Here is a 72,089-nt window from a genome sequence, read left to right on the forward strand (position 1 = left end):
TATTGCCATTGGAGTAATGGAAAGTTTCTATAGAAAACCTATTAAATTGAGGTATAAGCCAAGAGAAATTAATAATCACCCATTTTTGATATATACTAAAGTTTTTTTTTTTAAAGATTTTATTTATTTATTTGACAGAGAGAGATCACAAGTAGGCAGAGAGGCAGGCAGAGAGAAAGGACCTGAGCCGAAGGCAGCAGCTTAACCCACTGAGTCACCCAGGCGCCCGAAATATACTAAAGTTAATGTAAAAATTGATATCCCTAATACTACCATTAAAGCTGCCATATCAATAACAATAACAATAATAATTATATCCTATAAAAATGTAAAGAAGCTACTCAGAGAAAAGAAAAATCTTTCGCTGCTGTTAATATAAGTTCCAGATTCTTTAAAGATTTAAATATAAACTCATTTCAGTTTGTCATTTGTTTTCAAGATGATTCTGTAGACTGGAGATCAATTATTAATATAATGGTTACTTACCTCCTTGTTGTAAGGACTTTATTGTGTCTCTAAGATCTTTCTGTAACTATATCAAACAAGAACCTCATATATTGTTTGTGGTTAACTAAAATTCCCATAATTGGGGCACCTGGGTGGCTCAGTGGGTTAAAGCCTCTGCCTTCAACTCAGCAGAAGGATCCTGCTTCCTCCTCTCTCCCTCTCTGCCTACCTTTCTGCCTACTTGTGATCTCTGTCTGTCAAATAAATAAATAAATTTAAAAAAAAAATAAAAATAAAATTCCCATAATTTTTTCCCATTAATTTATTTGAAGCTAAATCTCTCTCTTGGATGGATATATATATATAAAATTTTATTTTATTTCTTTTCAGTGTTTCAGAATTCATTGTTTATACACCACGTCGAGCGCTCCATGCAATATGTGCCCTCCATAATACTCACCACCAGGCTCACCCAATCCCCTAATCCCTCCCCTCCAAAACCCTCAGTTTATTTCTCAGAGTCTGCAGTCTCTCTCTCATGGTTTGTCTCCCCCTCTAATTTCCCCAACTCACTTCTCTCCATCTCCCAATGTCTTCTGTCTTATTTCTTATGCTTCACAAGTAAGTGAAACTATGTGATAATTGACTCTCTCTGCTTGACTTATTTCATTCAGCATAATCTCTTCCAGTCCCATCCGTGTTGATACAAAAGTTGGGTATTCATCTTTTCTGATGGAGACATAATACTCCATTGTATATATGGACCATATCTTCTTTTTTAAAAATTTTTTATTTATTTTCAGCATAACAGTATTCATTATTTTTGCACCACACTCAGTGCTCCATGCAATCCATGCCCTCTATAATACCCACCACCTGGTACCCCAACCTCCCACCCCTTCGCCACCTCAAACCATATCTTCTTTATCCATTCATCTATTGAAGGGAATCTTAGTTCTTTCCACAGTTTGGTGACTGTCGTGATTGCTGCTATGAACATTGGGGTACAGATGGCCCTTCTTTTCACTCCATCTGTATCTTTGAGGTAAATACCCAGTAGTGCAATCGCAGGGTCATAGGAAAGCTCTATTTTTAATTTCTTAAGGAATCTCCACACTGTTTTCCAAAGCGGCTGCACCAGCTTGCATTCCCACCAGTAGTGTAAGAGGGTTCCCCTTCCTCCACATCCTCTCCAACACATGTTGCTTCGTGGCCAAAATCAACTCTATCTTCTAGTCTTCTTTCTTTCTCCTTCCTCTGAGGGAACCCAATAATTCTGATGTTGGAACATTTCATGGCATCATTTATCTCCCTAATTCTGTTTTCATGGCTTCTAAGCCATTTGTTCCAGGTCTCCTCCTGATCCTTTTTCTCTATCAGTTTGTCCTCTAGATCACTAATTTTATCTTCTTGCTTGGTTACCCCAGCTGTTAGAGAATTTAGATTAGATTGGGTCTCATTGATAGCATTTTTAACTTCTCCCCAAGCAGCTTTCACTTCTGCCCTAATCTATTCCATGTTGTCATTAATGGTGATCTCCAACCTAGCCATTGCCTAGATAATTGTTACCCTGCATTCCCTTTCTGATGTATTGTTTATGTCCATATCCAATAACTCTGATGGAGAGGGCACAGTCTCTAAATTTTTCCTCTGTTGGGTGTTCCTCCTCCTAGTCATTTTTGGTGAGAGGGGGTTGAGGGGATGTGTAGCTGAATATGTCAACCTTGATCCAGGGAAGGTGCACCCTTGAATGCTTCTGAGCAATCAGAAGTCAGCACCAAAAAAGAAAGGGGGGAAAAAAACAGAGAGAGAGAGAGAGAGAGAGAGAAAGAGAGTGATAGAAAAAAAAAAGAGAGAGAGAGAGAGTGAGAGAGAGAGAGAAGACATAGCCAGAATGGGTCCCAAAGGTAAGATTTATAGTATATACAAACAAAAATGGACAAAAAGTCCAAAAAAAGTAAATGACAAGGAAAAAAAAAAAGAACCCAGCCAAAATGAGCCCCTAGTGTAAGATTTATATAAAATCCTTAAATGCAGGTACATTGCTTATCAATATAACCATATTACATTGATTTCGTTTTGTCTTGCATCAGTTATTCTGGTTTATAGTATGCTTTATTCACATTAATTCTACCATCTGGCATTATAACTGTTCTTACTCTTTGTGTTTGTATCACAATTTTGATGACGATAGACTCTATTCAGAAACCTGTGGTGTTATCAGTTGAGGCATTCATATAGGCTGACAGAGATTAATTAAGCTGCATTAGCTCTGAATTTATCTAACTGCATGGTTTTGAAACTTCTTTATTTTTTAAAAAATTTTTTCAAAGCATATTCTTAAATATTTATTAAGCCCTGACTATATGAAAGAAATTGGGTCAGGGGATAGGACTAGAAAATGAAAAACCTACGATCTCTACCTCATAGGCTAGTGGAAAATTGTGATGCTTACAACCAATGGTTAATGTGGTAAGAATTATGGAAAGCCCACAGAAATGATGAAGCTTAGAAAGTTCAATAGGAAGAGTACATGCATGGTTTAGCATCCCTAGGTGTATGGCTAATCTTTCTTGTTAAATACCGTATGTCAGGAATTGCTGTAAATGCTTTACGTATTAGCCCATTTCATCTCCACAATATTATGAAACACTTTGAGATGACTCTCAAGTTCTCATATTTAGACTCTGCTTTGGAGTCTGGTTTGAGCACCGGGAGCCTCTCACTGGAGCCTATATTCTTTGGGACCAAATTTGAATACCTATAAATACAAACTTAAGAGTAATTGGCTTATTCTTGCTAACAATAAGGAAGTATCAAAAGGAGACTTAAGAAGAAAAGCAACAATGGAGATGTTTCTAAGAAAAATGATTCTAGGGTCAGTTTGAAAACTGGAATGGATTAAGTACATGAAAGGAGACTGGAAAAACGGAGTATTTGGCTTTTGTATTGATAGGAGAAGGGTCTGAGCTAGAGCAAAGTTTAGTTACTCTGATCAGTTTCACCTCCATACCCCTCACCCAGTTTACTGGGTCATAAGAAATCCTAAAAAAGCATGTTCTCTATTCACCTCTTACCCCAGGGAATCTCCTCCCCCTACTAAAGCCACTTTCTTGCACTGTTTTTGCAGATCTGCCATTTTTGATGCCATACTTGCTTATGACAAATTGCATTGTTTCTTGATGTCTTCAAATTTACTTTCCTAAGTTCCAAATTTAATTTTCTAAAATCATAGCTCATTCTTTCCCATTTTTGCAAGAACTTTATTTCCTGGGAATCCTTATCTGAGTTTGAGCTTGACCAGGACTCTTGAAATGGAATGGTAGGAATGTTTCAATAAAGAATCAATGAAAGTTGGTCCTTTTATTCAAAGATCTCACTGGGCCCCAGAGTAGATTTTGAAGCATCTCTCTTTCTCTGCCCACCTTTTACAAGTTTTAACGTCCAGTGGGTTTTGCTGCTATGACATGTGTTGAAGGATTTAGGTCAATACTATCTAGGCTTAACTGGGAATAGTGTAGTCCTCTAGTATGCCTCTTATAAACATCTTTTATACATTTTTCATGAGGTTTAGTTCTGTGGCAAATTTGCAGCCTGTCATGGAGAGGGAGTAGTTAATAATGTATTGACTGTTCTACTTGTACACATTTAGACATATGACACTGGAAGTTTCAGTATGTATGTTGTGACTACAGGCCTCATCCTGGCTAGCAGCCATCACACAGGGAACACAGCAGATTAATTCATTGTGATTTTTTTTAATTATAAGCATTCTTAATATGAATTATTTGTTTAATTAACACCTTCTGCCTTAAAGAGAGGTATTAGCATATCGAAGCATCTGTTGAGTCTGGCCTCCTGATGTGAAATGCAAGATTTCTGAAATTTAAACATGTGCACAGATATATGAACACACATTCAAAGGCTGTATTTGGCATTTCTCATGTTACCAAATAGTTTTGTGGATAAAAATGCAAAAAGAGTCACAATTCATGGTAAGATAAGCCTTCACTCTGTGCAAATGTTGTCTTTAGCTCCAGTGTATAACAACCGATTATTCTGAACACTTCAATAATACAGTTTTTTAGACAGTTGTATTAACCCAAGGAATTAGCACTAATTTGAGAAAGCTTTATGAAAGAAGTTATTTTGTAAAGGTAGATAAGGAAATTTAACAAGGAAGTGGAAGGGTAATCCTCTGTACCTAAGTAGAGAGTCAGAATTTGATTTATTTGTCTCAGAATTTGTGATGTCCTTCTAAGGTGCATGTAGAAAAAAAATCAACTGTGGTATAGAAAATATGTAAATACAAAGGAACATCTGAGGGCAGTTAGGGTACAATCAACCTAGTGTCCAAGATTAGGAGTTTCAGTTTATATTTAAAGGTAAATTGAAGTCATTGTAAAAGTCAAAATGAGGTCCTTCATCCATTTTGAGTCTATTTTTGTGTGTGGTGGGGGGAGGGGGTTTGGGAGAAGGGGGTGGGATTATGGACATTGGGGAGGGTATGTGATTTGGTGAGTGCTGTGAAGTGTGTAAGCCTGGTGATTCACAGACCTGTACCCCAGGGGATAAAAATATATGTTTATAAAAAATAAAAAATTAAAAAAAAATAGGATAAAAAAAAAAGTCAAAATGAATGAATTGATTGTGGTCTATAAATCAGTAGTGGAAGAAGCTAACTACAGTCCACCAGCTTTAGCTATAGTTCGAGAATACAATATTTAGGAGGGAAACCAAATATATGATGGCAAGAATAAAAAAAAAATAGGAATGCTGATGATTCACATACCTGTACCCCTGAAATAAATAATACATTATATGTTTAAAAAAAAAAAAAGACAGAGAGAGAGAGAGAGAGAGAGAGAGATGCATAGACAAAAGAAATACCTGAGGGAGAAGAGACTGAAATAAATGAGTTACTGTTTCAATCCTTTGAAACTGTGACCACTTTAATGGTGTTAATAATGGGAGAGATCTTAGGGAAGTAAAAGTTTTACAATTGGTATTGAGGAAATACTTTCTGTATAGAAATATTAGGTTCTATATATTGGTGTGCAAGTAGAAATATTTTTAAGGGGTTGAAAATAAAGAAAATACTCTCCTCTCCATTAGTAGAAATGTTCAGAAAATATGGATATTATTGACTGACCAGCAGATGGACCAGATGCAAATTTAGTTTTCCATCTGTGTGACTTTTCCAGTTTTATTGTTAACGTTGCTTTCTTTCACGAATCCCTGGTATGCGTGTGTATATGTGCATGTATGCACACATGCACACATATGCTATTCATGCCGTCTGGCCACTCTTTCTCTGTGTTCTGGTACTGAGCATCAGCATTGGAAAACAGGCAACAGCAGGCTGAGTGCTAAATAAGAAGTGTAAAAATAGAAGTAACAGAATCAATGATACGGTGAGATCTATAAGACGATAAGATTAAGAAAAAAAGCAGTTGTTTTCTTCCAGTATTTTCCTAAAAAAAGGATGTAATGGAATAAGATATAATAATTTGTCTTATAAATAAGATTAAAAAATAACCACCCAACTTGGAGAACATTTTAGGGCCCATTAACCTCCAGTGACACCCTGCCTCCACTCAAAACTCCTTAATGGGATAATGAGAGCTAAGGCTAAAAGAAACAAGTCAGGTTCAGACTTTGGACATGGGAACATTCTCAGATAAATCAAGACAACTTTATGGGGCAAGGAGAAGTGGAGGCTGAAAATGAATAAATGAATTAAAGATTTCAGGTGCTTACAAAATCATGTATTTGAAATGTCTATAGGTGAAAGGATTATTTAAAAGAAAGGGCAATCTTGCTATTCAGGTTTTATCATAAATATGATTTATTTTATATGCAAGATTTAAAGAAACACATAGGAGAAAGTGAGAATTTTTTAAAGTAAAAGGGATAAAGAGAAACTCAGTACTTGAAAATCTTAAAACTTCATAGTCTGTAAAAATATATTGTGAATTCCAGAGAACCATTTTAACCCTAATTAGAACTTAATAGAAATATTAAATCTAGAGAATGAAGCTGTGCTTTTTTACTGAAAACTTTAAATAAGAGGGAATTATCCAAGTTCATCATTTTTCTTTGTTTTAGTGTTGTTTGTTTCCTTTATTCTAATTCCATATCAAACAATGTAATTCATTATAATTTAGGAAACTCATTTTCCTCTGTTTTCCACTCTGGACACTTTGTGATAATTATTCCTCCTTCAGAGAACCCTCTGTTCTCTTATTCAGAGCCTCTTTTTGACTTTTTATTGGATTTTGTTTTTACATTGACTTGCATTTCCTTTAACACATGTTTATTTACACTTTGATATTTTGTGTTTGATTAGTAATAATCCTATGAAATGATTTCCTAAACATAAGTTGGACAGTCACTGGGTGAGTCAGTTTCCAGATGATTTATGAGAACTGTAGGTCCTGATTTATGTTCACCATTCGTTGTTTTTATATCTGCCCATTATTTCCCCAGCATAGGCCCTTCCCTTCTTGGAAACTTTCCAGTGATCAGTTTCTAGGTCTCATTTCAAACCTTTTCTCCCCTACCTTAATTCTCTGCCCTCCATTTACTTTTAGAGAAATCTTTCTCCTTTCTAGTTTCCTTCAGAGGAACTCTCACATTTCATTTCTTCTCAAACTCAATTGTCATCTTGTTCTTTCATGATAGTCTTGAAGGCTCATCAAACCCAGATCTGAATCATTAGCAATTGAAAATGACTTTGACTTTCTTTGAGAGTTTCAACATTAAACTTCAAGAAGAAAGAAAACCATTCTCTTTTTATTCTCCTAGTATGACTATGAAAATTAAACAGCAAACTTCCAATATTAGAGAAATTCAAACATCCTAATCCTACCAATACAGCCTCATAGCTTGATGTGAGCTTGTGCCACAGTTCTGTCTCTAAACAGAAGAAAATCATCTTTTGGAGATTGTGGTAGGTAAGGGGTTCCTGGGATGTCTTTTTATTTCTTGGTAAAATAATGGATTGAGTCTGAACATGGATGTGAGTAGCATTCTCTCTGTGACCTTGAGACAACTGGCATGCAGGTGGAGAGCTATACACTGAGGATAGTGAACCAAAACATGAAGTTCTTGGCCATGGACGACATCTCAGAACAGTTGAAATGCTGCCAACAACTGCCTATCTTTTTACATTTATTTTGGTGTGATAGGAATTTCTTTGATCTCTTATTTGTCTGGTTTCCTCTTATTTGGAATCAAAACTAATTCAAACACACTGTTCAAATTTTCATCCTCATGAGTATAAGCCCTGCAGTCAAAGCCAAATGTGTTCTTAGAGGAGCACCCTTATCTAATCTGTGTCCCTGATTCTCAGCATTCCTTGGGGAGGAAAGCTTGCTCTACTTCAGCTCTGTCTCTGGTTCAGACACAGATCCATAGGGTCGAAAAGAGGAGAAGGTATTAAATATTGAAAGGGTGCTAACTTTTCCTCTACTCTCCATTTGAATAAAACTATTTTCTGTCTATTGCTAAAATCAGTCAATGCTAATTGGCTTCTTTTTTTTCAATTACTGGTTCAGAGAACATGTTCAGACACATCTGAATCTCTACTTGTTCAAGTTGGGATGTCCAGCTTTATTTTTTTTCATAATATTTTTCCAATTTATTTAATTAAAGTAAGTGGAGTGGCAGCATGTTATTCAACAAGTCTAAAGCAATGACATAAACAAGCCTACCTCTTTTGCTAGTAGATGTTGAACTAATCATCAATTTCTGTTTATATTTCTGATAACTCAGTTCCTTTCTCAGAATTTATTTTTCTTCTACTCATCAATCCTAGATCTTTAACTTACCATCATAGGACTTATAATTTCTTTTCTTTCCAACATTTACTGTTTCACACTTCTAGTATTCAGAATGTTAACAGAAACTTTTTTTTATTTTTTTTTTGCAGATTACTATAGCTCTCTTGTTTTATTTCCTTTTCTACTTTGATCTATTTTGTACAGTCTCTCAAAGTTTTTCTTTCCATTCAAAGCATATTGACTACTTTGACAGGAACCTCATGTTGAAAATATTCCTTCCTTGTATTACAAGACCACCTATGAAATCTGTTAGACATAATATATATTAAAAATATTATAATTTTATTTCAAGTTAGCCTATGGATAGTTTGAGGTGGGTTGCCTGATGGGCCTGTTTGTATTCAGTAGGGGTCGGTGGGAGAGGGGTGTCACTAAGGGCCTTGACCAAGTTTCCATTGCTCAAGCTTATTATCTAAAAGCAGTCTCTACACAAGGTTTCATAATATTTTTTAGAATATTTAATATCCAATTACACATGTCTATTTTTTAATGTCTTCATTTATTTGTTTAAAAAGATTTTATTTTTAAGTAATCTCTATTCCCAACACGGGGCCCAAACTCAGAATCTCAAGATTGAGTCACCTGTTCTACTGACTAAGCCAGCCAGGCGCCCCTCATTTTTATGTCTTAAAAATTTTATCCCATATTGGTATAACAAGGGAAATTTATGTGTCACTAGGGCCTAATTAAATTCCTGCCATTATAGTTAATTATATCCAAAGGTAAAAACTTTGAGCTTCATTTATAAAACATTGAAATTATTCAGTAATTTTGAAACAATTCAAACTATTTCAATTGGATTTTTTAAAAACCTGACATTTTTTAGTAATCATAGAAGACACTGTAATAAGTATATTACCAAAAGACTTGAGCTGCTGCATGGGGTAGTGGAGGGAGCATTGATTGCCTTTATATCCTGGCAATGGGTTCCTTAGCCAACTCTATCACACTGATTTGGCTACCTTATGTACATCACTTTACCATACTGAAGCTCAGTGGTCTTAATTGGAAATGGTAACAATAATAGCTATTAGTGTTATGATATTTTTTCTCTTTTAAAATTAAATATACAAACTAACAAGCCCCCCCTTTTTTTTTTTTTTTTGGCAATACCTCTTTTTCTCTAACAATTTAAAGACTTAATTCCTTCATGGAATCTTTTTGAATTAACCAGACTTATTCTTCAAATCAACCATCCTCCAACTCAGGAAAATTTAAAAATTTGGACCTCATGCTACTGTTTTGTACTTGACTTTATGACAAGTTATGATTTCCCTCTCTCTTTGTCACCTGTGGCTTCAGTTATTTGAAATAACAGCCAGTGCCTTGACCCAAATTTTTGCTATTTCCTACCATTCTTATAGTTTATTCATGCTTGATTTGTGGGTTTTTTTGCAGGTTTAAGAATAAATAGCATTATTTGCCTTCTTTAAACACATTTTTTTAAAAGATTTTATTTATTTATTTGACAGAGAGAGATTACAAGTAGATGGAGAGACAGGTGGGGGGGGGAAGCAGGCTCCCTGCTGAGCAGAGAGCCCGATGCGGGACTCGATCCCAGGACCCTGAGATCATGACCTGAGCCGAAGGCAGCGGCTTAACCCACTGAGCCACCCAGGCACCCTTAAACACATTTTTGAATTATCATTCTTATAGGCATTTGGTTGAATCTCTAGCACTTACCATCACCTATTACTTTAGCTGTATTTGTAAAAGTACTTAAGTATGTGCTAGGTTTGCCTGGTGTAATATCACAAGCAGGCTTATATGTAAGGTATAGTGAGCCCTTTGGCAAGAAGATCCACTGGGCAGGGTGAGAAACTGGGCCCAAGAAAGATGATGCAGCAATAGATCTGTGGCCTGCCTCACAGTCCCTTGGCCTGCCCTGATTTTAGCTGCAACTACAATAGATGGTTTTCTGATTCACCTCACACTGACCTATGTAAAGCTGGTCAGATGTCTTTATATTTTTGACTTGGAGAATTCCTTGGCACCACAAGAACTTATCTAATCTCCTCTGCCATCTTTTAAGTGAACAATTCTGGATGAAAATATTTTTATGCTCCTTGGAAGGTTTCAGAAATTCAAGCCAACCTGTCTCTTGGTAATAATCTCAACACACATACTTTTCTGGGATTTTCTTTCTTCCACATCAAGTCTACCTCTTCCTTTTCTCCTCCTTCATAAGAACATCTATCAAATAACCCTGTCCCCAACCCCTTATTTCTGACTCTACTTCCAGGGAAATCCTATGTAAAACATGTGAGTTCTGTGAGAAGTAGACAAAAGGCACCATAAGTCTACATATGGATAAAGACAAATATGGATAGAAAGAGGACATCTGCCTGACATCTAAGTGAGGTTCAGGCTGGTAGAATAGAAGGTGACACTATAATAGGACATAGTGGGATCCCAGCTGATAATAGAAAACAATTTTTTTTTTTTTAAGAGTAAGGTGTGGTGTAGCCAAATGAGCCAATGCCAGCCAGCATAGGTGTCCTGGCCCACACCAGAAAACTTAATTTGATAGAAAGCCTGAGTCAGAAACTCAGAAACCTATGTCATACTGGCTCAACATGTCAAGGTAAAGTGAGAAATGTTGCAATTTGGAAGCTATAAATAAGTCCCAGACTCATTTATAGAACATGAAATATGGTGTCAGGGCAATAAGATGCCCAGGTTGCCTTTTGTTCTTGTTTTCCAAGTGAAAGGCATTTGTCATTTCATCTTCCTATCTGAGGAAAGTAGGCGCTAACGAAAAAAAAATCAATTATTTTTCTACTTTTTATTTATGTTAATGTAGTGAAGGTACTTGGAGGCTAAGGAGAGAAAAGAAGAAAAGAGTCTCACTCCCCTCTGCCCTTGGAACATCTGAATCATTCCCATGGAACCCCTTATGTTCTGGATTAATAAGTTTTTGTAGAGTCAAAACCCTTGTCTTATTTGGCTTTATATTTTCTACAGTGTCTGCTTGGTAAAAAGTTTCAAAACTTAATTACTTCTACAGTGGATAGTCTATTAACAATAATTCATAAAGGATGCTTATATTTCCCAGATTTCTGAAGCAGTCAGAGAAGAGCAAAGCAGGAAGGTAGAACTTAAGGTCTAGATACAACATCCAACCAACAACTAGGTAAATATTTATCATGGAGATAGTGTAACCTTTTGGCTGTTGTTCTAGAAAAAGAGGTTGTCATGTGGCACATATTGGGTTATGTTAAACTCCATGTGAAAATTTTGCCATAGTTGCTGACTGTGGTTTTGTGAGTCAATAAGATCTGTGTTCACATTTCAGCTCTGTCACTTGATGACCATGTAACTTTGGGTAAGTCACCTCATCTCACTGTTTCCCTTCCTGCTGAATGAGTGGTTAGTTTGAAATAATCTCCAAAGCCCCTTCAATTTCCAGCAATTTTATTTTAGTTCACAACATCCCAAATGTTCATAAAATATTCTGGAATTGACAGTACATGAGTAATCAGATTCTTAAGTGAACAAAATGAGTCATTTTTGGATATTTACACTAAACATTTAACGATCATTTTATTCCTCTCAAAATGCATATTTATTTTTAGTTTAGGCATTGAGGTGTAGATTTAAGTGTTGTTGGCATGAACGTTCTGGCCATTTTTATAAAAGAATGATACTCTTGGGAGATTAAAAATTCTAAGATGCAAAAAAGCCTGGGAAATGTAAACTATATTTTAGTGTACCAACTGATTTTGCAATTGTCAAATGCATTTATATTCACATTCACAATAGATTTCATTAGAGATTCTTAGCATATTTTTACCACATGATTAAAACCTTTATAGTGTTTGAAGACATCTCTCCTAGAGGAACAAATGCAATAGAAACAGATGTAGAAATCAAATAAGATAATATATGTGAAAAAATTTTAAATTATAAAGTAGAATATACATATAAAGGAGTATTACAATTAGGTATGATATAGTTACTGCAATTTTGTAAATTGTTTCTAGATGATTTTTAAAAGTCAAAATGACTGATTCGATGCCATACTCTTTATTTTTATTCTTATTCCATATTCCAACACTCTAAAGTTAGAATTTGATCACAGCTGTTGGTTTTACTAACATGTTAATCTGGGCTAAGGAATAACACAACTGACCAATTTTTGTCATGTAAGTGTTTGTGGATTTTCTATGCCACTTCTTGGTGAAGTGTTAGTCCTGTGTGTAGGATAATGAGATACCTGCACCAGCAAGAGTGTAAATGGATAGAAAGAGATTGAACTTGTACTCTAAGGATAATGGGATGGGAATGGAAGAATTACACTGGGGGACGAAGAGGATAATCATGTCAAATTATAGTCATTTAGTTGAATCAGACTCACCAAAGGCAGTGACCAAGTCCTCTGAAGGAAAGGTCCTCTTCAGCAATATCAGGGCAGAGGGCACTTGAGTTTGGTGGGAACCTGTAATCCATAGGTTTATTAGTTTGCCCATAAGGTCTGTAGACTGCTGCCCATAGCAGCATTCTATTTTCTCTAGGCGAATGTGTAAAGGACCTTGTAATCTCCTTAGTCACTCCGGGATACCTCTTTTGTGAAGATCACGTCTTGAGAGTGCCAAGAAGAAAAGTCAGCATCTTGGTATTGAGTAGGTTTTAGAATCTCATTTTGTGGTGAGGAAAAACACGAAGAGAATATGACTAATTGTTTCTCATGATGAGTATGTAAGTTTATTTCAATGCTTAGTGAATCAATGAATCTATCAGTCTAATAAATGTTGGGTCCTAAAAGATATACATAAACTGTAGAGGAAAAATAAAATAATTAAAGTATAAAATGAAATTAAAATAAAGAATATGTTTTATAGATAAACTATTTTATTTACAGAGTTGTTATTTGGATTTCTATTTTGGTTAATTTTATAGGAAAATATGTTACTTTATCTCTCAAAGAATCAATTATTTCTTCTCAACCTTTCTGGTCCATCCTTCCAGAGTTAGTTGAAGCATTTTTGGAATGCAGGCAATAGCAGCCTTTATACTGTCTGCATGGCTGAGGGGTTAAGATCTTGGGGTGCTGAAAGGTAAAATTACTTGGCAATCTGCATTATTTTGTCTGCAATTCTGGTGGTATAGCTATGTGCTCCAGGTCAGCCTGTTCCCAATACACAGAGAGTGGAATTAGATTCACTAAAGCAATAGAAAAATCAGCTCTAGAATACATATTCCCCATAGTTACACTCAATTGCTTGGTTTACAAAACCATGTTTGAGGTGATTCAGAATCTGTCCTTTTGTCTTGCAGGTATTTCAGACGCCTGCCAACTAAGCCTATAAAAGTGGTTTATGTAGACATAATTTTACATTCTCTGAACTTTCACTTTTTCTTAAACGAGGTGACTTTTTAATAATGTAATAAACTCCCAGTGAATATAAACTTAACAATCCCCTGTAAATACAAATCTCATGACAAAGGAAGGAAAAGAATGTGCAAGATATGCCATGTACACGATTTGAAGTGTTATAGTATGATTTTCATTGGGACCATTGCCTGATTTCCTTTGGCCATTGAATATTTTTTAATGTGCCTTCATTGATATCAGTGGTCATCTTTTTGCTGGTATAGAGGCTTTTATTTGAGAAAGTATTAACAGAATGCTTATCTTAAGTCCGGACTTAATATTCAGACTTCTTTTCAAATAAATTTAAAATGGAAATGATTGTTATCTTTGTTTTCAGTAACATACAACCTTGACAATTTCTAGAGGACTAAATGCTACTTAGAGACGCTCTGTTTTCTGTTGGTCAATGCCATTGACTTTAGCAAATATCTGAAAGCAGAGATTTCAGTTCATTGCAGCTTTTTTCCAATTTTCCCGCAAAGTTCTCTTTCTTTATTTCATTAAAACCAATTAGGCATATTGCACTGGCAGAGATTAATACTGCTAAATGTCAATGATGTGTCTGCTTTGAACAAACTATTGAGCTGAAGAGTAAATAGCAATACAATAAAAATGCCCTGACATCTTTCTTGCAGGAAAGCAGAGAGCCGTAAAATGGCAGGAAGAGTAAAGAAGGGGATAATAATGGTTGATCACTAAATTGATTTCAGGAGTTTACATTCCCAGAAAATCAGCTGAATGTACACACAGAAAACAAAGCAAACCAAAGAGGAAGGGTGGACAGTCATCCCTGGTGGATACAGTCTTTGACGTAAGTGGACACTGTTGGCAGTGCTCTCAAAAATGTGCTGAAAATGAAATAGTGACCTTTCCTCTTCTTTACCACTCAAGATGTCATTAATTAGCAGGATTCTTGAAAAGTCTTCTTGTCCTCCAGGCATACTGACTATGTTGTTCATCTCTGAAATCTAGTTTCTATAAGAAATTTCTCAGTATACAGCAAAACAGCAGATATAATAGAAATGCTTTTCTTATTTGAAAACCAAAGGGTCCAGCAAATGATGGCCAGGGGACCCAATCTGGCCCACTGCCTGTTTTTGTAAGGACCTTGTGCCAAGAGTGATTTTTTTTTCCTACATTTTTTAATGGCTGGGAAAAAAAATATAAAGTAGAATAACATTCTGAAATACATGAAATTCAAATTTTTATACTGATAACTCACCTATCTGTAAAGAAAGCTTTATTGAAACACAGCTGTACCCATTTGTTTCCCAGCTGTTTTTTGCACTACAGCTATAGTGGCAGAGTTGAGTAAATGCCTTACATCCCATGTGGATCCACTAAGACCAGCTGTGATTTCTCAAATTCTAAACTTTCATTGCTGGCTTTATGATGGACTCCTGGGTTTTTCTTCTTGTCTACCTAGACAGGAGAAGAATAGTCAAACTCCTTGAAAGAGTATTACCACATTGTTCGTAATAGCAGAGGCTCTGAAGACTAATACCTGGGATTACATAGTAGTTTTTTCCCTCCTTCAAAAAATTAAAAAAAAAATTAAAAAGGACATACTGGTTTTTTAGCCATTTTTCTTGTTGGCTTCCTCCAGATGGCTCCCTGCTCAGGCTCCAGTGTGCAGATACAAACATTTCCAATGTGGCGGTAGCAGTTCTCGGCCTTACATACAAAGTCAATCAGAGAAGGGATCTTATTTTCCCAGATAAACTTGATAGGATATTACCATCATTCTCTATGAACCGAAAACAAAAAACAAAAAACAAAAAAACAAACAAACAAAAAAAAACATACAAAACAAAAACAAACAAAAAAAGAACAATAGGGATATTCATGTGCACCACTCATAGCTCTTACCTGGAAATTGACATTGAGGTAAACTCTCCAAAATACACACTGGGGAGACAAATACCTAAGAAAATTTGAGATGCTGTTGCAAGGCAGAGGTAGGGTAGCCACAGAGTAACAAATGGAGGTTCACCTCAAGATCGTAGAGCCTCTTAGATAATGAAACGTTGCAGAGGACAGCCTACACTCACACGTCAACCCAACTCTGTGGCACCTGCCCATTCCCAAGCATTCAGAGTTTCTTGTTAGGTGATAACAACTCCTTCCTGGACTGTCTATGTGGCTCAGATGGTTAAGTATCTGCCTTAGGCTCAAGTCATGATCCCAGGGTCCTGGAATCGAGTGCCACATCAGGCTCCCTGATCAGTGGGGAGCCTGCTTCTCCCTCTGCCTCTGCCTCTCTCTCTCCCTGTCTCTCATGAATAATACAATATTTAAACAAAAACAAAAACAGAAAACAAAACAAAACAAAAATCTCTTTCCTGTGGGACACCTGGGTAGCTCAGGTGGTTAAGTGTCTGCCTTCAGCTCAGGTCATGATTCCTGGACCTGGGATTGAGTCCCAATTAAGCTCCTTCCTCAGCGGGGAGCCTGCTTCTCCCTCTGTCTGCTGCTCCCCCTGTTTGTGCTCACTCTCTCTCTCTGTCTGACAAATAAACAAATAAAATCTTTAAAAACAATAACAAAAAACCTTTTTCCTGATAAAATATGACTGTAAAAAGAAAGCCAAATTGTTTTTACTAGGCAGGATGTGAAGAAAGAGAAAAAAGAACCAGCAAAGTAAAGAAGTCACTAAGAATTCTCTATTATAAATATCAAGGATCAGTTCTATTACCTTCTATTATTCCTTTAACTGGAAAAATGTTCTTTCTTGAAACTCCCTTAAAATCAAAGGATATGGGGATGCCTGGGTGGCTCAGTTGGTTAAGCAGCTGCCTTCGGCTCAGGTCATGATCCCAGTGTCCTGGGATCGAGTCCCACATCGGGCTCCTTGCTCCGCAGGGAGCCTGCTTCTCCCTCTGACTCTGCCTTCCACTCTGTCTGCCTATGCTCGCTCTTGCTCGCTCTCTCTCTGACAAATAAATAAATAAAATATTAAAAAAAAATCAAAGGATATGTAGACAACTTTCTAGCAAAAAAAAAAAAAAAAAAAAAAAAAAAAAAAAAGCAGGTAGGACAAATAGCTTAAACCCACTTTTCCCTAGAGAGCATTTGCCTTTCCAAAATTTGTGAACAGGGTTAAAACCCCAGTGGCCCTTTGTCCAAATAGAATGTTTATACTAACTCTTTGACTTAGTGCTTATTTTATTTTAATTTTATTATTTTTAGATGGATAACAAAATGTCTCTCAAGTCTGTTTTGTTTTATCTAACCCCTAGGTCAGGTGATGTCCAAACTTTATATAACAGTTTTTCAGTATATTTATACCCAAGAATCCATCTCTCCGGGCTGCATTTCAGAATGCTGCAAAATTATCTTTACAAAAATTTCAAATGTATGTCCAGAAATTAAATACAAAAATCCTTAGTTTGGTTGCCAAAATCATTTCACTCTGTTCCTCCAGGTTCCTTTTAAGGCCGAGTATCACATACTCTTAAGTTTCACCAACACTTAGTCACTATTTCCTCAACCTGCTTTGCACTTTTATGCCTCCACAAGTCTAATCATGTCATTTCCTTAGTTTGAAATGCTCCATTTCTTCCCCCACTTCCATCTGTCCTTTATGACTAGTCAACTGGTGATGTACTTGCGGCATTTTTGCTTGAAATCTCCTGGTGAGAAGCCCTTTCCGCCTGAGAGTTCACTTTGTACCTCTGGTACAGATGGCATGTGCTACACGTGGCAAGGGAGTGGCGTCGGAGACAGCCGCCCCACCAGACTGCAAGCTAGATAACTGAAGAACAGAACGGTCGGAAGCACAGACTTATGTGGAATGAGAGACTTATGTTCCGCATTCTATCTTTGACACTAACTCGTTATATGACCTAAGGTAAGTCAACTTAAACTTTCCATTACTCCATCTGTGCAAGGGCAGAGCACAGTGGCTTCTGGGCTGGCTCATATAATTTGAGATCACCTTCTTTTAAATTCCCCTTATAAATTCACAGAACATAAATTTAGCACCATGCATACCAAACACCTTAAAATTCTATAGGCCAATTTTGGGGGGAGAATGGGGGAAACAATGACCCAAAGGAGAAGAAAGGGTTCATCTTCTAACTGAATGTGATTAGCATAGATGTAATATTGCTGACCTCCATATCAGGAATTGGCTCTGATGGACACTGCTTCACCTGGCTTAGCTTCTTAGATGGGAAGTTGTGAATGTTGTGAGGTAACTGTATTATTTATCCAAATCCAGACACATCTGAGAGTAAAAGGGATGCTATTAATAATTACGCTGGTAATAATGGGCTTAAGCAAGACGGAACCAGAAGAAACTTCCTTGTACAAGCTAAGACATTAAGTTTGATTTCTCAGCGTCTGAAAAATAATTTTATGTCCTATAGAAGGCCACTCTGTGAATAGGAACCCAGCCTTTCATGTGCTCCTTCCAACCTTTGTACCAAACCAGCGCTGCCATCTTCAGAGCAAGGCAGCTAGTTTCTCACCGGTTCCCTTCACTCAAGGCTCTTACAACAGAATGCAGAAGTTTGGAGAGGCGTAACTCTTCATAGATTTACTTCCCCTAAATACCAAATGAGAGAGTTTGAAGTATGATTTTTATTATTCTGATTTCAAAATATGAGTTTACTGATACAAGTTAAAACGTTTCATTGTCCCATAAACTATTGTGAACAGTAGATGTCTCCAGCTTGTGTCTCTTAACATTTTCTATCTAAATCCCAAATTGGTCACTATCACAGTTGTTTTCTTTTAATAGGGTGAAAACAAGAATCTTTAAGTAAATCCTTAATACACAGGCATATATGTATGTATTACATTATTTTCTAATATCTAAGTTTAGAATACCTTCAGCAAGATTTAAATATTTTCTAAAAATGGAGCTAACCTAAATTTCACAAGGAGAATATTGAGATCCTAAAGTTCATTAAAGATAAAACTATGTAAATATGTGGTATAGTAATAATTTTTACCTTTTCCAGCAAATATGCTGCTGACTACTTTCAGTACAATAGAGCAATAAAAAGTCTGAATGTAGGAGATTTTTAAGTATTGCTCCTGGACATTCTTTGTTCAACAAGTAAACTCTCTCCTTAGGTAATACCTTCCAGTTTGATGACCTAACACCATCTACAAATATTCATTTGTAGGCCCTACTTCAAATAACAATACTTTCTTGGCATCTCCACCTGTATATGTACTATATAACATACATTTCCAACTTAATTATGTCCAAAATAAGTTCTTGTTTTCCCAGTGCCTTTCCTATTCTATGTTCAAATCCCAGTAAATGTCTCCACTCTCCAACCATAGCTTATACCCAAAACTTAGGAATTAACCTTGGTTTGACCTCTTTTTTTTTTAATCTTTAGAAAGTGTAAGTCAGTCAGAAAAAGACAAATGGTATATGAGTTCACTTTAATGTGGAATTTAAGAAACAGTGTGGAGATTCCTTAAGAAATTAAAAATAGAGCTTCCCTATGACCCTGCAATTGCACTACTGGGTATTTACCCCAAAGATACACATGGAGTGAAACGAAGGGCCATCTGTACCCCAATGTTCATAGGAGCAATGGCCATAGTCACCAAACTGTGGGAAGAGCCAAGATGTCTTTCAGCAGACAAATGGGTAAAGAAGATATGGTCCATATATATACAATGGAGTATTATGCCTCCATCAGAAAGGATGAATACCCAACTTTTGTATCAACGTGGACAGGGCTGGAAGAGATTATGCTGAGTGAAATAAGTCAAGCAGAGAGAGTCAGTATCATATAATTTCACTTACTTGTGGAGCATAAGGAATAAAATGGAGGATATTGGGAGATGGAAAGGAGAAGTGAGTTGGGGGAAACTGGAGAGGGAGACGAACCATGAGAGACTGTGGACTCTGAGAAATAAACTGAGGATTTTGGAGAGGAGGAAGGTTGGGGGTTGGGTGAGTCTGGTTGTGGGTATTAAGCAGGGCATGTATTACATAGAGCACTAGGTATGGTGCATAAACAATGAATTTTGGAACACTGAAAAAAAATTAAATTAATTTTTTTAAAAAAAGAAACAAAACAAATGATGGGTCAATGGTGCAAACCAGAAAACAGACTCTTAACTCTATAGAACAAACTGAGGGCTGCTGGAGGGGTGACGGGCAGAGAGATGTGTTAAATGGGTGATGGGTATTAAAAAGGCAATTGTGATGAGCCCTGGGTGTTTTATGTAAGTGAGGAATCACTAAATTCTACACCTGAAACTAATATAACACTGCTTCTTTTTTTTTTTTTTTTTTTTTTTTTAAAGATTTTATTTATTTATTTGACAGAGAGAGATCACAAGTAGATGGAGAGGCAGGCAGAGAGAGAGAGAGAGGGAGAGAGGGAACCAGGCTCCCTACTGAGCAGAGAGCCCGATGCGGGACTCGATCCCAGGACCCTGAGATCATGACCTGAGCCGAAGGCAGCGGCTTAACCCACTGAGCCACCCAGGCGCCCCTATAACACTGCTTCTTAACTAGCTGGAATTTAAATAAACTTGAAGAAAAAGTAACAATTTACCTACAAAATCAGTTCCTAAATCATTACTTGTCTTCATCACTATCACTACCACGTACTCCTGTTATCCAGACACTGTAATTGTCTTCTATATTCTGTCTTCTGATGACATACACAAACTATTCTCCTTAATGATTCTCAAGAACAAACAGATTGTGTTAGCCTGCTGCTTAAACAGTCCCTGAATGCCTTTTTATTTCCTATGAAGTCCTTATAATCCTGTTCTGCCTCTCTGACCCCATCTCAGTTACTTACTCTAAATATTTAAGACATGCTGTCTCCATCTCCTCCTTGAATGTGCCAAGCTCTTCCCTGCATCCTGGCTTTGCTCCTACTGTTACTGTTGCCCAAAACAGTTCACTTCTGAGTCTTTGCAAGGCTCACTGTTTCTCACCCTCAGGGGCTCAGGGCTCACCTCTCCAGGGAAGTCTTCCCTGACTACCTTATCCTTCCTCAGTTGTTCCATTGTATTTTTAATACTTACATATGTATATATATATCATATACATGTATGTTTTCTTGTTTATAATGTGTCTTCCATCATGAGAATGTGATCACAGATTCATTACTAATATTCCTGATATGTAGTTCACTACCTGACTTCTAGATGGAGCTAAATAAATATTTGTTGGACTATTTATGAACATATTTGATTAGGGTAACTTAAATAAAAGAGGATAACAAGAATTATTACTCCCTCTCCATAGGCCACGTAAGTGGATTTACTTGGGTTGTGAAGCAAAAGGAAATCCATTTACACTCCGCCCTCTTAGCCCCAGAATAGAAGACCAGAATAACGTGGCTTTATATTCTCTGATATCTTTTGAAAGGTCCAAGTGGTTTGATAACTTTTCTTATGTCTTGAAAAAAATGAAAGCAAATGTACATGAACAAAGTATTAAAATTCAAGCCAGCAAGTGTTGTGTACACACTTTAAAAAGTAGTATGGTTTGAATAAACACATCACTAGATCAGCAGCAGATGGATAGCAAAGCAATATTTCCTGAACAATTAAAGAAAGGTATTCAGGATAAGACTTACTTGCCTAAGCAGGTTTTTAATGCATATAAATTTGTTTTGTTTTGGAGGAAGATGCTTTTCAGAAGACTTATTTATTATAGTTCAAAAAACATATTTAATTCTATTTTTATCACTTTTTTTACAGCTCCCTATTTTTACAAATGACAATCCCATTTATCATCTTACTTTTTCTAAGTTATATGAATCTTATACTTGCAGAGAATAAACTAAGTATCCATTCATCTATGCAACAAAAATGTTCTGCCTCATAATTTAGTATATATGTAATTAATACTGATCAGTTCCTAGAAGATAATGATCAAATTCCTCATCTATAGGTAAAAGCAGATTCAGTCTCAGAATCTGTCTTGTACCTTACATTGTCTCTAACCACTTCCCATTAAAAAATGTAAGACTTCTGTCTTACCTAGACATATCTAAGCTCAAAGTCTCTATCCTTGCCTGGGTCTATTTCTCTTCACTGCCTATCGCAATTTGGGTTGGTTCAAAGTGAGTGTTCCATATATGAAGAATACAAGCTGTGGTGACACTTCGCTAAAGAAGGAGCCTCAGGGGACGCCTGGGTGGCTCAGTTGGTTAAGCAGCTGCCTTCGGCTCAGGTCATGATCCCAGCGTCCTGGGATCGAGTCCCACATCGGGCTCCTTGCTCCACAGGGAGCCTGCTTCTCCCTCTGACTCTTCCTTCCACTCTGTCTACCTGTGCTCGCTCTCACTCACTCTCTCTCTGACAAATAAATAAAAAAATAAAATCTTTAAAAAAAAAAAAAAAAGAAGTAGCCTCAGGTGCTTGGCCAGCATTTGTCCCAGCAGTGGTGAGAATTAGAAGATAAGCAGACTCTCTTTCCCTATAAGGTTCAAAGAAAGGAGATTTCATCCATATTGCAAAAGATATTTATGTCAAAATAATTTTGATTATTGATCTCAGTCACCTCCACAACTTGTTTGACCCTTCCAGGATGGCCAGCAAAGGACATGTCTGGAGCCAATGCAAGGTGGTAAATTCATATTTCAGTAGAGCCTACCATCAATGACACACTGCTTCTATGGTGAGGTGGATCAGGATCTTAGTGGTAGTGGAGAATGCACACTTGGCAAATGGGTGAATATTGTCTCAAGGGGTGACTTATCATAGAATCAAGTTTGTCTTTCAAGACATGAAACCCTTTCACTGGAGTATGATATGGTAACACGAATATATCCTCTGCCTGTTGGAACTTGGAATAATTAACTTAAGGGGTCTTAGACATAAAAGCCACAAGCTTGGTGGTTATTTCTTTCAATTTACTTCAGTCACTTCCCGGAATGAAATTATTCCCCTGTAAGATGATTCACGTGATTACATATTTCTCTTCCTTTTGATTCAGTTCTAGAACAAGCCAAATAGTTTATTTCAGTTTTTTATTCTTCCCTGATTTGGGTTTGTGGTATGGTCACCCTGTTTTATGCTAGATGGATGTCTCTACTGCTGCATTCTGGAAAGTTAAGATACAACTTGAGTTATTCCCTTCCAGGAGAGTTAATGTTAGTCAGCCTACATTTCCTGCCACTACCAGTACAGTATATGAAGAGGTGAAAAAACTTTGGCAATCACTGTTAAAACAAATAGAATAAAAAATAAAAATTTAAAAAAATAGAATAAAACAAATAAAACAAATAGACAAATAAAATTTAAAAATACTATATCCTTATTTCAAGAAAATAGAACCTGCCCATTTGTGTTTGACAAATTCTCAGTGCTTCTAAAAAAATACCCTTTGTAGAATAAAGATCAGTTTTAGTTAATTAAAGCACAATACCATGCATGATAAAATGTAACAACTACAAATGATTACAGGCCAAATAAAAGAGCCTCAAAATACATAAATTAGAGTTAAATGTAGACAATTCCATAAAAGTAGTAAAAGATTTTAGCAACCCTCTTTCAACATTCAGAGAACACCAGACAGTCTAGTATTGGTGTAAGAAGACAAATGGATTAATGGAACAAGAGAGAGAACCTAGAAAAAGACTCACATGTATATGGCAAATTGATTTTTGACATAAGTGTCAAGAAAATTCAATGTCAGAGAGAGTCAATTATCATATGGTTTCACTTATTTGTGGAGCATAGCAAATAGCATGGAGGACATGGGGAGTTAGAGAGGAGAAGGGAGTTGGGGGAAACTGGAAGGGGAGGTGAACCATGAGAGACTATGGACTCTGAAAAACAATCTGAGGGTTTTGAAGGGGGGGATGGGAGGTCAGGGTACCAGGTGGTGGGTATTATAGAGGGCACGGATTGCATGGAGCACTGGGTGTGGTGCAAAAATAATGAATACTGTTATGTTGAAAATAAAAAAAATATATTAAAAAAATAAAATAAAATAGCAGATGATACTGCTAAAAAAAAAAAAAAAGAAAAGAAAAGAAAAGAAAAGAAAATTCAACGGGTAAATTTGAAAGTCTTTCTAGCAAACGGTTCTGGAACAACTAGGCACTCTCTTGGGGGAGTAGGGAAAAAAAATGTTAACACTTACCTTACATCATACATAAGGAATTAACTTGAAAGGAATATAGACCTAAAGGTAAAAGCCAAACTAAAATTTCTATAATAAAACATAGAAGAAAATTTTTGCATTATGATAGGCAATGGCTTTTTTGATAGGGCATCAAAACATGAACCATAAAAGGAAACAAACACATTGGACATAATCAAAATTCAAATTTTTGGCTCTTTGAATGCTGATGTTAAGAAAACTAAAAGGCCAGATACAGAGTTGAATATTTCCTAAACATATTCCCAAATATATTTTCCCAATATATACCTAAAAAGGGATTTGTTTCTCGACTATTTAAAGAACTCTTACAACTCAACGATAGGAAATTAAGTCTATAGAATGACCCCAAAATGTGAGTAGACACTTCAAAAAAGAAGATATACAAATAGATGAGTATATGAAAAAAAGATCAATATCTCAATATCATTCATCAGAAGGAAATGCAAATTAAAATCACAAGAAAAATCACTATGCATATATTGGAATGGTCAAAATGAAAAAGAATGAAAAATCCAGGTGGTGGTACAGATGTAGAGCAACCAGAGCTCTCATATACTGCTGGTAGAAAAACTATGGAAAACTACTTGCCCTTTCCAGCAAAATATGAAACATACACCTAGCAGATAAAATACCAACTCTTAGGTATTCACCCAAGAGAAAAGAATCTATATGGCTCCACAAAGATGCATGCTCAGATGGAGATGGCAACTTACTAGTAATAACCAAAAGCTATAAATAACTCAAATGTCCATAGATAGGTAAAACATATGTGGTATAACCAAATACTGGACTACCACTCAGCAATTAAAAGGATCAAAATACTGATAATTCCAACAAAAGTGATACATCTAAGTGAGTGACAGAACGTAGACACAAAAGAACACATACTATACAATTCCATATATATATGTAATTTTAAAAAATGTATCATGCTTAGCGAAATAAGTCAAGCAGAGAAAGACAACTATCATATGATCTCCCTGATATGAGGAAGTGGTGATGCAACATGGGGGCTTAAGTGGGTAGGAGAAGAATAAATGAAACAAGATGGGATTGGGAGGGAGACAAACCATAAGTGACTCTTAATCTCACAAAACAAACTGAGGGTTGCTGGGGGGAGGGGGTTTGTAAATGTATTTAGAATGACTAAAAGCTGATGTTGCCTTTGGACATGGACAAAGGAGAAGGAAGGATGGATTGCAAAGGACTTCATCTCTTTCTCAAAATATTGAGAATGTTCTGTATCTTGATTGTGCAAATGCTTTCAAAACTCATCTAATTTTATACTTTATCTAAGTGCAGATTATTGTACATAAATTATGTCTCATGCAATGGATTTATGTGTATCAACGTGAGGATTTAAATTTGTAATTTTCTGGATCCAATGCACCTTTATTAACCAATATTTAATTATTCCTCTTAATATGTTTATATAACTTCATTATTTAAGCTTGGAGTTTTCTTGATGTAGCAAAACCACAGTAGACACACTCATTTCCATAGTTTCCATGAACAAGCTACTTCTTCAGTCTGTAGCTAGTGTCATCGGTGCACTATGAAATTATGAACTGTGGGGCACCTTGGTGGCTCAGTCTGTTAAGTGCTCAGCTCTTGATTTCAGCTTAGGTCATGATCATGGTTCTTGAGATCAAGTCCCATCAGGATCCCCACTTGATGTGGAACATGCTTAAGATTCTCTCTTCCTTTGCCCCTTTCTACACTCTCTCTCTCAAACAAAACAAAACAAAAAACAAACAAACAAACAAAAACTATGAACTGTAACTTTACGAGAGCGCATGTGAGGTTGGCATTATCCCAAGCTACTTAATCTATTTTGGCTTTCATCATTGTATACTTACTAATAAGCCATTCAAAATCTGTGATGGAGTGAGAAAGAAAACGAACCAATTTCAGTAGATATTGTTATTTTCACCCTCTACTCTCTGTTCTTGTCATCCTAAGACAGTTATATCTTATGCATATAGGGTCTCCCCGTGTCCTTTGTTCCTTATTTTATAAAACATTCTTTTACATTGTACAGTCTGGTATTATAGTGTGCTTAAATATGATTAGTTTAATATCCTGCCAGAGATAATAGATCCTTGAACTTGTAAGAAATCTTATATGTGGCTGTTTGTTATATATATATATTTTATTATATTTTATTTTATTATTTTTAAGATTTTATTTATTTATTTGACAGAGAGAGAGCATAAGCAGGGGAAGCAGTAGAGAGAGAGGAAGAAGCAGGCTCCTTGCTGAGCAGGGACCCTGATGAGGGCTCGATCCCATGACCCTGAGATCATGACCTGAGCTGAAGGCAGACGCTTAACCTACCAAGCCACGCAAAAGACCCTATTGTGTGTGTGTGTATATATATATATATATTTTAGTCTTACCTTTAAAATATTGTTATGGTTGTTTTGTCCATCTGATTTATGATTTAAAAATGTAAAAAGTAATAATTTCATTTTAGTTATTGGAAGTCAGGTTTAATTATAAAGCAAGTCTTTCTTCCCTTTCACAGAAAAATTAATCCATAGAGCTTTCTACGTGAAATAAAAAAAAGCACAAACACGGCAGTGACTATTACTGTGGTAACACTTTTGTATTTACTCATTTATTGAATTTTTCAACCAGATATTTTCAACATTAGAATATTAAAAAGCTTGTGATTTTCTTTCTTGGTTTTATTTATATCACATTTATATGTGTTTAAATTTAGCTCTTTTTTTTTTCTCACAGAGAACTGAATTGCTTCTTTTTTTTGTTGGCTATTAAAAATTGTCTTGAGAATTTTAAACCCACCTTTTGGTTGTAATCCTTGGAACTTTAAAAAAACTGTATATCTAGGAAGGGATAATTTTCTGATTACCTGATTTTATAAGTTACATAAACTAAGAATTCTGAAAAAAAAGTCTCAAATCTTGTGTTTTTCTCAACTTGTCTTTCTTCATTGAGGCTTTTAAATGTTATAAGTTCATTTTCTTAGCTTCAGTTCTGATTTTCATTTTAATTTTACTTAGCTTTGTTTGTTTTCTCCTTGTCCAAGTTTGTGTCCAGCCTGGCTTCAAGCTCTGGGCTGGGAGAACCTTTGTGTAATGAAAGGAACAAGGGTCTTAGAGTCCCAAAGATGTGAACTTGTAACCTAATTCCATTACTGCCTAGTTGTGACCACATGTGAGCTATTTAGTTTTGCTGAGGCTTATGAGTTATGTGGTCTCATGATAGTCAAATTAGAGTGTGGTTTTGAGAGTAGAATGAGGCTGTACAGGTAAAACACGTGGAGAGTAAGTGCCAGTTCCCTGTGCCTGATGCTATGTTCTTCCCAGTTACCCTGACCCTGATCCCCAATCCTGGCATCTTTATTCATTCATTTCAGTGATTCCAAAAGACACTATTCCTGATACTTAGCTGACTTTTAGATATTAAAATGCTCTCAGTTCTTACATTGCAATTAACTTGAAATCCCTGTGGTAATTATTTTATTATCTACAATGTGAATTTGACTTTAGTGGCAGTCACAGTCCTGATTTTATCTTTAGTTATTTTTATCCAGATGTATTTAATTAAGTATTTAATGTTGAACTTCCAACATTTAATTGATGTACCAGAGTCATTATTCACTTTCTGTTATATATGTTCAAATGACAGGAAAATGAAGTTAGAAATTGAGATAATATTGATAACATTGATTGAGCAAATTCTTCAGAGAACATTATGTATATCCTATATACTGTATTAGTTCCTAAATTATTAAGTTTTTATGTTTTATAATTATTATTGTTTTATACAAAAAATGTTTTGCAAGAAATGTAACAAGAAAGCCTAAAAATGAACACATAATTTGGGTTTATGAGGCAGTATTCTCTAAGAGTAATCATAATTAATTAATATTATATTTATTATTATTAAATATGTTCAATAATTTTAATTGCACTCTAGTTCTAGTTTCATTGCATATATCTAATAGGCAAATGGAACAAATTGAGATACAAAAATTCTGAAGCACTTACTTAAACATGCATCCCCACGGATGATACAGTATTCCTTAATGCATTATTACTGTAGCCAATATCTTAAAAAATGCTCACAGTTTAAATTTAGGGACTACATGAACAGCTTAATTTATGAGACCTGATTTTCATGAAAAGCACCTAAGATAATTCATAGTAATAGATATATTTTTTCAAATAATAATGATGAGGAAGAATGAAAAATTTTACAAATTGCAGCATACAGAGATAGACTTTCTCACCTGTTTTGTTTGGAGAGAAAAGAAAACATAAAAAGGAAAGAAGGCCAGATGAATACTTTTGCTACAATTAGTGGTGATGCATGTAGTGAACTGCTAAGTATCCATGACTAATCGAGATAGACAGGGCTGTCCCTTGCTAATCACAAAAGATATTGGCCTGTCCATAGGAGAAAGGAGTGATTATATCAAAAAGAACAGTCAGCTATTACCAGGGCAAACTCTGTCAGGAGTGTCTGTGAATGATAAGACAAAAGGACAGAGATGAAATTAAAAGCAGCATTAACTGTCTTTAAATAAGAAGGCATTTTTATGTGCTCATGTACTTCATTGAAAGATGCTTTGTTTTGTTTTCTTTTACAAAATGTATTTTTTAAAGAAACACACTACTTTATTATAAACTCATGAAATTCATTGTCATAAAAATTTATCATGATCATTTCTTACAATATTGTAAAGCACTTAAAAATTTATCATTATTTTATATTTTCCACATAATCTCTAGGTGCTAATTATAGCCAATATCAAATCAAGTACAGAACAAAAGATAAAGTCAAATGAAGCAGGTAGGTTGAATTTTTGTGGTAAGGTAATACAGTTCTGCTTGGTTTGAGTCTACCATTATTTATGTAAACAGATGGTTAAGTCCTAGTTGATAATTTATAAATGATTATTTTCTGCCAAATACAGGTTTAACTTTTTGTTTAAAGATTTTTTTTTCATTTATTCATTTAAGAGAGACAGGGAGAGCAAAGAAGAGCACAGCAGGGGGAAGCAACAGAGGGAGAGGGAGAAGCAGGATCCTCGCTGAATAGGGTGCCCAATGAGGGGCCTTGATCAAGAATTTAGCAGTGCTTAGGTAGCTCAGTCAGTTAGCCATCCAACTCTTGGTTTTGGCTCAGGTTATGTTCTCAGGGTCCTGAGATTCAGCTCTGCCTCAGGCTATGCACTCATGGTGGTGTCTGCTTGAGAGTCTCTCCTTCCACCCTCCCCCTTCCCTGCTCACTCACGCACACACTTTCTCTTTCAAACAAATAAATAAAATCTTAAAAAAAAAAAAGAATAGGAATTTAAATCTATTCACTCTGCCTTCACAGTCCATAAGTTTCATTACTATAGTATTTTTCCTTTCATGGTGAAGCAGTTACAAATTGTGTGACCAGAACTTTGACTTTGTTGGGTGAATAAGCTTGATTTAGATTGCTATGCAATAAATAGAAGGAATAAGTATATTCTTCAGTTTGCTTGTTTGTTTGTTTTTTTTTTTTTTTTTTTTTTTAATTTTTTTATTTTTTTGTTTGTTTCAATGATTGTGGTAACTCGCTCCAAAGAGAGAACTCTAGAGACTAGACATAGATTTTGGTTGGCTGATAAAACTTTAAGTCTTATTAAATCACAAGGGGATTAATATAAATTGAAAACCTCAACTAGCTCACATCAAAATTCTTTTGAGCACTTACTTTAACTGACTTACACTGCTTTTATTCAATTCCAAAACATTATAAATTTTAGAATAATTTCTGGGGATAGAGGGAGTTTAACCAAAATACTAGGAACTCACTGAATTTAATACATAAGCAACTTTTGTAAATGAAAAAACACAGTACTGCTAATCAATCAATAGCACATGATTATAGTTTGTCAGTGAGTTGTTGACTTTCAGATGGTTGTCTGTGGCTGTGACCAAAATCATTTTGGAGAGGATAGGGCAAGGATGAGTAATATAAACTTTACTAAGATTGGTTTTTAAAAACTTATTCTTATGAAAGTTTATTTTTCCAATTTTTTTGTTTCCAAAGAGCATTTTTTCCTCAGTCTGAAGAAACTCTACCTCTTCTTTTTTTTTTAACTTTAATAGTATGTTTTATTTAATTCAGTATATCCAAAATACCAATATAATCCCTTGTGATTAATAAAATAGTTATTAATGAGATGTTAATAATTTCTTCTTATTTATATAGTCTTCAAAATCTAGTGTATATTTTACTCTTTTTTTAAATTTTTTATTTTTTATAAACATATGTTTTTATCCCCAGGGGGAAACTCCACCTCTTCTAACTGTGCAGAACATAGACTTGCTGGTATAGCTACTAGAGGCCTGGATCTGTAAGTTAACAATATCTTCTGACCAGTATCTTCATCTTGCCTGTCATATGGTGAGATCCGAGTCAGAAACTACAGTCTTCCTTAGGATGTTCCTCGATAGAACATTGCATTGTTATCTGAAAGTCTCAAATGACTACATCCTTCAGGGAAGGTCTTGCAAATCTTGATGTTTCCTCAACTGGCCACTAATATCACAAAATTATCCAATATAACCTACCCTTGCTCCCACAGGGTAAATTGGGCAGAACTGCACCGAAAGATGCTCTTGATATAGCCCTATGCTTCTGGCTCCTGGAGTTGCTGCATGCAGTTCTTTCATTCCCTAAATAAACCTAGGACATATTTTAATTTTTCTGAAAAAAAAAACCTAATATCATATAATCTCCTAGACATATTTTAATTGATGCTATTATCTTCCCAAAATTTAATTCTTCTTATTTTCCTTACTGGAGCTATAGGTGCCCTAGGTGCCTAGTAAGACCCTCTCCTTGTTCTTGGAAGCCGCCTTTATGCATAAATAAAAGCCTGCTCTGCAGAGTCTTCACCAAACTTTGTTCTTTTAATTAGATGTACACTCAGAGTTTCTAGACTCTGGGTTACATTTCACTTGACCTTCAGATAGTTTTTATTGTTGTTAACCTACTTGTCCAAGCTAGGTTATCTTTTCTAGCTGAGATATGTTTCTGAGAACTATTAATGTATTAATTAACCTAGTATTTTTAGCATCCATAGAAGTAATTACTATAACTAGCAGCATTTTACAGATGAAGAAACTGAAATACAGAAGGGCAAGATAACTTACCCATAGTCACCAGCTGGCAATACACTAGGTTTTGCATTTAGGCTGTTTGGGTATAGAGTATACACAGGCAACCTATAGCTATTCTACTCTGAGAGGGGGAAGGTGGATTCATATTGGGGTCAGTGAATTGATGTAGTTCACTGCTGATGGTTTCAGTATCCTCTAAGTTTCCTGTGTAGTAGAACATGCAGTAGCATGGAGGGCTATGAAAGAGATGTGAAGCGAGGGGCAAATCTTTGGTCAAACTTCCCACTTGTGTGACTTTTCCTATCAGCTCTCAAAAAACCACAAACTACACTAAAAAATGATGGGGGACCAGGGTTGTCGAGGATATTGAGGGAGAGCAGTTCTGGTAAGCAGACATCGAGGGTGAATAAAGAAGAGAAGCCTTGAGATGACTGTTGGAATGGAATAGCACAAAATGAGATTTTTTTTTACATGTGAAAGATGACATTTTGTTCATATTTAGTTAGAGAGTGGTAAGTAAGTCTTGAAGAATCCAGTGCTGTGGACAGTGGAGTCTGAGGGGTTTTTTTGTTTGTTTTTTGTTTTTAAATATTTTATTTATTTGACAGAGATCACTAAGTAGCTGGGGGTGGGGGAGGCTCCTTACTGAGCAGAGAGCCTGATGTGGGGCCTGATCCCAGGATCCTAAGACCATGACCTAAGCCAAAGGGGTTTAACCCACTGAGTCACCCAGGTGCCCAAGTCTAAGTTTTCTGATCCAGAATGTCTGAAGATAAAAGAAATGGTAAATGAGGTATGGTTGGAATCTTGATGGAGGATGGGTTTGTGAGAGGAAGATTAATTTGTGATGTGGACATCACATGATAGGAGGCCAGGATTTCCCCTACAGGTTTCAGCCAGAATATAGGCACAGAAGAGTTAGTTAGGCCATAGGGATTCTTCAGATAAGTTGGTCAGAGACAGTATAATAATGCTCCCATGGTGATCACATGCTTTTCTGACAGAAGGACATTTCAGATTTTTTTGCTTGAAGTGACTTATCAATTAAATCTTCTCTAGGATTAATTGTAGGCTGTTATACATGCCCAATAAGACTGTGGTTTTTATGATTTAAAATAGGTGGGGAAGTATGCAGTGATTCCTCTGACAAGATTTTAAACACTGGGAAAACTGTCTAGGTCAATTGGTTGTGTTTCTCTTTTTATTGCTTGTAAATTTTTCTGCCAAAATCAAGGGCTGAGAGGGGAGTTTTGTTCTCTATAGATTATAATCCTACACTTGTATTACTTCAACAACATTCTCTCTATTTCTTTATAGCTTAAAAGCTCTCGGCATATATTATAGGAAATCACTGGGCACAAGCCATATAAAATAGTTATGCAAAATAGTTACAAAGCCCAGGATGTTCTCAGATTCAGTTCATTTGCTTCAGCACCAACAGGCATGTTTTGGTACTAACCAGAGTTTTGATCTCCTACTTATATCTCTTAAATATATCTCAAATCCTTCTATTTCTCCCCATCTCCATTATTGCCCCTTTGCTCAGGCCACATCATCCCTTGTCTGGAATTATACAGTAGCTTCCTATGGATCTGCATTTTATCCAAGATGCTAATGGCATCTTTCCAATACAAAAGTGCAGTATCTCTCTTTAAAGTCTTTCAACTCGGGGCACCGGAGTGGCTCAGTGGGTTAAAGTCTTTCAACTCTTCCCTATTTTGGTTAGGAAGAAGTTCAGGGTCTTTTAGATCTCCTTCTTGATCCCTCTAGTCTTCTATCTCAGTACAAGTGTCTTTGGTTCCAGAACTTTGATTGGAAAACCGTTCTGCCTCTCATTCATTTCCTGTTCCTGTCACCTAGCTGATTCCTAATTCCCCTTTCAAGTTTCAGTTTGGATGTCGCTTCCTATAGGAAGACTTCTTCTTCCTTTTAGATTCATTTAGGTTTTCCTCCTTTGTGTTCTCAAGCAGCCTGTACTTATTTCTTTTATTTAAACTGTTCAAAAGATCTTGAAATCACCTGCTTCTTTCAACAGAGTATAAGATCCTTGAAGTCAATGGCCACGTCTTTTTCATGGTTGTATCTCTGGTGTTAAACCTAGTGGTTGGCACAGAGTAGGTGACTTTATGTTTCTATAAATTAAATATGATTTGATATTACTCCAGAACAATCCTTCTCAGTTCTCTTGAATAAAGAAGACATACAACATCAATTTCAGATGGGTTTATTCTGAAATAACCTGGAGGGTTTCTAACACATTAAGCTCATTTTTGTGTCTCCCTCAATCAAAAATTTTCCTGATCTTGGTCTTCAGACCCATTATACCTATCTTAAATGTCTATAGTAGGTTTCTCACTTGCCCAGAAATGTTCCTGAACCAACTCTTCAGAGATATTCAGCCTGTCTTTAAATCATCTTTCTCTTGCTTTTAGCTCCCCTTTTCTTTGGTTTTCACCTTCTGATTCTTTATGCTTTCCTCTTGCTGACACATCCACATCCATATAGATGGAAACGTTTTCTCTAAATAGTACTCTTGTGTTTTGGCTAAATCTGGACCATCAAAAATTCCATATATAAATCCCCTAGGTAACATATACAAACAGATATAAATCGAAAGAGTTTATGCAAATACATATATACTTGAGGAGAGACGTGTAATCTCAGGATTGGAACTTGTAGAAGAAATCATGTGTGATTAGGCAGTACACATTACAGGCAGAAATAGTGGGATGTCTACAGCTGCCATTTCAGGATATCATAAAATTTAACAACTATCCCAAAACATAAATGCATTTTTACCAACGGTAAGTCAGATTCAAAGCAAATGATTGCAAAATCTCAAATGTGTTTTTATTTTAAACACTGGTTTAACAAGTTTTCAAAAAACAAAATTATGTAGGTTCTGAACACACTGATTTATAGGCAGGTCTTATGCAGATGTAGTTGTAAGTGAGACAAGTACAAAGTAAGGTTATAATTTTATACAGGTAAGGTTTTTTTTTTTCATCTGTAGTATCGGTATCTTTGTTTCTCCCAAGACAGCCCTTGGGTTAGTGACATTTCAGGATGCCACCAGAAGATAGATAATAGCATCTGATTACTTTAGGGTTAATCGTTAGCAACATGGTTGTACGAGTGACATTGTTTATAGTGTTCAATTAAATGCCAATTTAATGACATTCCACATTTAAACAGCACTGCTGAGCTCTTATGTAGTTTCCAGCCCAGAGGATTGACCAGATGTCCACTCTTGCTGACCTACCACATGCCTTTCTATCTTTCAAGGATGCAGGTAATTGCTAATCCTGAAGGAGACTCAAACAAGCTATTTTCTGGCTGTATTCATGATGTCTTTCTTAATAGGGAATGAATTGGCACTCTTCATAGTGCCAAATATCCAACAGAAAACTGGGTTTGGGTATTTATGTGGTAGGAATTTTGTTTCATGAAGCCTTGGCTGGATATTCCACTCTAGATTTACAGCTTTTCATCATACCTTGCATTCTGAGAGGAATGATGGCTGCATTACTACTGACTAAGCAGCTGCAGGATTATCTCTTCCACCCAACCAATTCACCTGGGCTTTTGGAATAGGTTTTCAGACCTGAAAAGTATTCCCATTCCAAGGGTGAGAGTGAATAAACTGAACGAGCACTAATATTCAGCTGCAATGAGACTGTCAGCCCCTGATAATTTGCATCCAAAGAAACCAATTTGAACCAAAGCGATGCTACTGAAATGTGTCTTTTACTAATAGACTCCTATAAATATATAATGCTTTGTTCATTCAAATATCCTCAGGTGAAAGAAATTAAAGTTAAGGTCATTTTCATCCCACAGCTTCACTAGCTGCTTGTTCAAATGTATTTTAGAGATGACCTCCAGTGGGAATGTATATTGAGGCTATCCATCCCATCTTCCTCCTTATCCCTTTAAACAAAGATAGCAGACTAGGGGTGCTTGGGTAGCTTAGTCATTAACATCTGCTTTCAGTTCAGATCATGATCCCACAGTCCTGGGACTGAGCCTACATAAGGCTCCCTGCTTGGCTGGGCTTACTTCTCCCTCTCCTTCTGCCCCTCTCCCCTGCTCCTGCTCTCTCTCAGGATCTCTCTTTCTCTCTCTCTCTCTCTCATCTCTATCTCTCAAAAAATAAAATCTTTAAAAACTGCACATCAGACAAGAGCTCACATATGCCAAAGCAACATCTGATATATAGCAACTGTAAACTTTCTATATAATTAATCAGTAACTATTATTAATGAAAGATGAGTAAATTTTTAAATTAAGAATATATATTTTTATTAAGAATGTATACCTATTTTTGTATATCTATATTTAGCTATAGTTATAGTTATATATGGACCAACAGACAGAAGAGAAAGAAGGAAAGAGTCATATTATATATCAGTTATTAACACTACTGGAAACTACTCAAGGAATCCTATTTTATAGCAAACCACACTTTGAGAAATACTATTTTAACTAAATTATAAAAAGAGGCAAACTGTACTTCAACACACTGGTTTACTAAGGCTACGCCTTTGTTTTCTATCACTTGTAGCTATTCAAGTGAGAATTTAATTAAATGTTTCTTACTTGAATAAATAATCTGATAAAATGAGATCAGTGATGGCTAGTGCCTTGAGGATACTGTCCTTGGTGATTGATGGCTTTGTGAATGCAATGCTGAATCTTATTTTACAATATATTCTGACCGTTAAGTAGCATTTGATCTCAAGCAAAGCCAATCTGAATCAAAAGACTGAATCAAAATTTGGGGGATGGAGCATAGTAATCTGGTTATTTTTACTCTAGGATTTCAGGTCAATTATTAGAGTTAATAATATTTCTTAATTTGTGAAACATTATCATCATAACTCCATGTAAAATTTCTTCCTTGTTTAATTTTATTTTATTCCATTTCCTATTTCCTGTTCCTTTTTTGGTAATCATTTCATGAGGTCAATTTAGTTCTTTGAATACACACGGATCCTTGAAATCTGCCCACTGTTTTTGATCCTACTATACTTACATGTTCTTATTAAATACATCTCAAGTAATACTGTGCTGTGACATTATCCTCTTTATCTTTTTTCTTACTTATTTCACTCAACACTAGTTTTAAATGTATTCATATATACTTCATTTACTCAAATTGATCCATAGCTTCCATTATGGATAGCCAAGAATGTGGCTTTTGTATCTTGAGTAATTGTGTACTTAATTTCACTGAATGGTGTCACACTGTTCTTCAAGAGGTCTGGGACTATTTGTACTCCCACCAGAAGAGTATGGTGGATTTTATCAGCATATTATTTACAAAAGAAGGATTTTAAATAAAAAACCTGTGCAAATTTCTGTAGAAGTAAATCTCTGTAGTGCATGTTGTATGATATATAATTTAAGCAAAACAATTTGGTATATCTTGTGTTAAGGAGATGCTTATAAATACTTTTTGAATAAATTGAATGAAGTGCAGTAGACTTCTGGCTCTGACACTTATGAGTTCTGTCTCATTGGACAAATTAATGAATTAATTAATTGGACTAATTAATGAATTTCTTAGTTCTCTCATCTGTTAAATAGCCCTAATAATACACATTTATTAGATTGTTAGAAACATTATTTGAAATACTTCTTGAAAAAATTTAGTAAAATATTCCAAAGTAATAAACATTATTTTTTTTATTATTTTCTTCTAATTATTATTTAGTGGTGCCATGGAGGTTCATATATAACTACAAAGCAGTGACATTAAGCAAGTTTTGAAAATGAAAGTAAACCTATGCAGATCTATCATCTCTACTACTGTGCTCCCAGTAAAACACCTTTAGTGTTTAAGTACTTAAACTTTATCTAGTTAACTCTCAATACTTTTTGAAACTGATGTTTACATAGGAAATTTCATATTCATATGTGGAACACAAAATACAGCCATTTTGAGAAAACAAGGTGCAAGAAAGCACTTCAGTTACATTTCAGATGCAATTAGGAAACCATGAAAATCCCATGCAGATATTTTGAGAAGAAGAGCATGTGTCAATAAAAGACACATGCATGTATTAGAGATCTCTTTGGCTGTAAAAGCCAGCATCATACTGCAAACCATTCTCTGCCCACGTAACTTGTCCTAAAGGTATTTAGAGGATGCCCTGCAAAGTTAAACCCTATTTTAAACTAGATTCACATGAGTCACCCCAAATCAAGAAAGTATCAAAGAAGGTATCTATAAAAAAGAAAAGTAAATTAAAAAATGTAGTATAGTGGGAAAGATATTGTTCTACACAAAGGCAACTCTGTGCCCTATCAATTATTTGGTAGTCAGGAAACAAGGTTTTAATCATTTTAATCCCTAGCATATTCATATGACATTTTTCTGTGTTTTATCTACATTTAGGAAATAAGTTAGGTATTTTACTAGAGTAGATCTAAGTAAGAGGTATGACCTGTAGTATTTGAGAGGACTCTTCTTTTAAAGAATACATTATCTTACATTTATTAATGTTATAAGTATTTATTGCTAAGCTTTCTTCCAAGATCTTGAAAAGTGCTCATTCAAGCAAAGGGTTCTGAAGGTTAAGCTTCATCAGTTTTATAATAAATCAACCTCTGGAATTTGAGATTATTGTGTAATGCATCATAATCTCTCTTTTTTTACATATTACCTATTTCCTAATAGGTACCCAGTTAGCATCTTGGCACAGAATGTTTGATTTTCAGGAATGTGTAACTGACTGATACGAAATATAAGGTTCCTATTTTAAGATGAACTATGAAGAAAAAAATACAATCAATTAAAGGAGGAGAAAAAAAAGTCAAGTAATTGTAGCCAAATGTTCCTTTTTCGTTCTTACTTGATGCACTAAATGGCTATCTTTTTTTTTTTCTTTTTTTAAGTTTGGACTCATTTGCTATTATTTAGTGTATCAGCTCTTAGGTTCTCAATTTAATAGAACTGATTGCACTTGTAAGCATCAATTACAGACAATTTTATTTTTATTTACCATTGTCCTTAAAATATAGTGTGTAGAGTTATTTGCTTCCATGCCCCTGATGAAAACTTATGCAGATTCCATGACTTTCCTCATCTTTCTTAGGCAACAGAAGATCTTTAGTTCCTCTGAATCACAATTCAAAAATTAAAATGTCCATTCCTAGGTAAAATAAAAATTTCCAAAATATATAAAGAACTCACACAACTCAATATCAAAGAGGCAAGCAATCCAATTATAAATGGGTAGAGGACCTGAATAGACATATCTTCAAAGAAGATATACAGATTGCCAGCAGACACATTAAAAGATGTTCAATGGGGGGCTCAGTAGGTTAAAGCCTCTGCCTTTGGCTCATGTCACGGTCCCAGGGTCCTGGATCGAGCCCTGCATCGGGCTCTCTGCTCAGCAGGGAGCCTGCTTGCCCACCCCCCCCCCCGACTTCCTCTCTGCCTACTTGTGATCTCTGTCTGTCAAATAAATAAATAAAATATTAAAAAAAAAGATGTTCAATATTAATCACCATCAGGGATATACAAATCAAAACCACAGGGAGATATTACCTTACACCTATCAGAATGACTATTGTCTAAAAGACAAGAAATTACAAATGATGGTGTGGATTCAGAGAAAGGGAATCCTTGTGCACTCTTGATGGGAAGGCAAAAAGCAGTGTGGTGGTTTCTCAGAAAAGTTAAAAATAGAACTATAATACAATCCAGGAAATTCCACTTTGGGGTATTTCAACCAAAGGAAAACAAAAAACAAAAACACTACTTTGAAAAGATATATGCACCCTTGTGTTCATTGCAACATTATTACCATAACCAAGATATGGAACCACCCTGAAGTATCCATTGGTAGATAAGTGGATGAAGAAGATGTGATATATATCAGAGTATTACTTAGCCATAAAAAAAAAAAGAAATCTTACCATTTGTGACAATGTAGATGGACCCGCATAGATGGAACCATGTTAAGTGAAATAAGTCAGACAAAGAAAAATAGCATATACTTGTGTGTACTTATGGAATCTAAAAAACAAAATAAATGAACAAGAAAACAGCACAGAAACATACTCATGGATACAGAGAACAATCTGGTGATTGCCAGAGGGGAGAGATGAAAGATGGATCAAATGGGGGAAAAGATTAAAGGGTGAATAAAGGGCGCAAACTTACAATTATAAAATAAATAAGACATGGAGATGCAATACACAGCATGGAGAATATAGTTAGTAATCCCATTAACAACTTTCTATGACGACAGACAGTAGTTTGATTTATGATGTTTCATCACTTCATAAGGTGTATAAATGTCCAGTCACTTATACACCTGAAACTAACAGAAGATTGTATGCCAACTATTCTTAAATAATTAAAAAAAAAAACACTTTAAAGGTGAGTTCCAGTTTATCTTCTCCTGTCTCATCTAGACCCTCTACTCCTTTCCACATCTCACTATAGATATTTTCTGATCTCTTTCAAAATTTGAGCATGGGGCAGAAGAATAGATAGAGGAGGGAAAAAAGTTCTGAACCAACTGGTACTGGTGTGATGATCTGCTAATGACTCTTTTTCCTTCTGTTCCTGACATTTTTCCATCTGCATTTCATTGAACAAAGTAAGCAAATTTCTCTTCCACTCATTCCTTTTTAATCCTTATGCATTTCTTAACCTCTTTTGTTCTCTAGATCTTTTTTTTGTCCAGAGAAACTATATCAAACAGGACCAAAGATGATCCCATGCTATCTCTATAATCTGGTTCATCTGGAAACAATCATACATAGTCTTCACCCAACAGACTCTGCATCCTCACCATTGCCAGAAACCAGACAACTGCATCTCCAAACTGTAAGGATATATTTAAGGTTCTTCTAATGACTAAGAATGAAGAACCCTCCATCCCTCGGGGTCGTCGGGAGAGGACTCAGGAGCAAATAACCACTCACTACAAACAAAAATATCCTTCCCTTATATTTATATTACCAATGTAGGTAAATAGCTTTAGAAGTTACCTGTTTTGTTTCCTACCATCTTCTTGAAATACATTTATCCTGAACTGGAAACTCACTTGAAATCTATTTTGATTGTCTTAGTACTGTATTTTTAAAAAGTACTTTCTTATGAAGAAATAAAACAATTTTTGCAAGCTTAAATATTTTTAGCATAGCACCTCCTCATATTTATATGGTAATTAAATAAGATATAGTATTTGCCATGGTTCTTACTGAATTTATATCATGTTATATTTAGTCATTTCTTTAAAAAGGTATTAAATGTTTTTGTTTGTAATATCCTTAGTTATTTTTCCGTGACTGATGTTAATCGTACTTATACAATATTATGAGACCAGTGTCTTTAGCATAGTATGATATATGCCATTGGTATTTAGCCCTAATCTGAAATAAAGAGGCAAAAATGCCTCACAGAGAGATACTTTAACTTAAGGGATATACAAAATTTAAACATTCCATCTAGTTTTGTTTGCATTTTTATTAGAAGAATAAAGACAACCACTTTGGCCTACTATTAAAAAGCATAAGTACCCCTGGGGATAAAAATATATGTTTATAAAAAATAAAAAATAAAAAAAATAAAAAAATAAAAGCAAAAAAAAAAGCATAAGTATGTCTTAAGGACTGTTGCATCAAATATTTTGAATGACATGATTCTGGGATCTTAAGTGTGTGTGTGTGTGTGTGTGTGCTTGAGACCCCTTTCCAGCAATACTATACAGAAGAGAAGCTAAAAGGAAATATTGACAATTAACAATCCTAAAAATAGCTAAAAGGAGAGGGTAAAAAAGAAAGACTGGATTACAGGTAACCTGAGAAGACATTTGTTACTGCTCAAAATTGACCAGGATCTACTACTTCTTTGACAGAAACTGAAAATAAAGTTGCTTTGTAAATGTTATTTTTGTAGGTTAACACTGAAATTTCAGTTGTATAAGTATAGATTAGAAATGGTTTACAAAAATAAAAATACAAACAAATTATTTCCCAAAAAGAGAAAGACATTTTTTATACAGCAGCAATTCTTTTATTCCAGTGTATTCTATCTAATATATTAAATATCCAATAGATAAAGTTACTTCTTTTTAAAATATCAGCTATTTATTTTTATTAAGTTTAGAACTTTAAGTTTAGAACTAAGTAAACTAACTTAACTTTATTAAGTTTAGAACTGAAACTTTAATTTTAGTAAAGTTGGCAGCTTTAGTAATAGAAGAATTATGATGGTGATTTCTGCTTTCTACTGTCTGTTGTGTGAGAAATGAAAATCGTTAAAAAAAATAAAAAAAAAAATCAACTTTGTTACCTGTTTAAGAGGCTGTTTCATATGATGTTGAAACCTCAAACTTACCCGTTCTGTTGAGCACACTTCCTGACTTTCATGTTGGTCCTCCAGTGCATAGAACACAATACAGAGAGGCAAGTAATATACTTGCTGATTTATTTGAGGATTTCCCTCAATTAATGCTGTGTAGAATTATAATAATCCAACTTGATGATGTTTGTATTGGCATTTGGATTAGTATGACTGATAAATCCCATTCACTTCCTTTCCAAAATCACTACTTAGCATTCTTTTAATTCACTGCTGTGATAACATTTACAGAGTCAGGGTTATTTGAAATAAGGATAAAGGTAAAAGATTGAGACTCTAAAGTTCAACTATGAAACTTAGATTTAGAGAGAATATTAATGTAGGGGTCATTTAAGATAATTTTGCATTTTACAGGCAAGAAAATTGAGGTGGTACAGATAGAGCCAATAAGTGATTAGTGTTAGGATAACTGTGAGAGAATATCATGGAACACAAACATCTCACCCGCCACTAATCCAGGGCTCTGTCAACAATACTGAATCCAAGCATGAAGAGATAAGACAGAAATAGGCTTTCTAATCTTAAATCATCTGAAATTTACTTAAAACAAGCATAAACTAATAAGCTACATTGCCTTAGGTCTGCTACTTTCATTCTTATTCATCAATAACACTTCACACATAGTAAATGCTTGATAAATATTTGTTGAAATGAATTAAATTTATTCAAGGATAAATATAGTGAATGCATCTTTCCAAGGCTTCACCACATTAATATCAACTCATGAATTTTACTAACGCTGAGGTTCTACCTACTCAGTAGCAGTATCTGCCCTTTACTAAAAACTCTGTTAATTCTGAGACACCCCAAAGCTAGTGGTCTCTCATGTGCAAAAAAAAAAAAAAAAAAAAAAATCACCTTTTGCTGTTTTGCTCTAAGGCAAGAAACTCGTTTATATCTCTGTTGACTGTACCTATTATTTGACTATTTTCCCAAAGGGCGATGACATACTGCAAAAGTGGCTGCCTTGCCCTGATACCCTATGATAATGCCCAAGATGTTCTATGATAAGGGAACGAAATAGGGAGAAAGATTTTGTCCCTGCCTTTCAGTGATTCTTTTCTTCTTGGTGCAGGTAGCACACCTGCTAGATCATACAAACTGGGAAGCGGAGGAGTTAATCTTTAAGGTTAGTCTGGCTCTGGCATTGGTTGTCAGTTAAACATCTGCCTTCAGGTCAGGTCATGATCTCAGGGTTCTGGGATAGAGTCCTGCATTTGACTCCCTGCTCAGCAAGGATCCTGCTTCTCCCTCTCTCTCTCTGACCCTCCCCCTACTTATGTGTGTCTGTCTCTCTCTCTCTGAAATAAATAAATAAAATCTTAAAAAAATAAATAAATAAAGGTGGTCTGGCTCCAGTCTCTGAGCTACTACCACAAACTTTTTGGAACCTGGCAATGGTATTCTATCCTCCACTTTCTCCTCTACTCTGAGGCTCATGCATAAAAATTTTTTTTCTCCCATTTTCAGCCAAATAAAACCTGCATGTAAATTTCTTGAATAGGTTGTTTGTAGGGAAATAGATTGGGAAAGGTCTTCCTCTAGCTTGAGTTTCTAGAAATGTTGCAGTTGTGCTCCAAGTTCCAACCTGGCTCATTGCGATAAAATAGTAAGAGTTTTCATTCTATGATATATATTTTATACTTTCTTTTAGTATTTTTGTACTTGATTATTGATCTAAAACACACAGTCTTTCTTTGAAAAGCTACACAGCACTATTCAATTTGTTATTCTATATAGTACATTTCTTTGTGATGCTGCTGCATTACAAACAGTTCTAAAATCTTGGTGATTTAAAATACTATTTCTTGCTTATGGGCTTGCAGGTCAGTTTGTAGCACTGCTGGACTCTGCTGGGCTCAGATGGGGTCAGATGGACTTGGATTCAGGCTATAAGCTATATTCAGGGCTGATCCACATTTCTTTTCATTCCAGTACTAGTGGCTCTACCAGGCATCTTCTTATGGTAGATGACAAAGGTAAAAACAGCAAGAGAAAACACTCAAGGGGGTGCTGCCTTTGGTTCAGGTCATGACACTGGGGTCCTGGGATGGGGTTCTGCATCCAATTCCCTGCTCAGCGAGGAGTCTGCGTCTCCCTCTGCTCCTCGCCCTGGCTCACGATCACTCTCTCTCTTTCTCTGTCTTGCAAAAATAAATAAATAAGATCTTTAAACAAACAAGCAACAACAACAAAAAACTCAAATATTTTCAGTGCCTCTGCTTGCATCAAATTCATTAACATTCCATTATCCAAAGGAAGTCAAAGTTCAGTCCAAAGCCATCAGGGTAAGGATGACTATCACCCCTAATCTACACTGGTGATAGTGATGATGATCATGATAATATGAGCAGGTTTTCTTTTTTCCTAAATTTTTAATATTTTTTTAAAGATTTTATTTATTTATTTGACAAAGAGAAATCACAAGTAGTCGGAGAGGCAGGCAGAGAGAGAGAGAGGGAAGCGGGCTCCCTGCTGAGCAGAGAGCCCGATGCGGGACTCGATCCCAGGACCCTGAGATCATTACCTGAGCTGAAGGCAGCGGCCTAACCCACTGAGCCACCCAGGCGCACCATCCTAAATTTTTAATATTAAGCTATATCCACTGTGAGATATAATCCTTAACGTTAAAGGCCTAAGAAGTCAGACTTACAGGATTATTTTCTTTTTCTTCCCATGAACAAGTAAAGAGCATTTTTGGGGGAAATTTTTCTTCTAAGTGAAGAGAGAAGCACATAGAGATACTGCGGTAAAGAGGACACAGGACTTTGAGATGTTCTCTAAAAGTGTGTCCCCAGCCAACAACTTTCCTAGCTCCATGATCTTATACTTGAGTACTAGAAAGAAAATACTGTGATCCCAAATGTGTAATTTTAGAAGAGACCCTAAAAAGTTGTTTTAAAATATGGGCTGCAGTATTTTGTTGGTTTGGTAACAAGTATATGTCACACCTTGAATGAAGATTTCTTCCTCCCACTTTGCAGGCACTCTGGAAACCCAGCAGTCTGAAAATGAAGCAGAAACTTAAAGCATGTGAGCCAGAAGCAGGAGAGGGTATTGTGGTTCAACAAGCACAGGCGTTAGAAGGAAACCCCATTTTGAGGTGTCATGCCTTCATGAGATGGATAAAGGAAGCAAGAAAGAGGTAGTCTCCCTGGCATGTGAGAGAACTGGTTCTAGAACATTTTCAGACATAGTAGCCAAGAAGAAAATTCAGAGGAGGAATTTTCTTGCTACTGTAGCTCTTTTCTTCCAAGCCAGTGTTTTGGAAGGGATTGCTGCTTGTATTGTTATTGCTATTATTAAGTACTGTTACTTTTCATATATTAGTGTCTTATCTTCTCAAGAAGAGTGAACTCTAACAGTTCTTTTGTTGGTGAAAGGAACACGGTTACACAGTGAATTTCCCCTTGCTTAGGTGAAAATAAAACAAAATTGGTTTTATCTTAGGGAAACAAGGATGAACGATAGCTTATCAGATCAATGAAAAATTGTTGCCATTGGATAAGAATATGCCCAGTGGACAAAAATTTGTTTGGCACTTCAAAGCTTTTTGTTTCAAAATATGCTACACAAGGGCTAGAATTTATTTATTGCTATCAAGTTAGAAGAAAATAAAAAAGTTACCCCATCAGTACCATAGAATTGTATTCCAATACTTTTCATCACCTGAGGGACATTCCACAGGCTGTGAAATTCTCAGTAAAATTATAAACCTCATTGAATTGTCTCACACTGAGTTGAATATCAATAAAACTACAATTTCATTGGCAAGTACTGGCCAGCAAAAATGGGAATCACATTGATCTACATTATCATAGTTTAATATCTTTTAACAGACATTGTCCCTTAGGTTTACCCCTCAAATAACTTTCTTCTATCTTTCAACTTACCCTTTCTGTGGGACTTTCTTTCTTAGGAATCTCATTTATTCTTATGCTGTAAGCATCGTTGAATTCTGAAATTGTATTTCTAGATCTGCATTTCAGTCTCCTTGATGATCTGCCTTGGATATCCTATAAGGAATTGAGACTGGGCAGGTTAAAATATAAATCCATTCATTCCCTCTCTTCAGTGCTTCCCACAATGTGCTATTCCTCTTGACTTTCTCATTTCTGTAAATAAGTCTAGTGTGTTAAGGCAAGAGCTATTATCCTTCTCCCATTTTCTTTATATTTAATCAATGCAAATTCTATGTCTACCGTGTGTCAGTATTTTATCCCTATATTTCCATTTTTAGTCCATTTCCTCTACTGTAGGGCCTCCTAATTCCCGAATTCTTTTAAAAATTCTTCCAAATGCAATTCTCAAGTTTATTTCTTTTGCTTTCTTAATTCAGCTATAATAATCCACTGCCGATTAATCTTAAAATGCAATCCTTTTGCTACCTCAAACTTTTATCTCTGAGGTTCATTTCTTTTTTTTTTTTTTTTAAAGGTGTTTTTTTTTTTTTTTTAAGATTTTTATTTATTCTTCAGAGAGAGAGGGAGAGAGAGCGAGCACAGGCAGGCAGAATGGCAGGCAGAGGCTGAGGGAGAAGCAGGCTCCCTGCTGAGCAAGGAGCCCGATGTGGGACTCGATCCCAGGATGCTGGGATCATGACCTGAGCTGAAGGCAGCTGCTTAACCAACTGAGCCACCCAGGCGTCCCTGAGGTTCATTTCAAATGCCATTAACTCCATTAGGATTCTCTTCTAGAGTCATAAACATATACAGTTTCCTGGTTATATGAATTCGCTTGTATATATTGCCCCTGAAATACTGTCACCCATGATTAATCCTTTTAAAAATGTGATCAATTTTGTGTTTGTTCCCCTACTTTTGACCACCAGGCAAAAAAGTGAGTATCTTCTGTTGCTGAGCCCAGGCTGTAATTTGTTACATAAAAGATGAACAGGAAGTGCTACTAAATTTAATCAGCATCTTGACTCCAGCCCTGTGAATTCACAGTTGATTTTGTAGTAAAAACAAATGTCATAATTTTCTTCCAATGGTCATGCAGTTGAAGAATTATCTAGATTCACATCAATACCCAAGAACACAAATACTTACAAATACCTATTGGTATTCTTATGCTTTGATTTTTTGGAAAGCATTCTCCCCTTTAACCTGAAGAAGACATTAATGTCCTCTGTTTGGCAAAGATGCCTGTTAAATATATTAGAGGGTGTTCTCACTTGCTGAAGCACTGGAATATTGGATCAGAAATTCCTGCCATTGACAGACTGTTGTGAGTGTCTTTCATGGAGCAGATGTTACATATCTTCAGGGTGAATTAATCTGGATGGCTATTGATACTGAAAATGGTGTGTTTTTGGTAAAATTAAATGAGATATTTCAGTTTGTCTTAAAATTCAGTAAAACCTTGATTTGGAGATAAAAACAGATATAATTTATATATTCAGTAATTCTTTAAGCAGCCTCCACATTTACTGATTTCTACTTCTCTTTATGACAAGTCTAAACCAACTTGTACTGTTTCTCCAATGATAGATTTAAACATGCATTGAATCTTGCAAAGCTTATTTTCTATGAAAATAAGCATAAATAGGGTTCATTTGAGATTATGACTTATATTTTCTTGGCTCTTTGGGGGGCTACATGATCCTAATAGTACATGCTCTCCCTTGGCTTCCATTTCATGAATTGACATTAAATAAATCATGAAACCCTGGTGCTAAAATAGACAATTCAACAATTAAAGAGACAGAAAATGAAGATAGTATTTACTTTAACACTGCCTCCATTATTCTAAACCTCTTAACATCAGTAATAAAATATTTCAGCAAGAGTTTCCACATGCAATAGGAATTTAATTTTCTTCTCAGAATGGCGAACTTGTTCATAACTCACAAGAGAAGACTGGGCTTATAAGTTCTTCAGTTCTTCTTATTGTTTTTTTTTTAATATTTTATTTATTTATTTGAAAGACAGAGATCACAAGTAGGCAGAGAGGCAGGCAGAGAGGGAGGGAAGCAGGCTCCCCGCCGAGCAGAGAGCCCGATGTGGGACTCGATCCCAGGACCCTGAGATCATGACCTGAACCAAAGGCAGCGGCTTAATCCACTGAGCCACCCAGGCGCCCAGTTCTTCTTATTGTGATAAAATTGGGGCACAGAGTAATTCATTTTTTTCAATGTGGTGGATACACATAGAGCTAAATACTGAAGTAAAAATTAATATGTGTGAGTTATAAATTATTCCTTTGGAAAATATAGTCTCGGTGGTTTAAATATTATAGATCTGAGTATCTCTCTCTGCAGCATTATCATGTGAAAGGTTTTGCTGAGGGTTTTATGTGAGTGAGCAATGTGTGGACAGGTGTGCTGGGGAACAGCAAACACACTTATCTGTTCTATAGTCACAACACCCTCTACCCCAACATGCGGGATGCGTTTTTCAGGGAATCACCCTTCATCTTTACTTTATTGGTTGTGTAAGCCCTATTCAGCTGTCTATTATAAGGGATTTGGAAGGTATGGTTCACATTGTCCTTGAAGAAATGTTTTGGCCTGTTTTGTCCAATTTCTGTCACAGACCTGCAACAGATATTTGAGAAACGCACTTTCCTTATAGCCATTTCCACTGAATCAAGTTCAGTGTAAGCAGTGTTGCTGTACATGAAGTGTTTAATTATGTTGTCTTAAATACTTTTTTTCTTACTATTATAGGAATTTGCAAATTTAGAACCCTCAGAAATTTTTACAAATACATAGAAGGAAACATTTCCCATCTCACTGATAAAACTGCAATATGTTCCATTTTATTAATTTTATTATGCATATTCATACATATATGATCTGATCATATATATATGCATTTGAATATTACATATTTATGTTACATCATTATTAGAAATGGCTGCATCACAGTCCAATGAAAGATACACCCTAATTCATCTATCCTTTCCCCTATTATTAACCATTGATTTTTTTGCTTTTATTATCATAAGTTCTGTTGTGATGAATTAACATCTGAAGAAAATTAATTTTACATAAACTGTTGAACTGCTTTTTTTATATTTTATTTTATTTTATTATTAACATGTAACGTATTATTTGTTCCAGGGGTACAAGTTTGTGATTCATCAGTCTTGTACAATTCATAGCAATCACCATAGCACATAACCTCCCCAATGTCCATCACCCCACCCCATCTCTCCCATTCCCTCCCCTCCAGCAACTCTCTGTTCCCTGAGATTAAAAATCTCTTATGGTTTGTCTCCCTCTCTGCTTTCCTCTTGTTTCATATTTCCCTCTCTTCCCCTATGATCCTCTGTTTCGTTTCTCAAATTCCTCATATTAATGAGATCATATGATAATTGTCTTTCTCTGATTGACTTATTATGCTTAGCATAATACCCTCCAGTCCCATCCATGTAGTTGCAAATGGCAGGATTTCAGGTTTTTTGATGGCTGCATGATATGCCATTGCATATATATACCACCTCTTCTTTATCCATTCATCTGTTGATGGACATCTAGGTTCTTTCCATAGTTTGGCTATTGTGGTCATTGCTGCTATAAACATCAGGGTACGTTTGTCCCTTTGGATCACTACATTTGTATCTTTGGGGTAAATACCCAGTAGTGCAATTGCTGGGTCCTAGGGTAGTTCTGCTTTCAGCTCTTTGAGGACCCTCCAAAATGTTTCCAGAGTGGTTGCCCCAGCTTAAATTCCCACGAACAGTGTAGGAAAATTCCCCTTTCTTCACATCCTCATCAATATCTGTCATTTCCTGGCTAGTTAATTTTAGTCATTCTGACTATTGTAAGGTGTTGTCTCATTGTGATTTTGATTTGTATTTCCCTGATGCTGAGTGATGTGGAGCGCTTTTTCATGTGTCTGTTGGCCATCTGGATGTCTTCTTTGCAGAAATGCCTGTTCATATCTGTTCATTTTTTGATTGGATTATTTCTTCTTTGGATGTTGAGTTTGATAAGTTCTTTATAGATTTTGGATACTAGCCCTTTATCTGATATGTCATTTGCGAATATCTTCTTCCATTTTGTTGGTTGTCTTTTAAATTTGTTGCATGTTTCCTTTGCTGTGCAAAAGATTTTATCTTGATGAAACCCCAATAGTTCATTTTTGCCCTTGCTTTTCTTGCCTTTGGCGATGTTTCTAGGAAGGAATTGCTGCAGCTGAGGTCAAAGAGGTAGCTACTTGTATTCTCCTCAAGGATTTTGATAGATTCCTGTCTCACATTGAAGTCCTTCACCCATTTTGAGTCTATTTTTGTGTGTGGTGTAAGGAAATCATCCAGTTTCATTCTTCTGCATGTGGCTGTCCAATTTTCCCAGTACCATTTGCTGAAGAGACTGTCTTTTTTCCACTGGACATTCTTTCCTGCTTTGTCGAAGATTAGTTGACCACAAAGTTGAGGGTCTACTTCTGGGCTTTCTATTCTGTTTCATTGATCTATGTGTCTGTTTTTGTGCCAGTACCATACTTCCTTGATGCTTACAGCTTTGTAATAGAGTTTGAAGTCCAGAATTGTGATGCTACCAGCTTTGGTTTTCTATTTCAACATTCCCCTGGCTACTCAGGGTATTTTCTAGTCCATACAAATTTTAGTTTCATTTGTTCCATTTCTGTGAAAAATGCTGGTGGCATTTTGATAAGGATCACATTTAATGAGAAACACCCTAATTGCTCTAGGTAGCATAGACATTTTCACAATATGTTTTCTTTCAATCCATGAGCATGGAATATTTTTCCATTTCTTTGTGTCTGCCTTAATATCTTTCATTAGTATTCCATAGTTTTCTTAGTATAGATTCCTTGCCTCTTTAGTTAGTTTTATTCCTAGGTGTCTTATGGTTTGAGGTGCAATTATAAATGGGCTTTGCTTCTTAATTTCTCTCTCTTCTGTCTTGTTGTTGATGTATAGAAATGCAACTGATTTCTGTGCATTGATTTTTTTCCTGACACTTTACTGAATTCCTGTATGAGTTCTAGAAGTTTTGGGGTGGAGTCTTTTGCATTTTCCACATAGAGTATCATATCATCTCAAAAGAGTGAGAATTTGACTTCTTCTTTGCCAATTCATGACTTTTATTTCTTTTTTTTGTCTGATTGCTGAAGCTAAGGTTTCTAATACTATGTTGAATAACAGTAGTGATAGTGGACATCCCAGGCATGTTCCTGACCTTAAGGGAAAAGCTCTCAGTTTTTCCCCATTGATAATGATACTTGTTGTAGGTTTTCCATAGATGGGTTTGATGATATTGAGGTATGTACCCTCTATCCCTACACTTTGAAGAGTTTTGATCATGAAAGCATGCTGTATTTTGTCAAATGCTTGTTCTGCTTCTATTGAGAGTATCATATGGTTCTTGTTCTTTCTTTTATTAACGTATCACATCACACTGATTGATTTTCAGATACTGAGTCAACGTTGCCTCCCAGGAATAAATCCTACTTCATCGTGGAGAATAATCCTTTTCTTGTACTGTTGGATCCTATTGATTAGTATTTTGGTGAGAATTTTTGTATCCATGTTCATCAGGGATTTTGGTCTGTCATTCTTTTTGATGGGATCTTTGGTTTTGGGATCAAGGTAATTCTGGCCTCATAAAATGAGTTTGGAAGTTCTCCTTCCATTGCTATTATCTGGAACAGTTTCAAATAGGTATTAATTCTTCTATGAATGCTTGGTAGAATTCCCCTTGGAAGCTGTCTGGCTTTGTTTGTTGGAAAATTTTTGATGACTGCTTCAATTTCATTACAGGTTATGGGTCTGTTCATGTTTTCTATTTCTTCTTGGTTCAATTTTGGTAGTTTATATGTCTCTAGGAATGTATCCATGTTTTCCAGATTGTCTAATTTGTTGTCTTATAGTTGCTCATAATATGTTCTTATACTTGTTTGTGTTTCTTTAATGTGGGTTGTGATCTCTCCTCTTTCACTCATGATTTTATTAGATTGGGTCCTTTCATTTTTTCTTTTTGACAAGTTTGGCCAGGAGTTTATCAATCTTATTAATTCTCTTAAAGAACTAGCTCCTAGTTTCATTGATCTGTCCTGCTGTTCTTTTGGATTCTATTTCATTTATTTCTGCTCTGATCTTTATTATTTCTCTTCTCTTTCTGGGTTTAGGCTTTATTTGCTGTTCTTCCTCAAGCTCTTTTAGGTTTAGAGTTTTGAGACCCTTCTTTCTTGTTTCTTGAGAAGAGCTTGTATTGCTATACTTTCCTCTTAGGACTGCCTTTGATGCATCCCAAAGATTTTGAACAGTTGTGTTTTCATCTTCATTTGTTTCCACAATTTTTTTTTATTATTATTCAGTTTCCTGGTTAACCCATTCATTATTTAGTAGGATGCTCTTTAGCCTCTATGTATTTGAGTTCTTTCCAACTTTCCTCTTGTGATTGAGTTCTAGTTTCAAAGCACTGTAGTCTAAAAATATGCAGGGAATGATCCCAGTCTTTTGGTACCAGTTGAGACCTGATTTGTGACCCAGGTGTGATCTATTCTGGAGAATGTTCCATGTGTACTAGAGAAGAATGTGTATTCTGTTCCTTTGGGATAGAATGTTCTGAATGTATCTGTGAAGTCTATCTGGTCCAGTGAGTCATTTAAAGCCTTAATTCCCTTGTTCTTTTGTTTAGATGATCAGTGCATTTCAGTGGGGGGTAGGTGTTAAAGTCCCCTACTATCATTGTATTATTATTGATGTGTTTCTTTGGTTTTGTTATTAATTGGTTTATATAATTGGTTGCTCCTGTGTTAGGGCCATAGATATTTAAAATTGTTAGATCTTCTTGTTGGACAGACCCTTTAAGTATGATATAGTGCCCTTCCCCATCTCTTATTATAGTCTTTGGTTTAAAATCTAATTTACCCGATATAGGGATTGCCACCCCAGCTTTATTTTGATGTCCATTAGCATGGTAAATTATTTTCCTCCCCTTCACTTTAATTCTGGAGATACCTTGGGTTTAAAATGAGTTTCTTGAAGACAACATATCAATGTCTTTTTTCTTCCTTTTTCTTTTTCTTTCTTTCTTTTCTTTTTTTTTTAAGATTTTATTTATTTATTTGACAGAGAGAGATCACAAGTAGGCAGAGAGGCAGACAGAGTGAGGGGTGAAAGCAGGCTCACCGCTGAGCAGAGAGCCCAATGTGGGGCTCGATCCCAGGACCCTGGGATCATGACCTGAGCTGAAGGCAGAGGCTTTAATCCACTGAGCCATCCAGGCACCCCCCCACTTTTTTTTTTTTTTTCCAACCCAGTCTGATACCCTGTGTCTTTTGATTGGAGCATCTAGCACATTTACATTCATGGAAACTGTTCAAAGATATGAATTTAATGCTATGGTATTGCCTGTAAAGTGGCTGTTAATATACATTGTCTCTGTTCCTTTCTGGTCTATGTTACTATTAGGCTCTCTCTATGATTGGAGGACCCCTTTCAATATTTCCTATAGGGCTGGTTTGGTGTTCACAAATTCTTTTATTTTTAGTTTTTTCTGGAAGCTTTTTATCCCTTCTTCTATTTTCATTGACAGCCCAACTGGATATAGTATTCTTGCCTGCATATTTTTCTCACTTAGTGCTCTGAATATATCATGCTGGTCCTTTCCAGCCTTCCAGGTCTCCATGGATAGGTCTCCTGCCATTCTAATGTTTCTACTATTGTAGATTACAGACCTCTTGTCCTGAGCTACTTTTAAGATTTTCTTTTTGTCTCTGAGACTTGCAGGTTTTACTATTAGATGTTGAGGTGTTGACCTATTTTATTGATTTTTGAGGGGATTCTCTCTGTCCCCTGGATTTTAGTGCCTGTATCCTTAGACATTAGGAATGTTCTCCACTATAATTTTCTCCAATACACTTTCTGCCCCTCTCTCTCTCTTTCATCTTCTTCTGGAATCCCAATTATTCTAAGATTATTTCATCTTATGATATCACTTATCTCTCAAATTCTCCCCTCGTGAACCAGGAGTTTATCTCTTTTTCTCAGCTTCTTTATTCTCCATCATTTGGTATCCTATATCACCAATTCTCTCTCCTGCTTCATTTATCCTAGGAGTTTGAGCCTCCATTTTTTATTGTACTTTATTAATAACCTTTTTGATTTTGACTTGGTTATATTTTAGTTCTTTTATGTCTCCAGAAAAGGATTGTCTAGTATCTCTTATGCTTTTTTCAAACCCAGATAGTATCTTTATAATCACCATTCTGAACTGCAGTCCAACATCTTACTAATATCTCTATTCATTATTCCCTGGGAGTTGGTACTGCCTCTTAATCTTTTTTTTTTTTTTTTTGAGGTGATTTTTTGACATTTTGTCTAAAGAAGAATTGATGGATGAGAGATCAAAATGCTAAAAGAGTAATAACAACCCCCAGAAAAATAAACACTGAACAAATCAGAAGAGACCCAAAACAAGGGAGAAAAGAAAAAAAAAAGAATATTACTAGACTGCTTAATAGAACAGAGCCACACACTAGATTTTGGGTATATTTTGGTCTGTTAGAAGAAACTGCCTCCCAAAATTTTAAAGAAAGAAAAACATATATATACAAAAATAAGAGTAAATGCAATGATGGTTTGGAATAGGATTGTAAAGATGAAAATTTTAAAAAAGATTTAAAAAAATGTATTGATAAGAAGTTGGTTGAAAAAAGAAAGAAAGGGGGAAAAAAAGGAGAGAATGTGATCAGTGGGAGACCAGAGCAAAGCCATACAGTAAGTATAGGGCATATTTTGGTCTGTTAGAGGAAACTGTGTCACAAAATTTTAAAGAAAGAAAAAATTATATATATACAAAAAATAAGGTTAAAGACAATGAAAAGATAGAATATGACTGTAAAAGTGGAAATGAAAATTATTTTTAAAAAGAACTTAAGATTTTGGTTGAAATGGGAAAAAATTCAAAAAAATAGAAAAAGAGAAAAATAAAGAAAGTTTTAAAAATTAACTTTGAAAGACTAAGGAATCATGGGGAAAATGTCACGAATTCTATGTGCTATATTGCTCCTAGTACTGGAGTTTTGCAGTTCTCATTGATTGGTAATCTTAGTTTTGGCTGGATGTTCTTCTTGATCTTTTGGGGGAGGGGACTGTTGCAGTGACTATCAAATGTCATTTCCTGAGGCAGAATTTCACTGCCCTTGTCAGGAGCCACGCTAGGTAATCTGCTTAGGTTCACTCTTGGTAACTTTTGTTTCCTGAATAGTTTTGGAGGATAAGAATGGCAGCCTCCCAATCTCTGGCCTGGGAGGAACTGAGAACTCAAGGCCCCACTCCTCAGTGACCCCTCAGAAAAAGCAGTCAATCACACCTCTCTCTCTAGTCTCCAGATGCACTCCAAACTCACTCAGCCTGTGACCAAGCTTTTCAATCTGTGGCACATGACCCCGTTTAGAGTCTCCAAACCCAACCAATTTCTGAAGTGCACTCCTATGCTGCTCCTCCCTGGGGAGGAAGGGGAGTCTTCCCAGGTCTGCCATTTGGTGGGTCTCTGCTCAAAGAGTAGTGGTCCAGCTGTGCCATGGATCATGAGCTCACTCCTCAGCTCTGTCTTTGCAACTGGCTTCTCTGCTCTGATACCCGGGAGCTCTGCCACACTCAGCATACCTGGTCTTTCTGTGACCCCAAGGGTTCTGAGACCACACTGTCCCAGTGAGGGTTCTGCATGCACTGCCTGCTTAGCCACTGCAGTGACATCCCTCAGTGGAACAGACATCTAAAAGTTCTGATTTGTTTCTCTGCTTTTCTATCACTTGCCAGTAGTCAGCTGATGATGCTCCCTCCCCACCAGGGTCTGTCTCCCCAAATATTGCCTTAAATTCACTTCTCTGCACATCCTACCTTCCAGAAAGTGGTTGCTTTTCTGTTCATACAATTGCTGCCATTCTTTTCTTTGATAATCTGTTGAGTTTATAGAGGTTCAGAAAGGTTTGATTACTATCTAGTTGAATTCCTGGGACCAGACAAAATTTAGGTCTCCTACTCCTCCACCATCTTGCTCCTCCCCCACTGTTGAGCTAGATTTTCTTTCAAAGTTCACTGTATTCTACTTAGCTTAGTTTACATAGCAAAGACATACCTTTTTAATTAAAAGTATACAAAAATATTCCTCATGGTATATGTTACTTACAAATAAAATTCCTGCTCTTTCAAAACCATAGGTCCTTTTCTCTCATTTCTCAGTCCTCTTTCTTTGGCTATATTTTTCTGATTTTAATACCATCTGTCTAAATCTTCTTCCTTCTAGGCTCTGGAACTCTGACCTATATAAGCTGACTTCTTACAGCCTAGGCTGACTGATTTTTATTTTCCTCTCTTCAACACTGAGCAATTCCCAGGATGTGGCATTCAGTTTTCTCTCAGGTGTTTCTTCACTTGAGGAACTCATTCATTCTGAAGACTTCAATAATCAATGCCATGTAAATTGAGCCTATTTTTGTTTTTACATATCTTAGCTCTCACTAATGAGAAAGACCCTTGAACCACAGAATACACTATATGATTTTCCCTTTCTCTACATACTTCACACAATATTATTAGCACTGCTACTACTGTTAATAGCAATACTCATTGACCATTGCATATGCCAAGTGTTGTTCAAAGTACTTTTTCATATTCTTCTAAATTGACCTTCACAAAATTCTCTGAGATATGTATTGTTCTTATTTCACAATGTGTGAGTTCCAGGATGCTAAGTATTTTATCACAATCTATATGATCCTTAAGAGCAGATATAACATATTATACTATTCAGTCTCATTGTAAACCAGACATTGCACACCGAACATCATCATATTTATAAATAGCTTTTTGTAAGTCATTTATTTTTTTACAAATAACCATTTTAAGATTCAATATAGAAGTTAACCATGGAGTTAAACAATGGTCCCAATGAAGAGGAAGAGCTAGGTTCTCATCTCATGGAATCAAGGAATGAATGTTGAGGACAGCGGCAGTAGACTTTTATTAAATGAAGATACAGAAAAAGCTCTCAAGAGTGAGAGGGGTCCTGACAGTGTTGCCAACATGGGCCTCCACTGACAGTCTTTTCTTTAGAACTGACCAGGGAGCTTGTGACTTTAAATTTCTTGGGATGTTTTAGTTTGAATGAGGATTGGTGATAACATCTTTAATGGTTTACTTCCTCTTAGAGTCTGGTTATTTTTTGTTGGTCACAGGTGACTGTTATAAAAAAAGGGCACCCCCCCACAAGCCTAGGGGAGGGAGGGTGGCCAATGTGTTCCCTTATCTCAGGTTTTCCCACACCTCCATATTTTGGGGATTTCTGTGAACCTGATCCTGGTAGCTCCCTATCTCTCCTTACCTAGCCCCACCTGTCCCTTTCTCACAGAGAGAAAGTGATTCAGAATTTGAACCTGAAATGTGAGGTGATAGATTGTTACCTTGTTAAACCTGTATTGTTTCTTAATCCCTTATCTGAATGCAACTTGCAAACGGTGCTTCCATTATTCCATTCTATTCTTTCTTGCCCTCCTCAGCCAGTGGGGACTAGATAATGGGTGTGGGGTTGGGCATAAAGAAATTTTTTTTTTTTTTTTTTTTTTTTTGATGAGTAAAAAACACAGCCACAAATCTGCTGACATGTAGCACAGCAGGGAAGGGATCAGCATTATTACTAATATGAATCCATTCCAGGGAACATTTTCTGCCTTGGTCCATGTAGAACTTCATTCACCAACTTTGTTTACTTCTTATGACTTCAGGATGACTTTCTCTTTCTTCTTTCACTTCTGTTGTTACTTTTTAACTTGATCCCAGGACTCTGGGATCATAACCTGAACCAAAGGCAGAGGCTTTAATGCACTGAGCCACCCAGGCGCCCCTAAGATAACTCTCTTGAATAATGTAGTCTCACAGTTTATTTTCCTCATTGAGAAAGAACTCCATGACTCTTTCAAAGTTTCCTTCTAGTCAGGTTTCCTTTCCTGTCAGTAATAAAGAACCAACACAAATTTAATTGGAAAAAAAAAAAAGAAAGAAAGAAAGAAAAGAAAAAGAAAGAAAGAAAAGAGAAGGAAAAATGAGACAGTGGCCAAATTTCTCCTGTAGGAGTGAGGAAGTCCTAAGTATACAGTCTCCAGGCAATGTGTGCTAGTTGATGAGAGCACGGCATTTCTGGATTTTAGTCTCTCCTTTTGTCACTTGGCCAAGTGGTTTCACCGTTCAGAGACTCAATTCTCTTGTTTTTAAGAGGCGAAAGCTGTGAAATTCAGCTATATTTCATAGCAGAGTCTACAATTAATACCGTCTTTATTTTGTAGCAGTGGGCAGAAAGGGAAAGGAGAAAAGGAAGTCCTGATGGTAAGTGAATGGTGGCTACTCCAGACTTAGCCAGCTGGTGGGTCCATCAGGAACCTGCGCAGGGTGGGTAACTGCTTCCCATTGCTGTCAATACATACAGGCAGTTTGATTGATTTCAAGTTTATTAGCCACTGATAATTATTGCATTTTAAAGTAAAAAATCACATTAAAGCTGTCATTAACCTTGTCAAATTGCTAAATTTGAAAAATGCTAGTACAATTTTCACTTCAAAAATCAGGTTATTTCCTTGATCCTTCCCCACATTCTTTCTCTTCATTGCTGGTTGCTGAACTGCATATTACCTTTTTAATTCTGTACCTTTGTTTCCTAGCCTATCCTCATTTGCATTTCTAAAATCAGATGTTCCTTTCATATAACACAGTATCCTAATTAAAATATTAAAAGATGCTTTTTGAATGAAAAGAATTTACATTGCCATAAAAAAATTCTGAGTGATGCAGGATGCTTCCTTTTTATAATTCAATGACACTTTCTCTCTGAATTATTTTGAGTTATGGAATTAACCCTGTCAGCCTTAAGGATGGATTAAAACTATGGAAGAGGAATATGTTTCAAAAGGGAGTGTACAAAAAAGAAAAGGTTGGATTTATAGAAAAATTTTGGGAAAAATTTTTTTTTTTTTTTTAAGATTTTTATTTATTTATTTGAGAGAGAGACAGTGAGAGAGAGCATGAGGGAGGAGAAGGTCAGAGGGAGAAGCAGACTCCCCGTGGAGCTGGGAGCCCGATGTGGGACTCGATCCTGGGACTCTGGGATCATGACCTGAGCTGAAAGCAGTTGTCCAACCAACTGAGCCACCCAGGCGTCCCGGGAAAAATTTTTAATGTACTTACTTTCCTATTAACTTCAACCAAGGGATCTCATTTTCTTGATTGGTTGATTGATTGGTTCATTGGGCCTTCACATGCAGAATGGAGCTAATCACATTTCTTACTTTACAGCTTATTATTCTCAGTCTGAGGAAATCATACTCCTGCCTCATGGTACTTTTCCTTCGTTCCCTGATCTCCATTCTCACTCTACTCACACTTGCTTATATGTTTGAAGAGCACTCTTAAAAGCTTCCTTTAAATATCTATGTGTTTATCTGTATTTTAAGTTAACTAAGTGTTGCATTACTCTGTTTCCTACTCTCCTACCTCAACACTATGATTTTGTGGTCTGAATATTATTACTGAACATGTCTCTAGTTTGTTGCTTTTTAGCCATTTTCAGGTCATTGTTCTCATTGTTACTTTATGCATAGATGTCAGAGTTACCGTTGACTTCCTTCACCTTCCTACAACACCAACGTACTGAAAATTATTTGACAAAAGATACATTAAATCACTTAAAAGGTGATTTAAGTGTCACTGTCATTATCAGTTTATTCATCAAAATGTAAACTCCATTTCTGTTTATTTTATGTTTTAATCCCAGTGCCTGAAATAGTGTTTTTACATGGTGAAGTACGTTGGTGATGTTGACTCTTTATTGAATTCCTGAAAAACACTGAACTTAAATATATTGTATCATTTTTTAATATATTAAAGGGTTCAGTTTTCTGACTTTTTTCTGTAATTCAATGGTATAAATCTAGAAAATAATCTGCCAAAAGCTATGTGGCAAAAAGAGAAAAACATAAATTAAATCCTCCATCCCAGCCTCTCATGGCAATCTGCGTTCCCTGCCTGAGGACACTTGGTCACAAGCCTCCCCCAGGGACTATTCTTAGACTTTACTCAAGCATTTTTCAAAGCTCAATTCCTAATTGTATAGCATTCTTAGTGGTGAGCTATGGGAGGGTGTCCATCAATTTTCCCCTCTTTATTAACTTAATCAAGTTTGCAGATGATCAGATGCTGAGAGGAATTACCAATTCATTCAATGAAAGAATTACAATTCAAAAAACATCTTGACTCAAAACAGTCAAAATTCAGTTTGATGGAAATTAAAACGTAAAGTATTACATTTACAATCAACATTTCTATTGTCAATCAATGAAATATGCAAGAACTAAAGTAACCTTATATTAAATTATTGGGAGTAGTTGATCAATTTGCCTATTAAGAGATAATACAGTGTGCATTCTGAAAAAAATCTTTAGGGGATGTCTGCTTCTGGTAGACTAGATATTTTGATAGAACTTCCTATATCAGAAAACTGCTTCCAAAATAAAAATCTTTTGATGATGACGTGCCTGTATAAGGTGGGTCTCCATGCGCTCTGCAAATTCAAATTCTTCTTCCTTCTTTTCCTCCTTATCATTATCATCTGAGATCTTGTGTCTGAGTTGAAACAAAGTAGTAAGATGGGTGAAGAAATAGAGTTGTCTTGGGAACAGATGCCAAAAGTAGTTTGCATTTGAGCACTGGTCCTCAAGCCAGGACAAGGTTTTTGAGCTGAGCCTGAAGCATCCATTATTGACCTGGACCATTAAATGGGATTGAAGAGTGCCACATCAGAGACAACTTTTGTCTTCTAGAAGGTAAAAGTCTTGCCTAGAAGAAAGCTTTGCCAATTAAGTTCATAAATCTTTACAATTGAGGTTAATAAATGAGCTTATAGAAGAATAAGTGTCCCAGAAGGTAAGCAACCATAAGTACATGTCAGCAGAAATAATTAACATGGTTATATACCAACACCAGCTCCCCCCCACATTCCAGGCTGCAGATATTGGAACTTTTACACTTGATCTTAGTCAAAAGGCTGAGAAGCAGTGATATTGGAACTTTCAGATACAGGCTATAAAATAGTTATGAAAAAAATGTTTGCATGTTTGCTTGTTTTAATGGATGAGGTAAAACATACAAATGAGTGACAAATGACTCTTAAAGATGACTAGGTATATTGAAATATAAATAAATAGAAGTTCCTAGAAAATATCCACATGAAAATGATTAGGAAAAGCTGAGGCAACATCCCCACCATAAACTCCACCCATGGTACAGCACCTTATAATCAACAGGAAACCCAACTCCTAGTTTCTCCCTGTGCAGAGAGGGGTTTGCCTCACATATCTAGTGCCCTAGCTTTTACGGCTGTCACCTGAGGGACTGACTTCCAAATCACCAAGCTCTGAGCCAGTGGGGTTTGGCATTTGAAAGTCCTCTGGGATGACAGAAAACAAAGAGACAGTTTTAAATGGGTGAGCAAGCACTTCAACAACTATCCCCCTGGGCTCAGCACATGGAATAGGTAAAAATGTTCAGCTCCCAGTTTCTCCATAAGGTGTTTAACTGCATGCACACTTTTGCAGCAGCTGCCTGAGGTTGGCTTCCAGTTTCCCTACATCTGGGAGCTGATGGGGTTCTGGGAAACCTAATGGGTTTGTGGGCACTTTCCCATGTTTCCTCCCCACTGGCCAGCTCCAGCAATGAACTAAGCCCCCAGCTTCTTCCAGGAAGGAGCCTATACACACCTCTAGCACCATTAGCTTTTGTGGCTGGCACTCAAGGGGCTGGCTCCCCAGTCATCCGGCTCTTAAAGCCAATGGAACCACCCATTTATGAGTCTCCCAGGACCACCAAAAACAAAGGGTCTGTTTTGATTACTTGCTGTCCCTCTGGGCTCAGTGTAGAAGGAACAGAAAAAAGTGCCCTGCTCCAAGATGCTTCCTGGAAAGGGTTTGACTCTATACTTTCCCAGCTGCTGTCAAGGGATTTTTGGCTTTAATTAGCCTATTTCTGGCCACCAGTGGAACAGGAATATGCAAAATATATAAAGAACTTGAAAACATCCTGATTAAAAGTTGGCAAAGGTCTGAATAAATACCTCACTAAAGAAGGTATGCCAATAGCAAATAAGTATACAAAGTGGTGCTCAGTATCATTTGTTATCAAAGAATAACAAATTAAAATAATAAAGACATATCACTACACATCTATTAGAATGACAGAAATCTGAAAAACTGGCAATATCAAACGCTGATGAGAACATGGAGCAACAGAAACTCTCATTCATTGCTGGTAGGAATTATAGCCATTTTTGAAGAGTGTGGTAGTTTCTTACAAAGATGAGCATAGTTCTACAATGTGATGCAATGATCTCATTCCTAGGTATTTATCCAATGTCTTTGAAAACTTCCATCCACACATAAACGGATAAATGCTTATAGCAATTTTATGTGTAACTGCCAAAAACTGGAAGCAACCAAGATCTCCTTCAATAGGGTGAATGGAAAAGAAATTGTATATATCTATACAAGGGGATGTCGTTCAGCAGTAAAAAAAAAAAAGGTGAGATATCAAGCCACAAAAGGATATGAAAGAATGTTAAAAGCATATTGCTAACTTAAAAAAAAAAAACAGTCTGAAAAGACTACATACAGCATGATTACAGCTACTTGACATTCTGATAAGATGAAAATTAGAGTAAAAAGATCAGTGGTTGGTAGGATTTGAGGAGAGATAGTGTAGGATTAATAGGTGAAGCCCAGGAGATTTTTAGGGTAGTGAAATTATTCTGTATGACATTTTATTGGCGAATACATGACATGCATTTATCTAACACATAGAACCATACAACATCAAGAGTAAGACTTAATGTGAACTATGAACTTTAGTTAATAATAATGTAACAATATCAGTTCATTAATTATAAGAAATGTACCACATTAATGCAGGGTGGTGTTAGTAATAAGGGAAACTGTGGTTGGTGCAAGGGGTATATGGGAACTCTCTGTATTAGTTATTCAATTTATAAATCTAAAACTGTACTAAAAAGTCTGTTAATTTAAAAAATGTGTTATGCCATATAAAAATAATCGTTTTTAACTAATTTTGACCTGTGAAAACAGCATTTTCCTACGGTTCAAATGTATATTATCAACACAAAATACTTGTGTTAGGTACTGGTTTACTCTTTGAATTTAGACCTAAAGCTCTAAAGTAGAGCTTGAATTTGATTATTGTATTTGCCCAAATCAATACTCAAAAATTGGGAATATATTTTATGATCTATGTTATCTAGTTACATATATAATCTCAATCACATGATTTCCAGGTATTCATTAATATTAATGTGGTATATGCACAACTTTAAAGAAGAATTAAGATTAGATACGAGATCTTCTGAAATTAATAAAATAAAGATATTTATCTTGTTAATAATTTTGGTAACTTAAAAATCCAATTAATTTTTACTATGATGGTGGCTTTTGTTTTACTGGATGTGTTTGACTTCTCTATGATCATGAGGTAACAACCCAACAGAGAGTGCTGAATTAGTGTGGTTGCCTTTTTTCTCAGTTCTTCCCATTACTCTTTTTGGGGTATTTTCTTCCTAATTTTAGTTTGGGGATACTGTTCTGACTTCGGGTTTCACTTTAGCTGTTCATTTTCCACTGCTGTTTCTTAATAAGGAAAGTACAATCTAGGAAGTATCTTTTAGCTAGATGAAACCTCCATATTATATAAAGGGCATGACCACAGCTTAAGTGAATTTCATGCACTCCAAGGAATTCACTCATTTACCAGTCCCAGAGATGATTTACCAGTCCCAGAGATGATCTGCTTTAAGGACAGATAAAGGAACATTTTCTAAGAGATAAAATAACTCATTCATTTTTTAGCATGATTTTATTATTTTAAAGCACAGAAAATTATATGGTAGTGAATTTTTCATTGAAATATGAATTTCATTGAAATTTCATTGAAATATGAAATTTCATTGAAATATGAATTTCATTTCAATGAAATATGTTTCATTGCTTTAGTAATACCAAAGAGTACACAACTAGATTAAGCATCTTTTACATGATTATTTACAGTGAGCCTAAGTATACTCAACATCATTGTGATTGATTTTGTTGAATAGACTTGTAACATCTGACTCATAATTATTTTGAAGTTAAAGAACAAGTTTTTATCTGGCAAAAGTGTTAACGTACATAAAAGTGATATGTAAGCATTTATTATGTATTTATTATCTAATATTATAATAATATATTATGTATATATTACATAACATATTACATTATGTAATAATATTATGTATATATTATTGTGTGTGTACTATTTATATATTTATTATATGATATGTAAGCATTATATTATTATTATTCTATCTTTAAAACTAAGTTACTCAATACTTACTATGTGTAAAATATGGATTTACAACATTTTGTAATTATACAATTCTCATTTGGAAAGTTATTGTTTTATTTTTCAGTTTGAATTAGAAATTATCTTTAAGATATTTACATCCAGTATCTTAGGAAAGTTTCAATAAATATCCCAAAAAGTTAATCAATAATCTAGAAAATTAATCAAACACATTTTCTATACTAAATATCAGAAATAAAAATGAGAAAAAGAACTATATTTTTTAAAGTTGCATTACAAATAAATACATAAAACTGGCACATGATAATAATATTCTTCAGAGGAAAATGAAAATGAGCTCTGTGAATAGCAGATTCTAAAAGAGTTGAGAACTACAGACAGACAGACAAACCGACGAAGACCAACTGTGAAGAGGGGCAGCAAACTTCTTGATTTGACATCTAGGATCTATTTTAATGTTGTGTTCTGGCTAAATCCTTTGTTGCCACCTGTCCTGCAGAATAAAATCAACAAACGTTCATGCACACGTTACCCCGTACCTAACTTAGATCTACAGCAAATTCTTCCTGTGTAAATTCCACCATAAATATCCTTAAGTATTGTCTTTGTACCTAGATTAACTTATATCCTCTTATTATTGTGTTATTCCAATCTTTAATTTATTGTTCCCATTATAAAAGCTATGTTCACTAAGAACAATTTGAAATGTACCAATAATTTAAAAAAAGAAATCAAAGTCCTCTCTATTTGTAGGTCTTACTCCCCAAATCAATCACAATCAGATCACTCGACAACCCACCTATTTTAAAAATATAATTCAAATGCATTTATGAGTTTTTCCTCCTAGGAGCCTTCTTTGGGTTTTTGATTTAGACTCATTTCTACACAGTGGTTATTGACTCACCGTGTAATTCCGTGTAATTCCCTCCTTCTAACTGTCTGCACTCAGTCAGTCTCCCACCCCCGACCCAACCATGATGAGGTTGTAGAGTCCGAAAAGCACAGACTCTTTCTGTCTTAGCTATCACTGTGTTCCTAGCAACTAAAAAAGCACTGCGCACATAGTAGGCTTAATAAATATTCGTTCCATGTGTGAGTAATGATTGTAAAAGTATATATCTCCCTTTTGCAATTAACATAATAGCATAAGTATTTCTCTATATTACAGTATTTACTTTTAAGTATTTTTATGTGTTTTACCATCTGTTCATTGCATAAAAATCAATTTCAAGATTGTTGGACTCTTTGACTTGTGTTTATCACCACTATAAACCAAGGTTCTCAGCAGTGCAATCTCCCTCATCAATTCTCACTGTACTTATTTCCTCCTCACGTCTATAAACTGCAACTAAATCTTTGTTTAAAAAAAGACAGAAGCAAAGTCCTAATTCAAAGACTAATGAGCATGGCAAAGCTAATGAGAAAAATCGTACAACTTCTTCTGTGGTTCTTTATGCCTGTTGGCTTCTTCTGTAATTTAGTGACATCACACTAAGCACGAAAGAACCATCTTCCTTCTAACAAAAAAAAAAAAAAAAAATCTGTCATTCCAGTTATTTTAAAATTCTCTTTCTGTACCCTAATCACTACATTTCACATAAAAGCAGTGAACATAGCATGAAGAAATTCTCTTTCTTTTTTTTTAATCTGGTAAACTTATTTTAATATCTTGATGATCATGTATTCACTCACTAATACAATGAATATGTATTAATTGTATTACAACACAGCACAACACAGCAATCGCTAGGATATTATGCAAGGTACTGAGGCCCAGTTTAGTGGGATGAGCAGCCACACAAGCTATAATTTATTACACACCTCAAAATTTACAAAATATCTACAAAAATATGTGAAGTATGTAGAGATAAGAGAACTTTTTTCTCTCTGTGTGGGCTTTCATTTTAGGGAAAGGTATCTGGAAAGTTTCTGCATTAAATAGATGTGGACTGAGTCTTAAATAAAAATTCGCTTGTTGAGTAAGGGAAGAGTGGAGATATTTTAAAAATAATTTTTATAGTTAAAGTATCTAGTATGAATAATATCCCAGCTTTTCTGAAAGTAATACAAAATATTCAACCAAGCTTACTTTGCGTAGTTTAGACAGGGAGAATCTGAATTAACAATTAGAAATATTTATTCTTAAAATATAAGAATTTACCAATGTGAAAAACTATCAAGTGTGCAAATCTCTATAAGTACTGCTTCCTGACTCATTATTAAAAGCTTCCCTTGAAACTTAATAAATTGCCAAACCACAGTCAATTACATATCAGAAAGGGATTTCTGTACCCCTTGGAGCAGAGGACTATAGCTTGGATAGTCATCACTGTGAAAAAATGATTCAGTTTAAAATATGTATTTTTTGTACTGGAATGATATCTCTTTCATTTGGGAGCTCTGGGTCTTTTATGCAAATATTGTTACCTGAGTATATCTGAAATTTTCTTTTAGAAGCATCTTCAAAGTAAGGACAGATCAAAGTGCAGGGTCCTAGATCAAAACAAGCAATGTCTTTGTAAAAACTCCTGTTTTTGCTTTAGTTCAAAGCAAGTTAATAAATGTTCTCTCCTCATCTCTCTGTTAATGATAGTAACATCATTATAGGGAAACAAAATTTAACATTAGCTTTCTCTTAGTCTCAGCCCTGAAGAGCAAGAGGGCTTATAAAAAAATAGAAAAGTAGGAGACTGCACTGTTTCTTACACTGAAGGAAATAGCAAATTCTAGTGCTGTAAAAAGGAATTAAAAGGACGCAATGGAAATATGTGTGAGACTTCTCTGCATACCTCTGTCTCAGAGCCTATCACACACTTAGTACAGTGATAAGATGCTTGTATCTTGTTTTCTTCATTGTATCATAAACCTGTGGAGGAAGAAAATAACATCTTATTTATCCTTGTTTCATTAACACCTAGAACACATATTTGCGTCACAATAGCTCTGCATTTAAAGAACTTAAATATGGGCGCACCTGTGTGACTCATTCCGTTAAGGATCAGGCTCTTAATTTCACCTCAAGTCTTAGGTCTTGATTTCAGGCTCTGGAATTGAGCCTTTCATTGGACTCTGTGCTGGTTTGAGTCCGCTTGAGATTCTCTCTCTCCTTCTCTCTCTGTCCCTCACAGCTTTGCTCATGTGGTCTCTGTGAAAGAAAGAAAGAAAGAAAGAAAGAAAGAAAGAAAGAAAGAAAGAAAGAAAGAAAGAAAGAAAGAAAGAAAGAAAGAAAGAAAGAAAGAAAAGAAAAGAAGAGAAAGAAAGGAGAGAGGAGGGAGGAAGGAAGGAAGGACTGAAAAAAATTTTAAAAATACCTTTTGATAATGGAGTGTTTTTTAATAACTATGTCAAGGACAAGATAGAACTTTGCCTTATGATTAATTTTGTCATATGTAAAATCTAAAAGGACTTGTAAATGGACTCTTTAAATTACCATTTACTCGGGGGTATTTTTCCATCCATTTAAACAAGTGTATATATTTTACCTTACAGTATAAAAACAAAAAAAAATGATACTGTCACATAAAGATACAAAGCTTGCTTTAACTTCCAGTTTTTTAAAAGTGCAGCCATGTGTCACTGAATGAGAAAATTCATAAGTGGAAATTAGTCATTTATAAGAGTTTAAATGAATCACACAAGGCTCTAAATAAAACAGATGACCTCATATTAACATGAATTCCATTTTTACATTATTTGCCAAGAATTTAAACAGAATATCTGGATTACTGATAGTTATATGTACTAAAAGGAACCCTTAGATTTGTTCTAAAAAAATCTATACATTCATGACAACATTGAAATTTAATAAGAAAGATTATAGCAGCAAATAAGCCAAACATATTATTCATGGATATGATTTGAAAAATATTCTATGGACTTGTGGTAGTTTTAAAAAATTGAATTTTCACAAAAGATTGTCTCATGAGCTGTCCCTTAGAAATAAAAAGCTAAACAAAACAAAACAAAATGATTAAATAAGTGTGAGGTATGCTGAGGAAAATAAGCTTAAAGGTTTTATCACAGTATAGCACAAATCTTAGAACACACAAGGTCAATTTTGAATGTCTGTGTGGATGGTATAGTGAGCTGCATTTTGTAGAGGTGTTCGGTTATGCAGGCAGTTGGCCTTTTTGAGAGGAACACAATGGTCTACCCCAAAACAAATGTTCTGTGGCACACACTTTGGAAAATTCTAGGCTATCAATGTATCCATCACACAGCAGTAGTCTGTCTTTGAAAAGATGACATAATTAAATTGTTGGGAGAGCTCGACTTTGGCATATGAACACACAGTTTTTCATCAACGCCTCTCATTTATTAGTTCATGAAAATAATGAACATGGAAAAAGTATTTTAAGAAGTTTGATTACAAAATGAAATGAAGAGATAGTTTATTAGAAGAAGAAAACTATTGCTTGAAGGAAGTTGAAGTTGGAAGGATGTTGTGAGTGAGCTGTGGAGTCTGCGAAAAGGAAGACTTAATGAGTGTAAATTCCTGAAGAGCTGACAGAGGATGGTCTTCCCAATACAGATGTGAGAAGTGGAACTGGTAAGAAGAGACGTGGTCATGTCGCCTAAAAGAAGGAGGAGAGTGTAAGGACTGTTAAATCTGTTTGCCACAGAAGGATTCTGGTTCCTGTAAAATGGGATCTTTTGTACATCATAAAGTTTCACGGGTAGAACTTTGGGGAAAGGGAGGGGTATGTGTGTATCCACGTGCACATGTGTGCATGCATGCATGTGTGTGTGTGTGTGTTAAAGTAGTTCAGGGAAGTGTAATTTAGTGGAAAGAACCTGGGCTTAGCCTTATGAGATTAGATTCCATTCTGCACTGTTGTTAAATGACGTTATTTACACAAGTCATCAATTCTCTCTGATCTCCATTGTCTTCAGTTTAGGAGTAAAAGGATACACCCAAGTAAGTTCTTTTTATGATTTAACGAGTATATGTATCTCCTGGAACATCTTATTAAAGTGCTGCTCCTGATTCAGTCAATTTGGGGTGGGGCCTGAGATTCTGTACCTCTCATCAGCTCCTGGGTAATGGGAGGTTTCTGGTCCGTGCAGCATACTCTGAATTGCAAAAGCCCAAATAATCTGATCACTAAGATTCTTCTGCATTTATTTGTAATTGTTATATGCTGAGAGCAGGCATATCACCCTCTCAGACCACCATGTTTTAGGTGGTTTGCTGTTGTTGTTTGGAGATTTTACCAATGAATTTCACACCATGATTTAATAATAAATATCCATATATTCAAGATAGAGTTGAAATCTATGTGAATTTCAGGTAATTCATAGATGAATACTATACTATAGTCAATGTAATAACATATGAAAACACTGCCTATTATAAAAATATTTGCAAAAGGATAAATATTTCTTCTTTTCCCTTCTTCTGTTCCTTCTCAGTCCTCTCTCCACTCTTCATCTTCATTCCCTCCCTTTTTTCCTTTTTTTAGATGCCTAAGACCAGAACTCAGTGGTAAGAGGATTAAGTCACAAATAGTCATAACATATTTTTAATGTGTATAATCTGTGAATGAATAATCAAGAAGGGATGTAATAAAGTCACATTGCTGTGGAAGATTGTGCATTGAAACTGTTATCTTACTTACTTCCTTGTAAGAATTGAATATAAACTTGTCCTGGACGCAAATTATTTGGTCTGAGTATATCATTGAATATCATTTCAAATCAAGTATTTTCAGGTAAGTATTAAAAATGTCAATTCAGCATAAATTAAATGTGTAAATTCAGTTACTTTGTGTCAAAAACAAGAAAAATATTTTATTTGATTCCTAATGGGAAAAAAATATCATAGTTCCCCTATTATGAGTAAGTCCATATAAATGTAGAAGTAGAAATCAGATGTCAGCTTACTGCCAGATGTATACTTAATGTCTGTCACTACATCAGTCTTGATATCTTGTATATCTATGTCCACATATTGACATCCATATTAATATTACAGCCATGTCTGAATCTCACAAGAGTTTCCTGAGGCCTCAAGAATCTGAAGCCTCATGTTAACAGAAATAAACAAAACATACCTGGTCTCCACAATGTAGGAACTCAGCCTTCTGCAAAAATACCTCGATTATTTTTGCTATTTTTAACAGTTTCTCAACAGCAGGTATATAGTCTCTTCATGTACTCCTGCTTAGGTTCTCTCCTCACTGGTTGTTCCCTGAATGGCTGATTGACAGCAGTATCTTTCCAATACTATGACCATCAGCCCTTTGCAGAGATGGTCAATGTCTAATCAAGGGAGCAGCTTCCTTGTGCTGCCAGAGCTGCAATGCCTCAACCAAGGGGCGTGGGGGTGGGGAATCACTGTCACCTAAGGAAATAACCAATGTAAGACTGATAATAGAACTAAGTTGTCAAAGTATATAAAATACTTACATTTTATTGGCATAAACTCACTAAAAATGGTGTCTGTGTTTGTAGTACTGAGAATTAGTTCTGAATTCAGAAATTCAAGAGAGATGAGGTAGAATGATATGAAAGAAGTGATAGAATCATAAAAAAAATATTAGTTCAGTAAGTGTTGATAAAATAAAATATATATTTGTAATGCTCTCCAAAAGGAAAAGATCTTTAAGAGTACTGGGTCTTTGTGAGGCTCTTAGGGAAAATGAAAATATGTTTGTAAGATTTGTAGTTTGAGATTACTGGGGACTCTGAGGAGCAGGAGAGAATGTAGGCATATGGGATGGAGCGAAAGACCTTAGATGGTAAACAAGAACTTATTAAGTACCTGCTGTGATGCATTAGTTGGAAAATTAGCTCTATTGGTTATGGCATAATGCTAATGAGCCCAAGTTTGAGTGTTCCCAGTTGACTTCGGGGTCAGTTAGGTGGGCTCTTTAGTGGCCTCTGATTACAAGAAAGGCTTGGCAAGCTCTTTATATATGCTGCTCAGGCTAAGGACACAGAACAAGCGTGGCAATTCTATCTACCCATGGCGGGGTTGCACACTCACAAACCATATGGGTTTTGAGGCCTATCACAGCAACGTCAGGATATATATCTACATGTAAAGTCATTAGTAAAAGTAAAACTTCTCTTAATAGTTGTTTTATTTATATTTTTCTTTAATGTTAGTATTGGAGAATGTTGTGGTGAGGTTTCAATAAGGCATTTTGGTATGTATAAGAAGTCATACAAATATTCATATACTTTAAGAATCTCTCTTCTGAAAATTTGGTGTGGAAAATAATTTGATAACTAAAAAAAGTTATATATATAAATTTATTGTGAAGTTGTTTATGCCAGGCAAAAATTGAATGCAAGCTAAATGAAATGTCAAATCGTAGAAAAATGGATTTTTCAGTTTTAGAACATTACTGTATAGAACGTTATGCATGAATAAAATAAAATATAATTATGGCAATTGAAGGAGAATATAGGAAAAACTTATGAGAGAATGCTAGGAGAAAAAAAGCAGCATAAAATGTTAAGTATATTATGAATACAACTTTTGAATATTTTAATATGAATACGACTATTTGAATACACACACACACACACACACACACACACACACACAGAAAAAAAAAAAAAAAAAAAAAAAAAAAAGGAAGAAACTAGCTGAGAAACAGTTGAGTTCAAGTGGTGGCAGGCAGTATAATTCCATAGATTAGTGCTCAAAAATGCAGGTGCGGCAGACCGTTGTTTTGAATTTTAGCTCCGTTTACTAGCTATGTGACTAATACTGGTAGCCACACACTGGTAATTATTTCAACATTCTGTACCTCAGTTTACTCATCTAGAATTCTGGAATGATAAGGATTATTAATTCTAAGGAATTATTCTGTTATTCTCATTCTAATAATAAAGATTATTAATTATCCCCATGAGGTTATGCTAGCTTCATAAGAATGTTTGACTACAGGATGTGATTATTAATGCAAGAGTCCCAATCATATACTGATGCTTATATGTATTTGTCACATTATGAATAACAGTAATTATTATTTTTGCCATTCGTGATTTTGTATTCTTCCAGTTTTCACTTTTTAATTTTAATAATGATAGCAGCAAATATTTAAATGCTTCTCCTTTGTCAGGAGAGGACCAAAAGCGTGCACTTCAGAACCAGGCAGATCTGGGTTTGAAATGAGCTCTGTAATATTCTAGGTTACTAGTTAATTACTCTGTAATTGGAGAGTTTTGTAAAGTAAAAAGATTTAACAAACTTCCCAGGAATCCCACAAGACCGTGAGGTATAAGATAAACCTCATATATTACAGTCGAGGAAACAGATTTAGAGAGCGGCATTGGCAACAAGAGACTGAGCCAAGGGTTTAATTTCTGTTTGACCTCAGGGACTCTGTTCGTAACCGATAACAGTATACGATGGCTATTCCTACTTATAAATAATCATTGCTGTAGCCACATCAATTCGAGGAAACAATACTAGTAA

Source organism: Mustela putorius, unplaced genomic scaffold (assembly GCF_011764305.1).
Source record: "Mustela putorius furo isolate JIRA1106 unplaced genomic scaffold, ASM1176430v1.1 tig00003866_pilon_pilon_pilon, whole genome shotgun sequence".
Classification (NCBI taxonomy): domain Eukaryota; kingdom Metazoa; phylum Chordata; class Mammalia; order Carnivora; family Mustelidae; genus Mustela; species Mustela putorius.